The sequence below is a fragment of the Prunus avium genome, chromosome 2, assembly GCF_965620075.1.
Source record: "Prunus avium chromosome 2, drPruAviu1.hap1.1, whole genome shotgun sequence".
In the NCBI taxonomy this organism is placed as follows: domain Eukaryota; kingdom Viridiplantae; phylum Streptophyta; class Magnoliopsida; order Rosales; family Rosaceae; genus Prunus; species Prunus avium.
This window is the reverse complement of record NC_142285.1, coordinates 2,570,471-2,638,210: the sequence shown is the minus strand read 5'-3', so window position 1 is coordinate 2,638,210 and position 67,740 is coordinate 2,570,471. Positions and strand designations below refer to the sequence as shown.

Sequence of the window (67,740 nt, the reverse complement as noted above, 5' to 3'; positions counted from 1 at the left end):
AGTATTAAATTTGGAATTTTAAAATTTCAAGTTCAATGTGTTTTCAATTAAACATTTGTTGCAATGTAGCAGCCTCAGCTAACTCTCTCAAGAATTCTCTTATAATTAGTTCATGTTGTAAAAGTCTTGATGAGTGGAGCCCACGCATTTGGAAATAATGAAGAATATAAAGATGATGTTGGAGGAAGATTTTGGAGATCGACTGCACACTCACGGGAAGCCAAGAAACTTTCCCTATAAGTGGACGTCCTCCCTTCATTGTAATGAATATATAGTATAATGAATATATAGTAAGAGAGAAAAAGAATCAATGAAAATATCATAAGAGCATTCATATCGCTATTTGAATTCTCTAAATTCTCTCCTCAATTTCTTTAGTTTTATAACACGTTATCAGCATGAATTTGCTCTCAAAATACCAGCTGAATTCTCTGATGAAACCCAGATCTTTTATTCTCTTTCTTCTTCCTCACCACCATCATCATGGGGTGATCTCTGCTTCCAAACCTTCATACTCGCATACACACCCTATCAGTACCTCACTGTCTTTTTCTCTCCCTCTCTGTCTTTCCCTTTTCTCTTTCACTCTGTTTAATTCTAGGGAAACTTCAGAAGAGAAAAATGGGTGTGGTAAGTATTTCTACTTGCCTTGCCTCTCTGCTCATCTCACTCATATGGGTGGCTGAAGCAAGAATCCCACTGGTGTACACTGGGGGTGCATGGAAGCAGCTCATGCCACCTTCTACGGAGGATCTGATGCCTTTAGCACCATGGGGCGTGGAAGAGTACTTGGGTGGGCTTGTTCCTAATGGGAAGAAACCTGTTTGTGGAAGCAATTCTTGTAATAGAGGCCCTGACTGCTCTCAAGTTTTAGGAAACAACACCGAAGGGATAAGTTGCCCCCTTATCTTTCCTATTACTTTATTATTTCTATACACAATTTAATACTCATTCTAACATCTCAAAGCTAGTGATATTTGCAGGTGAAAAGAAGAAAAGCCAACATGATTTGTCTAGCTTTCAAACTTATATATTAGTATAATAATATTATATTATCTTATCATGATGTTGATAAGATTCCAACGAAAAACAAAAATAGGGTGAAAAAGCTTCCTGCAACTTTTAGCATTAAGCATTATTGCTAGAGGTTTTTCTGACCATAGTAATATTCTATATTTATACATATATATATATATATATATAGTAATTCTATGGACAAGCCTTGTCTGCGTATCAGTGGAGTATGAACTCACTAGTTTCAACAAGGCATTATTCTCTTCTTTAAGTTTCTCAACCTCCTGTTGAGACTCATGAAGCTTTCTCTGAAGAGAAGAATTTTCAGTGTTCAACTCCTGAATCTCATTTGCTCTAGCACGCAAACGATTAGCCATGTTAGAAACAGAAGCAGCACTCTGAATGCTAAAAGCCAATGAGTCATCAATGGCCTCTTCTTCAGACCTCCAGGTTAACAACATGTCATCCATAGGAATAAGGAAATTCCTAGCTACTGTGACAGCAGTAGCATCATTCATCATCACAGAATCATCAACTGTGAGATGACGATTTTGGGATACAAAGGATGGGTGCCAAACTTTGGCATCACGGGTTGTTGTGGGAGCATCATTTAAATTGAAATGATTTGGGCGGGAAGAAGAGGAAGCCATTTTTAAAAGGTTTTTTAGGAAAGTTTTAGAAAAACTGGACTTTCAGAGAATGAAAAGGAATTGAGTTGAAACACAGTTGCTCCAATCAAATCTTGCAGAGGTAATATCTATAGGTGGAAATGTGGCACCATTTCCAGGATCCCAATATTTCCCTGGATCCCCATATTCTTTTTCTTTTCCCAGATTCCAAAACTTCACACGGTCTCCAGTAATGTCTGTCGGCACTTTCGGCGTTTTCAAGATTATTTTCGTCAAAGCCGATCTTGCTTTGCGGATTTCACGGAGCTACTTTTTCAAAAGCTCCCCTAGAATCTCGCAAATCTCTACGGTTAATTTAAAATTCACCGGATTTACTTATTCCTCTTATTTGTGTATAAATATGTTACTAACGAAATTTTCTTTGCAGAACACACTCAGTTTCCTCCAATTTTTCTTCATATCCAATGATGCAATATCCACTTGTTTTTCATATTAGTGAGCCCTCGATGTGCTTGAGAAGCGAGACTATCTCTGATCATCAATTCAGGAAGTGAGACTATCCCTGATCACATTTCGGCAATGTCAGGGAACTGTAAAGGCGACCACATGCTCCAATCTCCTGAAGTTCCTCTAAATCAGGAGAAATGAGAGTTTGTTGTCTGCGCTCATCAGCTTCCTCACCTGATTGCTTACCTTATCTTGCAATTAATATCATAATTTTTGCATTTTTTTCTCTTTTTATAACTCTCTGTTCATAAAGGATTTTATTTTGTTTAGAACGAACATCCGAAGAAAGAATCCATGAAATAATCCTAACTCTGAGGGTTATTTGTTTTGAACAGAGAGAAGAATTGTGATTTTTGCTCTTGCAGGATATAACTAGATCATCAAGTGTCACATCATATTTGCAGGGCCGATACGAGCTTGAATGATACTTGAGAAAAGTTTCTCCCACCTAATGATGTAAGAAATACTTGTGTTATTTCATGCTTGTACTATTATTTTGATATTTTGTACTACATCCTTAAAGGTAACCAAATGAGGAGATAAGGCCGTTCCGGGAGAACGCCGTGCAAATGGCTATTCCAGAAGAGTGGCTTGTATCGTTCTAATATGTATCCATGAATTATTAATGCAAATTTCACAGATTGCAAGTTGGATACATTGACAATACACTGCACAGATTAAAGTCCCATAAGAATAGAATATGGGTATAGCAGTGATCAATATGATGCACGCCTGTTGCGTAGCAAATGATATGGATTGAAGTCCCTGAAGGACAATCCTTTAACATGTCAATGGTAATACAGTGCACGCTTGATGCGTAGCAAATTATATGGTTTCAAGTTCCAGAAGGACAATTAATTGACATGTATGTATTAATCTGTGGCATGCCTGTAGCATGACAGATATATGGGTTCTAAATGTTCCAACTCCTTAAATGGAGATTATCCACGCCCTACTGTAAAATAACGCTCCACTGGAGGTTATGATCCACATTCTCACATAATTCATTCTATAAGATATGTCTGTCTGGAAAGAGACAGTAAAAGCCCCTTGAAGTGGCTCGGGTACCCAAAAGCAAAGAAACGCTTATAATTGATGCATGTGCATGCACATGAGAATGGTGGGATCATGAATTGATAAATAAAAATTTTGGTTTTGGAGTAGCTACTCAAATCATCAATGGGCTGTGTTGATTGGAACCACGTTCTATTATTAAATGTCGACAATATCATTGGCCAAAATGGAAAGAGGCAATTCCATTACAGATGAGAATGAACGTGAAAGAACAAACCCATAGTACGAACCCCAAAAGATGTTATACTGAAAGATATACTTGGGTGTTCAGAATAAATGGGAATATACCCATTTTGTATGACACAATGTTTCTGGCAGAAATAAGGAATGTTGGGTTTCTCCATATTTACAGATGCAATTGTGCCTTCTTATTGCACATTTACGGAGACCAACATATTATCTTTAAGGGTTATTAAATGCACGGAGCATATCGCCAGAAGCGATTCCCTAAAGATGTATAAGCAAAACAAATAGCTGGATATAAAGCTATATAATGTGTCATGAAGTATAATCTCTTAAATCCATGAAGGATTGAAATTGCATGAAGCAAGTCCTTGAAGGACGTGTGCCTGAAGCACAAATTTTGTACTCAATACTAATATGTATAAATTGCCTCAGTGAGTACACTAATTACGATATGGTTGCAACACATTACAGCTCTTAAAGAGTTGATAATTGATCAAAACTCCTGAAGAGTTAATACTTGGTTAAAACTCCTGAAAAGTCCAAGTAACATTTGTCTCGGCTTGAAGATCAAGCATTATGCCAATGAGATTATTGCTTATACTAAGAAAGTATTGAAGCATTTTGTGTGGATTATCCGTTGAGCACTTAAATGATTTTCCGGAAATATACTGAACCGGACATTGTATTTTCCAGATTGAGCTCAGCTCCATCACCACCACTTTGGGATGATGTGAGGCATATTTGATGCTATCTCCGCATAACACCATATACGGGCATACAACACTATTGTAAGCGAACTCCACTTGTGGCAGTGCAACATCCCATTGCTTCGCCCTGTCTCCGCAAATGCTCTTAACCATGTTTCCGAGGGTTCTGTTGGTAACCTCAGTTTGACCATCTATCTGCGGATGAGCGGTCCTACTACGATTCAAGTATGTACCAAACATCCTTCACAAGGTTATCCAAAAGTGGCTAAGGAATTTGGTGTCACGGTATGACTTAATAGATTTAGGAACACCATGCAACCGCACAACCTCCCTGAAAAACAGTTTTGCTATGTTGGAAGCGTCCGCAGTCTTCTTGCAAGCAATCAAATGCGCCATCTTGGAAAGCTTGTCAAACAACAACAGAATTGACTCCTCGTTGTGTACGAGGGAGTCCCATAACAAAATCCATAGACAAGTCTTGCCAAATATCATCAGGGACAGGGAGAGGCATATAAAAACCAGTATTTTAGGATTGCCCTTTAGATACATGACAACTGTAGTACTTCCGCACAATGGTGCTGACATCTTGCTTCAAGTGTGGCAAAAAAATAACGTTCCTCTATACTAGCAAAGGTTTTATCACAACCCAAATGGCCACTCAGTCTACCCCCATGCAAGTCCCGAATCAATTTCTCCCTTAAATAAGAAGTAGGAATGCACAATCGATTGCCCTTAAATAAATACTCCTTATTAACATGATAATTTTTCATTGGTTCATTGCAAACAAACTTAGCCCAAATTTCCTGAAAATCCTCATCAGTCTCATACAGTTCCTTTAGAAATTCGAAACCCACAACTTCTTGAGCCAAAGTAACAAGCAAAGTTTCTTGACGACTAAATGCATCTGTTACACAGTTAAGAACTCCATATTTATGTTTAATAACAAATGGAAATTTCTGTAGAAAAGTAGCCCACCTGACATGCATCTTGTTCACACTCTTCTAGCTATTGATAAATTTCAGGGCTTGGTGGTCAGTGTAAAGCACAAACTCCCGCTACACTAGATAATGTTCCCCTTGTTTCAGGGCTCAAACCACTGCATAAAACTCCTGGTCATAAGTGCTCCATTTTTGGGGTGCTTCACTGAGTTTTTATGAGAAAAATGCAACCGGTCTCTTCTCTTGAGACAAAACAGCTCCTACACCCACTCCACTCGCATCACATTTGACCTCGAATATCTTCTCAAAGTTGAGAAGTGCTAGAATTGGTGCTACGCTCAACTTTTCTTTGATAAAGGCAAAGCTTTACTCTTGCTCTTCACCCCAATTAAATATTTCATGCTTCAGGCACTCAGTAATTGGTGCAGTCAGGGTACTGAAATGGCGAACAAAACGCCTGTAAAAGGTTGCAAGCCCATAAAAACTCCTCACATCATTGGTTATTTTGGGGATAGGCCACTCTCGAATGGCTCGACACCTTATCTTCATCCATGTGGAAACCATCTGCACTAACAACATAACCTAGAAAAAGTAACTTTTTTGTGACGAAAGTACACTTTTGTCAAGTTAATAAACAACTTGTTATCTTGCAGAGCCTTCAAAACCTCCTTCAAATGTATCAGATGCTCGTCGGTGCGTTTGACAACCCAAATGGCATCACTAACCATTTGTACAATCCATCATTGCTCTTAAAAGCTATTTTCCACTCATCTTCAAGTTTAATCCGAATCTGGTGGTACCCGCTCCTCAATCAATTTTGGAAAATGATTTAGAGCCCTCCAAAACATCCAACATGTCCTCCAGGCGTGGAATTGGAAATTTGTACTTTATGGTGATTTTGTTGATTGCACGGCTATCAACACACATGCACCATGTATTGTCCTTCTTCGATACCAACAATACTGGAACTGCGCACGGACTCATACTCTCTAGAATAAACCCTTTCTACAGCAAATCTTCTATTTTTTCTGTAACATTCCACATCGACTAATAGAGAGGGGGTGATGTGCCTTATATGTACATGCCCGCCTCCATCTAGCGTGAGGCCTTTTGGGAGCTCACTGGCTTCGGAGTCATGCGAACTCCGAAATTAAGCAAGTTGGGGCTAGAGCAATCCCAGAATGGGTGACTCACTGTGAAGTTGCTCATGAGTTCTCAGAAACAAAATCGTGAGGGCAGAGAGGGGGGCCCAAAGTGGACAATATTGTGCTATTACGGAGCCGATCCGGGATGTGACATTTTCTCTGAGAATCTCATTCTCCTTAGGGCTTATATGATAGTGGGGTAGATTGGGAAAACTAGCTCCAGGATTTGATGTTGTATCTCTCATGGGTGGTAGCTCATTAGGTAAATCATCTGAAATCAATTCCTGAAAATCAATTAAAATTTTCTTTACCTCTCTAGGGCAAGACATATCATCTGGTAAGGCAGCCAACAACCCCCTCACATGCACAGGGTACACGACATTAGCTTCTTTAATCTCATCCTCAAACTTTTGCTCCCTGTTCGACATTACTAGAAAACTCGAGTTCTTTGACTTCTCTAATTTTTCAGATTCACTGACATGAGCCATAGCAATCTTGTGAGAACCCCAATTGAACAAATACACATTATCACGTCCAAGGTCTAAAATATTGAGAGTTTCGGAAATATCGGTGGTCCAAAAACACGGATATATCGATGGAAATATCAAGGAAATATCGATATCGATAAAAATTGAATAAAAATCACGGAAATTGTAAGAAAAACTTGGAAATTTTTATTGAAACATTAGAGGATGTTTATTTAGTCAATTATCTATTATTTTATCACAAAAAATTGGAATAAAATGCATGGCATGGTGTGTTTGAGTGATTTAAGTTCATTATGTAGCGACCTGACAAATACTGTGTCTTTAGAAAATATGTAGTAATTAGTGAAAGAAAATTAAACACACCATAATTTTTTAGTTATAATAATTTACTACAATATATTACATTTGATAAGATATATGAGCTTGACAAAAAAAACAAAAAAAAAATATATGAGTAACTTAGTACCACATAGAAAAAATTCCTATTAAAGTTGAAACTTAGTATCACATATAATGAACAATATTAAAACTCAATAGTGAATAATAATACAACTCCATAATATATAACCAAAAAAAAAAAATACAACTCCATAATAAAATAATAAATAACTTTAAACATATGCCTAAATTTATCATTATAGATTTTTTTTTTTTAAATGGAAATTTATCCTTGATAATATTAGCTTGCAGAAATTTTAAAGACCATATAAATATTACACGTCGTAGCTTTATTAACAAACTCAGTGGCAGCGTGTTGGATAAGCCGCAATGGATTGATGGGAGAGAGAGGGGTTCGAATCCCCTACTTGGCAAAAGCGCCTTTTCTCAACAAATTTAATTTATTTTTCAGTTTCATATATTATCGATAATATCGCGATATATTGCCCAAATAAAGCATGAAGAAGTTGGAAAATATCGCCTCCGACATTATCGCGATAATATCGATGAAAATATCGATATATTGACGATATTTAAGTGGATATGGGCTAAAATATCGCCCATTCAAAAAAATGATATTATCGGCGAAATATCGCCGATAATATCGATATTTAATACTGTGATCACATCCTTTATGTGTAGCATATGTATCATACTGCCAAGGACGCCCTAATAATACATGACTAGCATCCATATCGATCATGTCACACAAAACTTCCTATTTGTAATGTTTGCCAATGGAAATGGGAACCTTGCATACTTTTGTCACCTGAACCACATGTCCTTTCTTTACCCACTTCAATGCATATTTAGACTCATGCATATGTGTTGGGAGTTGTAAATAATCGACCAATTTCTTGGACACAAGATTCTCGCAACTGCCGCTATCCACGATCACACTGCACACTTGATTGTCAATGGTTCAAAGTGAACAAAAAAAACATGTTGCGTTGCACCCTCCTGTTTTGCAACACTAAATTGACCATCTCATCACTATCCTCATCCACAAATTCTGCTCCTTCGTAATCTGCATCAACATTACCCTCCTCATCTTCGTCTTCAGTCGCCCCAGCTAGATTGACTTGTTTGTTACGAGTTGTGCACTTATTGGAGCGATGCCCTGGTTTAGAACACCTGTAACAAATATCATTCGTCGGCCTAGCATAAGGATTGCTCCTCTTTGTTGCAATCTCTTCCCCAATTTCTGCAACTACCTTCGTCGCATGGGGTAAAATTATTTTGCTTATATCTCTCCACAATAACTTGCTGCACATCCTTGTTTTGCTCCATGGATGAAGCAGAGGATTCATAACTGCTCTTCTTGATACCACTAGTGCTCGTCCTAGGACGCTTATCTTTCTCTAATAGTTTGGCTTTCAATGCCATATTTTGTGCCTCATGAACTATTCACAAAGTCTTAAGCCCAATTTTCTTCTACAAAGAACTTCTCAATCCAGTGATGTACCTACCAACCATCTGACCATTTGTTTCCTCCAAATTATTAGGCTCAACACAAAAATTCCTTTGTATATTCAGAAACGGTCAGACTCCCCATCATCCTCATTACTTGCTTACCTTGCCGCTGCCGTGATTTTTGAAGCTGGTCCCACTATACTGCCGCACTAACCTTTAGACGAAAGGCAACCATCTTCACCATCTTCGTCTTTGGAACCTCCATAATCTCGAAGAAACGCTCCACCTCTACCAACCAGTCAAGAAAGTCTTCAATCTGTAGGTGGCCATTAAAGTACGAAATATCAGCCTTAATATGAAATTCGTCCATTTATTGGTTACAATTATCAGGGGCTGTTCCTGGAGTTCTTCTTCAAACTCGTCATCACTCTCAAGGAGAGTACGTCACTCAACAATAGGGCGTTGTACGCGGGCACGTCCATTAGGTCGTGAGGGGTTTTAGTTTCCCATGCCCAACAATAAATGCCAAACCTCCTCCACTACTGCAGAGAAGGTCTTAAACTCGGCACGAGTAACAACTTCCCTTGTGCCATGGGTCCTATCATCTCTATTTGGGTTGTTCATCGGACCAACCATACATGCTCTGATGCCAAATGACCCAGCATGACAATTGATGGGCTAAACAATAGCCTAAAACAATTGATTGACTAAACCATACCTCCTAAGAATGCTAGATACTTCTACTAGAACTCAAGCAAAAAGTGTGCCCTTGCTTCCTCCCACGCCTCATGACCAAATCAAGGAACAATTGCACCTCCAAAAGGAGTCAGCAAATAGTGTACCATGTTGTTACTTTTTCTTTTTATACCATTTTATTAATAAGAAACACAACGAACAAACAGTGGCTAAGAAAGCCATACCACAAAACAACAACGAAAACAAAATAAAAGGAGTGAATGGATCAAACTGGTGGCTTTCTGGGGTTTACGGTCCTTGTAGAGATAGAGAAAAAATGGTTTCTTGGAGGAATTGGCTGGACGATTTGGGCTTTGTGGTGATTACTGGTGTCTTAGAGGTGATCTCAATGTCGTAAGATTTATTACTGAGAGATCAAATTAGGCAACGAGGACTAGAAGCATGAAAATTCCCAATGAGTTTATCTAAGACTTAAATTTATCAAACCCACTGCTCCGAAACGCTATTTTCACTTGGTCTAATTTAATTGTTGCGGTTGTTTCCTGTAGATTGTATAGATTTCTCTTTTCCTCTGGTTGGGAGGAGTTGTTCCCTCATGTCAGACAATTGGCGTTAGTGAGAACGGCTTATGATCACTACCCTATAATGTTGGATACTTGTTGCATTCCTAAAAGGACACAATTTAATGTGCAAACAACCAATTAAAAATACCCGCAAGTGCACGAATCTATCGAAGTATAGATTATGTAAGTACGGGGTCGATCCCACGAAGAACTTGTCGGTTGCCTATAAGTTCTAATTCGAGTACAAAGAGAACACTTAACTAACACACCACAATGCACAAATGCAAATTTGAAACTAAAAAGAAAGTAAAGAAATGTAAAAGAAACAAACAAAACAAACAAACAAAAAAGGAAATGTGCTGTGAACAGTGACCAGCGACCGGTCGTGAGGTGAGAGCGACCGGTCGTTTTTGGTCTGGCGACCGGTCGTTAGGTAAAAGCGACCGGTCGTTTTAGTACAGAGTCGAAACTTCAAAATTATGTGCTGAGCGACCGGTCGTGAGACACTAGCGACCGGTCGTTCTTGGGCAGAGTCGTTTTCTCTGTTTTTTCCGTTTCGACCTCTGTCCAGTGTTTTGCCTATAACTTTCCAACCATACGTCCAAAATTCACGTTCTTTATATGGTTGGATTCAGCACAGAAAATGGAAGAACACAGCGCGGACCAAAAGTCCAAAACAATTACGGAAACAAATAAAAACAGTAACAAAGACACAAAACGTGTCGAACACGCAACTCACACACACATTTGGGGGGGGGGGGGGTTTTGATTTGTTTGAAGTGACCTATTTCTATTGCATGAAAGTAAATGGACTTTGAAAATTAATGAGAATGGCAGAGATGAATTATCAAGAGTGGAAACAAATTGTAACAAACACTAGGGTTTCGGAATCCACCCTAAACAATTCTACCAATGTTCATGAATACTCAAGTGATGAACTCTAAACGTGTTGATGAAGATGTTCGCAATCAAGACCAGTACGAGTGGCTCAAGACGCATTGATTCTCTCTAATGTACGTAAAGTGCAGTACGAGTGCTACAATACTTGTGCCTTTCCTATAATCGAATCTAGGTGTGCTTAGTACTTTGATTCAATTACAAGAAAAACCCATTAAGTTCAAAGAGAATATGAACATCACAAGAACCCTAATAGCATGGTGTTTACATTAGGTATTCAAGAAACCAATTCACATGGATGATTCTTACTTCATCCATTTATTGCTTAGGATAACATGAAGATACACATAATCCCAACAATCTCAAGAAGCATGCTTTCAAAGATGGCCAACCAAGGAAAAACACACATCAAGGATAGATTAATTTGGTGAATTGGAATTCATCAACAATATCTAGAAATTCATACATTCAAGTATCAAAACAATAAGGTAATCATGTTTAGGGCTTCAACCTAAGCCCTAGCTATGGAGTTTAGTTCCTCATAATCATTTCAAACACAAATTCGAAATATAACTAGAAAGAGTTTACAGATTTGGAAATGATGAAAGCTTGAAGTCTTCAATGGTGGAAGTCTTCTTCTCCACTTAGCTTGGCTGCACCTTGGCTTTCTCCAAGCTCCAAGCTCTCCAAAATCTGCTCTCCTCTGTGTAATTTTTGTAATGGATTCCTTTCCCACGTTGAAAAGCCTCCCCCAACTTCAGATTGCAATTCCTTTTCTTCCCTCTCTCCTCCTTTCCAGCTTTTACCTTTTAATATTAAACTACCACCTTTGATAAAGCCTTAGCCCATTGTCCCCTTGCCATGATGAAGCTTTGTCCTCAATAAGATGCCAATTGCTTCAGAAAATATCTCAAAGCTAAGGTAACTTCTTGTTACCAAGAGTTATGGTAACAAGAAAATCAAGATAACACAAAGGAGGTAAAAGCTGGCCAAATCCGGATTTCCAGAGCTGTGGTAACATGCTGGATTGGTTGGATAGGCAATACTTGTCCAATGGAGCTCAAATTTGGATATGTTGTAGTTAACATCCATTGGAATAAGTTTCATGAAGATCTTCACCTCATCCGAGCACCAGAGCATGTTGATCCCAGGCCAAGAAGTTGACCTACGAAAATGAACAAAAACAGAATTTATAACCAATAATGCACTTTTAGCTCATTTTCATTCCAACCAAGGTAAAATCTAAGAAAACACAAAAAGGAAGTAAAAAGCTATAAAATGTCAAGAACTAACTCAAAATAGTGGGTGAATAACATGAAAAATCATGTGTAAAAATGAACCGAACAATACTTCTGTGGTGAAATGGGGACCTGCTCCCTTCAGGTTTGAAAATATGTGGTTACATCACCCTAAATTTTATTCTCTTATTAAGGATTGGTGGAGGGAGGTGGAAGGATTTAGGTTGATGAGGAGGCTGAAGGGTTTAAAAGGTAAGCCTAAAGACTTGAGCATGAGAGAATTTGGGAAGTTGGAAGCTAAAAAGGAAGTGGAAGCGAACTTAAAAAATTTGGACATTTTGGAGGAAATGGGTGGGTTGGGGTAGGATGGGGTGATTTAGAGGAATGTTTTCAAATGTAAATTTGAGGATTCTGGTCTCTTGTGATTGAGAAAGTGGAGAAGCGTCTTCAAAGTTAGAAAAACGTTTTGTTGTGCAGACGGGTAAAATTTTCAAAATTAATCTTAACAACCAATAGACTTCCTAGATTATTCAGGTTGTCTAGTCACCATGGCTTGTCCATTGCAAGCGTCTGACTTTTTTCCTTACAGTTAGGACTTCTGATTTAGGAGAAACCTTAGAGAGATCGAGTTGGAGGAGGTATCTAATTTGTTGTGTTTGTTGAAGGATGTGAGATTATTTCCTCAAAGAAAGGATGCTAGAAAATGGTGTTTGGAAAAGTTTGGTTCTTTCACTTGCAAATAATTTTTTAATCTTTTAATCAATGCCCCTAAGGTTTTGGGGTGGAATCAATTGGCACTACTTTTCACATATAACTCTGGAATCCACCAGGAAAACATGAGGAAACCTTAAGGTTTATTTATAAACTAGAATAGCAAAACATAACTCTAACCACGGGTAAAGTATGTTTAAATACTCTTAGAAAACCTAGGAATAACAAAGTTTCCAAAAACTGTAAAAACTTTAAAACCGGATTTTGGGCTACTAAACGATCTCGGATGCTTGAAAAAGCCCATACCTTATGGAGAAGTGATGAGTTTTACTCGTGATGCCGTTCCTTTCAAATCGATGGTTCATGGGCCCGATTATGAGCTTGAGAACATGTGTTTATACCGTAATCAACCGAGCTCATTCGGTAATGGGTAGGGTACTGAAAACCACACATGTCGAAGGTTTAACCATAACAACTGTGTTGAAAGACTGGCTCCCAACAAGGGTCACCATACAAACCCTTTATTCAGCTAACTGATAGAAGAACATACCAATCAGAAGGGGATAATTTGCCCCTCATTGATTTGTAGCACGAATCAACCAAGACACGAGTGGTTGTCCCCCAACTACTCAGCAGTCTACATGCCGACGATATAAGTAGAGAGACATGCCTCCAACAATCGATGAGATTACCACGTCGACTTCAGAACATGTGTCGCCACAACAGTGATTGACAAGAGTCTCACATCGAAAAAATGTGCAAACATCACACACCCTTTTGTTTATTAAAAAATAATAAAAAAATAGAGCACTATTTCAAAGACATGCGGTAACCAATTTTTGCCCTAGTCATTACTCACCTAAAATTGTCTCAAATACCAAATTTAAGCTGATTTAAGCATCAGAGTGCCTTCAGCAGGTATCACACCAGTACTAATGTCTAACCGATCTTCCCTTTTTGCATATAACACTATGATTGTTGTTAATGTGTAAAAATCGCTCAACCAATCAGAGTGAGTCAAACAGAGTTAACCCTTCCTTAAGGACATACTGGATTTTGAGGCTGCACTTCTGTATATTTTTGCCCCTTCTTGAAGTGGTCAAGAAGGATGATTGTTGGTTGCTCCTCCTGAAAGAAAAACATGAAAAGGTCACTGAAGAAGTGGTGGTGGGTCCACCAACCACCCTCCGATGCCTTAGTCAATCTTTTCCCACAACGAAGGTTATCCAAAAGTACTGTAATCAAGTATGGAGGAGACTCATGTTACCATTTTTTAGGCAGAAAGTACTCCTTTTTATATAGGGAAAGTTGGACCTTTCTATTGTCCTTTTTCGATGTGGGATTGAGGAGTCGCCGATGTCATGGCATCTTCTAAATGGGCAATCGGTGGTGGTTTAATGTGTGTCTCTCTCTTTTGGGAAAGCAAGCGTTAGTGGAAAATTTCGTGGGCTTTTCTAGGCGCTTCAATTCCTATACGTGGGCTTCTAAGGAGAGGCGTCAGGGTTTTATATGCCGGGTTTTTGGCCGCGTAGGCCTTAACTGGGCTTGGTCGGCCTCTATTACCCTTCTTAGGCATCCTTAGACATGGGTAAGGTAAATGTTGGTTTTGGGTCTCATTACCTACTCAAGTAATTTAGGCCTTTATTTCTTGGGTTCTTTTTGGTAGTCCCTATGGATATCAACCAAGGTCTTAAATATCGATATTATTCCCGATATTATCCCGATAATATCTGATTTTTGGGGGGCCGATATTTTAGCAACTAACCATGGTGTTATCGTCATAATATCAATATTATCCCAATATTATCTCGATAATATCGGGGAGATAACTTCAACATTTTTATGAATGATTTGGGCAATATATCGAGATATTATCGATAATATCCCGATAATATCCCGATACGAAACCCAAAAAATACATGAAATTTTTTGAAACGCCTCCCCTGTTGCGCATAGAGGGATTTGAACCCCTCCCATTTTACTCATTCAACACCTTAACCACCATATCACTTATGTTTGTGTGAAGTCAAGAAGATGACTCGTAGAGAAAGAGGCAAGGGGACTTTGTCAAATCAAGAAAATGACTCGTTATCTATAACTTCGGACTCTGTTGGGGTAGGAAGTAGTAATTATGGTTATACTCATAACCAACCATTTCCCTACCCTTCATATCCCATTCCTGTTGGGATGGAATCAAGCGACTCATGGAAAGAATCTGAGACTCAATCTTCAAATGATTTTGCTTATGGACAACGTCAACCAATCTCGGATCCATATGGGTGGCATGTTAACAATTACATGCAAAACTATTTTGGGGATTTATCATTTGATGACTACTCTTCAAAATATACTTACTCTACACATAGAGATGATGAAGATAGTGAAAATTTTGAACCTCATAGGAACTCTATGTGGTACTAAGTCACTCATGTATCTTACCATGCAATGTATAAAGTGTAAAATATTATAGTAATTCATTATATATAAATGATTATGGTGTGTTTAATCTTCTTTCATTAATTACTACATATTTTCTACACTTACAGTGTTTGCCAGCTCGCTATATAATCAACTTAAATCAGTTAAATCCATCATGCAATGCATTTCCTTCCAATTTTTTGTGATAAACTAATAGATAATTGACTAAATAAACATCCTGCAAAGTTTCAATAAAAATTTCCAAGTTTTTTCTTACAATTTCCTTGGTTTTTATTCAATTTTTACCGATACCGATAATATCCCGATATTTCCTTCGATATTTCCGTGTTTTTGGACTTCCGATATTTCCGATACCACCGATATTTTAGACCTTGGTATCAACAACTGTCGAAGAATTCCTGAAGCACGATATCCGAAAATCAATCCCCTTAGAGCATGTCCAGCCTTGAGCCAAGACTGGGCAAAAGGCCCCCCAAGGCAGCCCAAGAGAGCTCCAGCGGGAGAGAAATGGCCGGGGCAAATGGTGGGTCCCATCAAATTGGGCAAGCCTACAGGCAGATCTTGCCTGGGCTGCAGCACGAAGGCGCTGACGTCAGCGAGTAAAAAAAATTCAAAAAAATCCAAAAGAATTTCAATTTTTTTTTTTTAAATACCAAAAAATTATAGATATTTTCCCTATAAATACATAACAATTTTATTCACTTTCTAAATTGTTTATATTTTGTTGCATAATCTTTTTTTTTTTCTTGCCCTTGCCCTAGCCTTCCAAGGGTGGAACCAACTAAAGCAAGGCTGGCACTATTCACATGAATAGTGGCAGCCCTTGCCTTGCCTTAGCCTTGCCTTAGCCTACATGGGTGGAGGTGCTCTTAGAAGTTGTATCCAATTTTTGACATCAACAATTTAGCATCATTTGTGGGAAACATTGCTTGACTTCCCACTCCTCTACTAACCGCACTGGACTCCTCGCTCATTAGGTAGTTTCGCCTCCCTGACACCCTACCTCCTAGAATCTCAATGCCGAGTGATGCTAGCCTCGACACGCAGCTTGCCACGCCTCATCCTGAATCCTCCATGAGGAGAGGACTAAGGAGGTCGACTTACAAACTCAACTCGACCGATTGCGCTACACGGACAGAATATTGATTTGAAATAAGACTATCGCCAATTGACCATGAAACGGGAAGAAGCCCAACCACAGTTAGCCAAGCACACGGAGGCTATCGAGTAGCCCTTGTACAAGTAGCACACTACACACATTGTTTTTTTTTTTTTTGATCAAATAGAAAGATTCATTCAACCGTAGCACCAACCAATGATAACGTTTACAAATGAACGGAGAGCGTTAGTGTGGCCTCATTAAAACCTTGCCATCCAAAACCCCCAATGGGGGAAAATCTGGTCAAGGAAAAAGAGTACCACCGCATCTCAAAAACAAACAATGAATTACACCATAGCTATATCCTTATCTAAAAGAATGCTTAACCATGGAGGAGCACGGTCTTTCCAAAAAAGGCGAGATCTCACTCTCAACCCATGCTGAGCTAGACTATGTGCCACCCCATTACCCTGCCGGTGTTGGTAGAACACTCCAGCCACCTCTCGATCAACCATTAACCGACGAACATCCTCCACCACATTACCAATATTACTCTACCAATCCAAACCATCTTTAAGCATAGAAACAACTTCTTGAGAATCAAGACCAATGGTAAACCGAGTAAAACCCATGTATCCTATCATCAATAACCCTTCCCGGACAGCCACCAACTCCGTGCCCAAAACATCCAAACCAGGTGGACCAAACGATGCGAAACCACAGATAAAGTTTCCGGCGTGGTCACGACAAACTCCCCCCAGACCCCGATCACCTTGCTCACGTCCCACAGCCCCATCACAGTTAAGGAGAAGAGTATTGACCCGTGGTTTCAACCAATGGGCCTGCGGAGAGACGAGGGGGAGCTTGGACCGCTCCTCACAAGATTTAAACACTTCCAGCATTTCCATCGTGTTTTCCACCATATTATCCACCCGTGTAATCTGTTTCCCATGCAAAGAATCATTACGTAGTTTCCACGCACTCCACGCACAACAAGCAAAGCGCTCTAAGTCAGCTTTCGACAGCATTGAAGCCACAGCCTCAAAAGCATCAGCGAAGGTGCCCCCCGCCATATTAATTCGCCGGATGAAATGGGTACACTTCCATAGCTTTTGACTCATTTTACACGACCACAAAGCGTGGAAAGCATCTTCAGGATAGTTCCCACACCTTGAGCACACATGAGACGGAAGCACCCTTTTCTTAAATAAATTGACTGCAGTTGGCAGAATTTCAGTACATGCCCGCCACAGCAGCATCTTAATTTTGTTGGGGACAGCTAGCTTCCAAATTCGCTTCCAGAAGCCTTCTTGAGCACTCTGATCCGATCCTCCCACTCCAAAATCCTCATCGCACTGCCTTACCGCCACACGATACCCAGTTTTAACGGAATATTTCCCGTTCTTTGAGAAAAACCAATATTTGCTGTCACCCAGCTGTGAAACTGATCCCAAAGTGATGCCAGAAATGATATCCCGATCTTCCAAGCTAAAATGTTGCTCTAACAGTGGCAAATTCCAAGAGCCAGAAGCCGTTAGAAGGTCAGAGACCATAGACGTCTGCTCCAGCCCTCTAGTCATCAATGGTTTAAACGTAAAAGGTTTTGGAATCCACTTATCTTGGAGAACACGGATAGAAGCTCCATTGCCCACCCTCCAAAGCAAGCCATCCTCAATAACCTCACGTCCCCACAGAATAGATCTCCATATCAGTGACGGCGAACTCCCCAAACTAGCCTGCATAAAATCATCCTCTGGAAAATATCGGGCTTTAAGCATCTTAGCCACCAGAGAGGTGGGGTTCTCTAAAATTCGCCAAGCCTGTTTTGCGACCATGGCTTTATTAAAAGCTTCAAAGTGTCTGAAACCAAGGCCTCCCAGCCATTTTGGTTTACACAATTTTCTCCAACCCAACCAATGAATTCCTTTCCTACCACTCTTCCCCCACCAGTACCTTGCAATCATAGCAGATAATTCCTGACACAAAGATTTTGGCAGCTGAAATACTCCCATTGTATAAGTAGGTAGTGCCTGACCAACCGCCTTAATTAAGACCTCCTTGCCCGCCGCTGACAGCAACTTCGTATCCCAAGTATTAAGCTTGCGCCACACTTGTTCTCGCACATGATTAAACATCCGGGATTTGCTGCGTTGAGCTAAGGTGGGCAGCCCAAGGTAGCGTTCATGACATGTAACAATCGGCACTCCAAGCATTTCAGCAATCAGTTGCTTCATCACTGGATCAGTGTTGGGGCTAAAACAAACTGCAGACTTATCAAAATTTATTTTCTGACCAGATGCTCTCTCATACATGCTGAGAATTTGAAGCAAATAAGCACAATCAGCAAGATGGGCATTACAAAAAAATAGGCTATCATCTGCAAAAAATAAATGAGAAATAGTAGGTGCTCCCTGAGCCACGGAAATGCCGCTAATACGCTTGATTCTGAGTGCGTTAGAAAGCAAAGCAGACAGTCCCTCCGCACAAATTAAAAACAGATAAGGAGAGAGAGGATCTCCCTGACGCAGCCCCCTTGATGGCACAATCAGTCCCGACGCCACCCCCCGAACTTGAACAGAGTATGTAACAGTGGATATACAATCCATGATTAGCTCCACCCACCTATCGGTAAAGCCCAAACGCTTAAGCATAGCCTCAATAAATGTCCATTCCACTCTGTCATAAGCTTTAGACATATCCAACTTTAGTACCATTTTCTTCAGCTTACTCCCACCACGCCGTTTAATAGCATGGATGCTTTCAAAAGCAGCAAGAATGTTGTCCGTAATCAGCCGTGTAGGGACAAACGCGCTCTGAAACTCGGAGATGATAAGCGGCATAATAGGCTTCAACCTGTTAACTATAGTCTTGGAAATCATCTTATAGATTACTGTACACAAACTAATCGGCCGAAACTCCGCAACTTTTACCGGATTGTCAACCTTAGGAATGAGCGTCAAAAGTGTGTGATTAATTGCTTTCACACTGGCACCCCCATTCAATACATTAAGGCAGTACCCTACCACATCATTGCCTACCACCCCCCAATACTTCTGATAAAACAGTGCCGACATACCATCCACTCTTGGAGACTTAGTAGGAAGCATTTGACCCAAAGAAGTTTCGATCTCCTCGCTTAAGAAAACTTGGTTGAGGCCCAAATTTTGAGAGGCCCTTGACATGCCTTCAATTTCTCTATGACAGTTCCAGTCTCAGACTCCCAAGCATGCGTAATGACATCTTGGCAACCCTCAACAGTAGTCCACATTTCCTCGAACGAAAACCGCTTATGCGTCCGTGCCCAAGTACTTGGTCTCAAATATGACAACAAAGGGAGATGGTCAGACACCATAGAATTCAGATGATGCGTTGTGACCTCAGGAAAGGTCCTAACAAAGTCACCATTAGCCACCATTCTATCCAGCCGAAGCTTTACATTCCCATCACCTTGCCACCGGTTAGACCATGTAAACTTATACCCCTGAAACCGAATAGTTGTCAAACCACTCCTCCAAAGCTTCCCGAAAGGCCCTCATTTGTGACATTGGTCGGAAACGGCGACCCAAGTACTCATGAGCCTTAAGTATTTCATTGAAATCCCCACCTACAAGCCATGGCCCTTGAACAGTCCCTGCAATTTGTCGTAGCAAATCCCAAGAGTGCCGTCGTAACCTCGTTTCAGGATTACCATAAAACCCAGTAAAGCGGAAAGTCTCCATATCCACACCCTTTAAAATAGCGTCAATATGCCCTGGAGAAGAAGAAATAATAGATACTTCCACTCCGTGTTGCCATAACAAAGCTAAACCCCCCGCCCTTCCTTCTCTTCCCACACTGAAGCACCCCATCATACCCAACTGCCGTTGCACACACTCCATCTGGCGCACCGTCTTTTTGGTCTCCGACAAAAAGATGATACGAGGCTTTTTATCTCTGAGAAGGAATCTCAGAGCTCGGAATGTTCGTGGGTTGCCCAGACCCCGAACATTCCAGCATAAGATTGTCATTGCTCGTGATGGGCCCGACCCCCGGGACCCATCACGGGTGTGCGCTTAGCACCAGATGTATTATCAGTCATCACCTGACTCCCCCGAGGCCTGGCACGGCCTCGCTGAAAGCCACGTCGTATACTACCTTTGCAGAATGAGGTTGGCGGCCCCAAGATAGCAGAAGCCGCAGTGATATCTTCCCCCAAAACTGTTTTGTCCTTGTCCAAACGCCTTGGAGCAGTATGAAGAATCTGTGAGATATCCTCATCCAGCCGCAGGGGACCCATATCCGACCTCGCAGCCTCAGTGACCCCTTGGTTCAGATGCACCCTACCTTCCTTGTGGCCAACCACATCACCATCGGCCCCTTGTGAGGAGACCGTGACCTCCTTTTCCTTGTGCACTCGACGCCTTTTAAAGACTTGCGCCAAGGGGCAATCCATCCCACTATCCATCTCCATCATTCCTTGCCCGTCAAAGGCCTCGTCGAAGGATCGAACCACCCCCGTACGCTTGGACGGCATCGAAGCCGTGTCATCCTTTTGAGGTTCGTCATCAAACAAACCTAGCCGCTGGCCTGTTAACTGATTCTCTGCCCGGATACTATACACATCCTTCATTATCGTTTTCCACCGTCTGTATTGTTCAACTTCAATAGCCCTTGAGGCCTTGACACTGCATGCAGCACCCACGTGGTCCAGTCACCCACAATATAAACAGAAATACGGGAGCCGCTCATATTCGATTTCATACTGTTTTGCCAGTTCATCTGCCGACAAACGCAGTGTGCCACATCGTTTTAGCGGCTCATTGATTTTCAAACCCACCCTTATACGTAGAAAGCTCCCCAAGCAGTCTCCATTTAAGCCACGATCCACCATGTAGAACGTACCCAAAAAATTACCTAGTTTTTCTCCCATGGCTGGGGTCAGAAAAATCGGCGGAATACGGCGCACACGCACCCAAAAACTTTGCGAATCCACCGAAACGGACATAGGATCCACCTCACCATCAGTGCTCGCCAGTAGCAACAACGCCCTATCAAAAGTCCAAGGGGAGCCCCTCATCACCTTCTTCCTATCGAAATCTGTTTTGAAAGAGAACAAGAACCTCTTGGGGTCGTCCAGAGACACCGCAGTGAACTCCTCCCTGGTATGCCAAATCCTCTTCAACGTGCCAAATAAAGCCTCCTTATGAAACGCCTTTGAAGTGAGCAATTTCCCAACAAGCAAGAACCGTTCAGCCTTCAAGTTTCCCAGATCCTCTAACCCGACAACCTCCACTGATTCAGATTCTGAAATTGCCAAGGAAGAGGTGAGACCTGATACCAGTTCATCAACAGCCGCCATCATCCACTCAATGCTTCCCTGTGTAAGCCGAAGGCAACACCCAAACCCCGCTTGAACAAAAGTGCTTCCCTCTGTACGCCGAAGGCAACACCCAAAACCCGCTTGAACAATAGTTCCGCCGTATTCCACACTGTACGTGTGATGAAACAGACACCGTTGAAAGCAGCCGTGAACCACAAGCAATCACTTAGAAACCCTAACCAACCTGTACTGGAGACTGGCGGCACTAAAACCCTAACCTAGGAGGAAGGGACTGTACACACATTGTTATTCACATTACCATTTTGTTAATGAGAAATTGAAAACGTGAGATAGATAGGCCAAAAACAAACTGATAAGAACAAAATCTATGCAAGGCAAAAACAAAAGGCTCAAGTAATTCAACCCCAAAAATTGGAAGGCAAATGTTTATATATTTATTTTTGGCTAAGTCCATGTCTGCAAAATTAGAAAAAAATTAGAAATCTTTGGTCAATAAGAAAAGAAAACCAATTTTGTTAAATTACTTTTTGAAAAAATAATGGAACAATTTTATTCATGTTTTAATTACTATTGCAGATGGGAACTACGGTCTACCATCCAATAGTAGACAACAAAGCCACCTCTTATCTCGAACTAATATGGATAGATAGCAATTTTCCAAAGGCTTCATTTGCAGAGACAGAGAGCTCCAACAATGGCTACTAGTACCACACCCTCATCCCTCATGCTAACGTACGCCTCCTCCTCTGTGCACCCACAAGACTTCACTCCCTCGCTCGTCTCCTTCAAGCCCAAGCCGCTCTTTAAAACTTTTTGTCTCTGCCCACTGGTTTTGAGGCCTAGAGAGAGAAGACCAAGCAAGTGGGTCAATTTGAGTTTGTTAAAGGAAGCCAAGTTTGAGCCTTACCCTGTCGCTGCGGCTGCTTTGACTGCTGAGGCAGAGGTGGCTGAGGATGTGGATGAGGATGAAGAAGGAAAAGGCGATAGTTCTGTTACTGTTGCTGTTCCAAAGCCCAAGAAAGGGAAGGCTGCATTGCTTTTAAAGAGGGACAGAGTAAGTCTTTTCGTCATTATCTTCTGCTAGCTTGGTTTTCCCAATTTTTTGAGCCGAAATTTGTTTTCTTTTTTGGTTATCTCGTTTGTGTGTCTTCATTAAGGCTCTTGGATTTAAATTTCAGAAGTTATTGCATTTTTATCGAAACAAAATATGCCCAGTGATTCTTTTATTGTTCTTTTACCTTTTTTTGTTGTTGAAGAATATCGATTAATCTAGAAATGGGATTAATGGGTTTTTTCTTTCTTATCAAAAATTGTGTCAGAAAAACCCTTCGTTGAATTCTTTAAGGAAATATAGTCACTAACTTTTTGTAAGTTATGCTTCTTCAGATTCTAGAAGGATTGATTGAGTAAAGTAAGGTCACGTTATTGTCTTGAAAAAGACACTGGTTCTACAAATATAATACATACATTCTTCAAGTTTGATGGTTTTTCTGTTGTTAGTATAATTCTAAAGATTGAAGAAACCCCTAAAGTTATTTTTTGTAATTTGGTTTTAGTTGATTTATATTCGTGCAATGTCCTGTTCTTACATTCTTCCAAGATGTCAGTAGTGATTCAAACGCTCAATTGTCTTCTGTTCACAATGTCAGACAAGGTCCAAAAGATTCTTGGAAATTCAGAAATTGAGGGAAACCAAAAAAGAGTATGAGCTGCAACCAGCAATAGCTTTACTGAAAGAAATGACCAATACAAAATTTGTAGAAACTGCTGAAGCTCATTTCCGCCTCAATATTGACCCAAAATATAATGACCAACAGCTAAGGGCAACTGTGAGTTTTCTGATCTTGTTAGTCAGAAATATGTTTAGGCTTATCAACTGCTTAGCAGTACATTATATTCTTTCATGTGTTATGGAATTCTTGTCCTAGGTAAACCTGCCCAAGGGAACTGGACAGACTGTTAAAGTGGCTGTTCTTACTCAAGGTAGCTACTCTCTCTTTTTCTCTTTGTACTGTTGTGCTTAATGGATAAAAAGTAAATATATCTGTCATTTAGCATGAGCTAAGGTGATGTGTTATGTAAATCACTTATTTGAACTTACTGAGGATACAAGTTGGAAATTTCAACCTAAAGAATGAAAAGTAGAGGAGCATAACTGTGCAAACAATTTCTGCGTTAGCATGTATTAGCCAGGTCTATTATTCTTGAAACTGCTATCTGAATTCTCTATAGGTAAATTGTTCTGTCAATTAAGCCTACAAGGCAAGAACAAGTAACACCTTTACTGAGTGGGGTTTTATTCTCATTACGGTTTTACCTTGGTTGAAAAGAACAGAAGAAATGCTTGCTTGGCTGAATCTAGGCATCTCTAAATGGTTTTCATCTTCTGTGAATGGGACTTTATGCAAATGAATTAGTTGGATGGGGTATATTATTTTCATTTCTTCAATGATCTGGTCTTGAAATGATTGATGAGACTTTTTCTACCACTAATCTTGGTGAATTTCCTACACCTGTCGGTTTCTAACTAGTGTATCACACTCCTTTTCGAAATTCAAATTGGATTGGAGCATTATCATTTCTCTTGTAAGGCCTATTCATAATATTTTTTCTTGCAAGTCAATTTATCGTATTATTTTTTTTATCCCTGATGACATGACAGTCTCTTAGTCATTTGGTCCAAAAGAGGTTAAAATTTACTCTTAGGAATTGTAAGATTTTTCTTACCTCTTTTAAGAAAAAAAATGGAAGTAGTTACTAAGGATGTTGGAGATGTTACACTTTCTTGCTTTAGCTTATAATTGGCACCAGTTCTGTTGCTTGTTGATTTTTCACGTTGGCTTGTTTGTATTTAATTTTATATAAATACAGATATATGGTTTCTGTAGATTTAATCCGGCATGAAAAATATGTGTTATATCTACAAAATTGCACCTTAGGTATTTCATTATTAGCTGGCATAGATTAACCTCAATAGACATGTACTGTAGTTTTTGAATGATACCAAGATTATGTATGCCTTATACTTATCCAAAAGTCTAAAATGTTCGGGTTCTCATATTTTTCCTTTCATATTGTGCAAAAATATTCTTATTCCTTAAGCTTTTTTGCTACCCCTCAAGCTCATTTTATATCACAAGCATCCATGTGTGCAGGTGCACTCGGGGCTCCTGTGAGTTGCAATAATTTTAACACGAAAGGTTTTTGGTTTTCATAGTATTTCATGTCACAGGTTATCTTCTTTAATATCTACAGGTGAAAGGTTTGATGAAGCAAAAAATGCTGGAGCAGATTTGGTTGGTGGAGATGATTTGATACAACAGATAAAAGAAGGATTCATGGAATTTGACAAGTTAATTGCTTCGCCAGATATGATGCCCAAGGTGTTGCCTTCATTATTTTGTCTAATCAATATATATATATAACAATGTCTATTTGACAATGAAGTATGGTAATCATTTTCATTTTTATACAGTACAGTAGGCATCTGGACGTCGGGTAAAAGCTAAAATACTACCGTCTTTTTTTGGTTTTTGGTCAACAAAATTAGGGTTTATGATAAAAATAAGGACTAGTTTTGCAGCAGAAAAAGAAACTAGTCAGTTGAATCTAAATCCTGATGTGCATGATGAAATGCTGACGAATATTGTTTGGTTGTATTCAGTATCCATGTTTATTTTTGTGCAAAATCCTGTGATGCCCCCCGCCACCCCACCCCCACAATGCCTTGTACATTTGTAGCATACAATGCTCTCACTTGTTGCTTATGCATTTAAGGACAATAATACAATGCCTGTCATAATGGTAATTTGTATTTGATGCCACAAGTCACCTTTGTCATAAGTGAAATTAAGAATAAAAAATTTGCACAAAATTACGTCTCATAATCAGACACTCATGCCACAAAACTAAATAATTAAAAGTAAGAAAGGAAAAACAATATGTGCTGCCCTCTTTTCCTCGTGACTTGTTCTTGTGGAGTGAAAAAGGTGACTTCTGTTAGACTAGCTGGTTTGGTCTGCTTTTATTGATTCTACCAGTTTGGTGTCTTAAACATGCTTAACTTTCACATTTTACATCATATTATTTGGACATCGTTCTAACTTGAACCAAAGTGCATATAGTTCACAATTTTTTACTTTCTGTTTTGTATATGCTGTATCTGTGTTTGATAATGGCTGGAATTTATGGTATTCAGTTACATTTATTGTCTTTGATGTTTGTCAAAGGTCGCTAGCCTAGGAAAGATTCTAGGACCACGAGGGCTCATGCCAAATCCGAAAGCTGGTACTGTCACACCTAATATACCTCAGGTATGATTTGGATTTCAATGTTTTAGTTTTCTTTCTGCACTTGTGTGGATATTCATTCTTACCCTGAACATTTAACTGGTTCCTAGCTACTGTATTAAATGACCTTACTCATATTCTCTGTTTCAGGCCATAGCAGAATTCAAGCAGGGGAAAGTTGAATACAGAGCAGATAAAACTGGTATAGTTCATTTACGTTTTGGAAAAGCTGACTTTCCTGAAGAAGACCTTCTCGTAAACTTGCTTGCCGCAGTGGTATGTTCTTCTCCTTAATTTCCTAATATCCATTGCTGTTGGAATTGCATCCACTTGCTATGAAATTTAATTTTACTTATGCTTTACCTGACAGAAATCGGTAGAAACAAATAAGCCACCAGGTGCGAAAGGTGTTTACTGGAAAAGTGCACATATATGCTCATCAATGGGTCCTTCGATTCGGTTAAATATAAGGGAGATGCTCGATTTCAAGCTTCCAACAAATTGAAGAATACTAACACCTGTACATGTTGTCTTTAAATTGTTCATTCAGCCTCTTAGGTGCCACTGTCAAAACTTTGCGAATGTAGTTAGTAAAGATGGTAGGAGAGTAAGGGGATGAAGAGAGAGAGAGAGAGGAGAGAGGGTGACCTTGATGTTGTATCTTGGTTGAGACTGTCCCTTAAAGAGAGCATATTACAGTCTCATCTACCCGAGTGAGAGTGAGAAAGGCCATGTACTAATTTTGTGATCAATATTATCAACTCATCACTTTTGATTTTTTATTTTTTTTAATTAATGAGGGAGATTTTACTGTCGTGTACGCTCGGTTCTTGGGCTGCGGAAATTCTTCATGGTTGGAAGAAAGGGGTGTTCTCCAATTTGCCCGCTACGCAGTGCTGTTTTCCCCTTATATTAATTTGTTGACAAAGGAGATTAGTGTGGGCATGTTAAGGACATTGACGGATTAAAGAATTTAAAAAGTTTGTTCACTTTTGAATTAAAGAATCTAATTTAAGGGGAAGGGGTTTGTAGACTGTAATGGTTTTACTTATGCCTTCAAGGTCCTAGGTTTGATTTTTCACTCCCTAAATATCGCTTTTATTAAATAAAAAAATAGAGGAAAAAATATTTTAATTCAGGGACTAGTGCTCCAATTTACTCTTTTGTTTAACGTGTACATCACCCCCTCTAATAGTGGATCAAGATTCAAGTGCAACTATGGTCCTTGTACTATTAATTTTTGCAAATTGCAATAAATAATTATATTATATCATAGTAGAACAAGATTAGTAAACAAGGTAATTTTCTGTTAACCAAGTAACGGTAAAACTGTTTGGATTTCTACCTGTTTTAGCCACCAATTCTACCTTGATTATTTAATACATAAAGAATAATGCTACTCTTACAACATTTGTATACCACATTCTCATACCACCTTATGCGGCAGATGAGGTGTACAACCACATCAATTAAAAAGTGTCGATAAATATTAAAAAAACAGAAAATGTTAAATTAGTTTTAATTGATGTGGTTGTACACCTCATCTATCACATAAGTTGGTATTGGAATGTGATATACAAATGTGGTAAGAGTAGCATTACTCATAAATAAATGAACAAAAGTTTCTTTTACCTGGCATTTGCCCATGGCAGCCTCCAATTCTACAGCAAATTACTTGCGACCTTGACTCCACGTGGAGAGAGAGAGAGAGAGAGAGAGAGAGGAGAGAGTATTTCTACAAATTCTCAAAAAATAGAAATTTAAATGAGTACATTTTTTACACCAACTGCCTTGATTTTATTGAGTTTATTTTTAGACATTAACTTGAATTTCAACACAGGATTATTCTCTTCCAAATCACAGCTCGGCCTCTTCAAACAATACCAGTGTGATAGATATGGGGAAAGCTAGTTACTCCAACGGATAACCATGCAAGTTATGTAGAAGTAATGAAATGGAAACATCATGAGGCTTGAAATATCAAACGTTTATTTATGTTACACAAACAAGATACTGGATATTCATTGACCATCGATAGAAGCATAAACGAACCATCACGCCTCCAAAATATAATGCTTTTTTGGTTTTGGTTATGCCTAAATCCAATCCTTGCTGCTCAAATACAAGGCACTCCCTATGAACAGGAACAGCCCTAGAGCCTCATCCGAGCAACCACGATAAAACATTTGTGAAAATCATCTGTACAAAAGGGTAGAAACAATTTACACAGGGATGATCATTTTCAAAAAAATTCCTGATTGCTCCCCATTTCAAAAGGTAATTGTTACTTTCAGCATTGGCTTTTTCCTACTAAGCCTATGACATTTCCCCAGCAATCACCCTGGCTCCAGACTGAATTAACAAAAAAGAAAGAATTTTTGGTGAGTAGTTGATAAGTTTCAACATATCAATAGATAATACTGACTGTTAACTCTCGAGTGATGTTTTCACCTTTTGCTGGCTGCTTGATCCAGGGGCCATTCATTATGTTCAAAATGCTGCATGCTTCACTGTAATCCAGATCTGGTAGCAACTTTGGGGTAAGCAAGAAGCACCTGAACAAGATGGGACAGAGACCAAAACTTAAGTCACTTTTTACAATTGGCAAGTCAGGCATACGAGAAGCAGAATGTGCTTTGTCAACTCCAAATTATACGGCAACAGTCATATATTCTCAATTGTGTCATTGCTTACACAATCTTGCAATTCTTTCGCTCACATTAGAAGCAGAAACTGCGTGACCTAAATTATGTACCATGCAAATGATTAGGGTATCCCTCAGCATTCTGGTGCAAACAGCAACACCATTTAAGGAGCAGCTAAATGTGACGTACACACTGAGACACAGACTACAACAGAGCGCTATTACATAGGAAAGGTTGGTGATTATAGCAACCAATACTTGTACAAGAAGTTTCATTCTTGTTCCCATTTTGTTATTTTGCACCTTCTAAAACAGATCAAAATAGAGAGAATTTGCAGGCACCAAAAAAATAGACAGATAACTATCGCAAATTAGGCATAGTGCTCTTACTGTGGTGTATTTGGTTGGGATGCTGCTCTTACTAATTGCTGGAACATCTTTCTCTCATTTATAGGATCCATCCCTGAGAAAATATTAAATGCCACAATGATTTTTTCTGAGATAGATGGAACTTGATGTGAGGAAAGAAAAAGCAAAAAGCAATCTGTTGTGCAACCAACCTTGATTTATCTCATCAACCACCCTAAATGGGCAATTTGTAAGGTCTTGAAGAGAAACAAGATAAAGTATAGTTGAAACTGAACGCTCCTACAAAATGGGAAGTTTGAGGCACAATAAGGTAAAACTGTAGTATTTGAATCAAGAACTCAAGAATATAGTTAGTGTAATACCCCTCCAGATTGATGGTGGGCACTGAGAACTTGTAGCTGCCCTGCTTGTCTGATGACCATAAGGTCCAAACAAATTTGTGAGCAGTAGATACGTATTAACCAGAATTTCACATAACAAATCAAGAGCTGTGAATTCATAGCATCTTAGTGGAATAGCAGAAAATTTAAAATCCAGCTATTATTTCCTATGGTAGAATTTCATTTAAGCAGGATATCTATACTATATGTATCAAATTAACTGGATTGGAAAAGAAAAGCAGGCAGTTAGTGGCACTTGAATACCTCTAACGAGCTCAGTTGGTGCCCAAAGGTTAAGTTTTTATATATCCTTCAAACACTATCTAAACTATCACTTTCCAAATTCTAACAAAAAAGTTTCAGATTTAATTTCTTTTTCTCGAAAAAGTAATTCGTAACTGAACTGATGCTAAGTTTCGGACACCAACATCAAACTTCACAAATTTTTCAAAAGGGGGGTTTCACTTCTCTATATTTAAGTAAATAAAAATAATAACTCTCATAAATTAGACTTCCAAATTTAAATGTCTAGTAGCACCATGAGAGTATATAAGCAGGTCACCTGAATTTTACTTTTATAAGTATCCCAAATTGATCGAAGTCCATTTCATGCTCATCTGAGAAGAAACATTAAATAAAAGGAGGACGTGAAACAAATAATAAGACATTTTCTTCCACAAAAAAAGAAGACATTTTCTAGAAATTGTAATACTGAGGTACCCAATGAAACTTCCCCTGCAACAGCCATTTCTTGGAAGTTCCAACTGAAAGTCTCATTTATCTGAGCAACAAGGTTTCTTAATGTTGGAAGCCAAGTTTCCTACAAATAATTTAAAATTAGGACACTAAAAAAAAATATCCACATTAAAAATATACTGATGAAAGTAGGCAAATATGCACAGAAACATTCAACATGAAACAGAGAAATAAAGGGGGGAAAAAGAATACAAAAGTACTTTGACACTGATGTTTAGATTTAAAACCCTTCATCACCACTGTTGATCTAAAAAGTTATTCAACTTGACCATCTTGGTAATACAAGTGAGGACTGGAAATGTGAAAATTTGTTCAATGCCTTTGGAATTTGTTGTTTGTTGCAACTGATAAATTGTGGCAGCACAAAAGAACCGCAATTTCAATGGAGAATGTAAACTGCATACAAGCTAACGTCAAAGACCAGAACTTAGGTAAATTCTAAATTACTCGAAGGACAGATTGTTATGGTATGTAGAATAAGAACGCAAATGTGACACCTACTTAGTCATAAACATGAACAGTAGGTGTAGTGTTAAACAAAAGTTATGGACTGCTTCTTGAGAAGCTTAAATGAGAAAGAATATTTCAATTACCTTTTTATATGATTAGCATCCATCATATTTCCTTCCAGAAGTGGCAATAAGGGATGTTTACAAGGATATTCTGGATTGGATCAATTGACTAGAGATTATAATTCATTAAGGAGCAGTACATTGTGGTGACTCTGGGTAGAGTGGTTACAGCGTGAGATCAAATGGCCAAAATTTATTGTCAGGTGTTCATGCAGGAGACCAACAGAAACTTCACAAAACACTCATTAAGGTAACACCCAAGCTTCACTAACCTCTGATTTGACCAAAAAAAAAAATGCTCCACTCACCTTAAGATTATCTACTTCAGCTATACATCTCCTAAGCTCCGCTTTATCTGCTTCCAACTTTTTAGCCTTATCTTCTATCTGCAATATAATAGCAATTTCTGGTGAGGAAGTTAAGAAGAAACAAGAAAAGAAAAAGAAAAACTAGCAAAGATGGCAGAAAATTACCTGGCGCTGGCGGTCTTCATATTCTTTCAGTATATTGTGATTTAGGAAAAGAATAGAATTAGCTTGAGAAATATTTTCCTGTATAGCAGCCTCCAATTCTTCAATTGTAGTAGGCATCTAGACATAAATATATAAGATATTATGTCACATTACTCATACGATTAGAAGCAATAAATAGTTAAATTTGAATGACATAATAAACCCAGAAAGAGGGGAGACCCATATGCAAGGAACATAAATACTATAAGCATAATATGAAGTGCAAACGTTGAGGCCCCTGTCCAAATTCCACTTGGCTCAATGTTTTGATACTTGCTTTCATACAACTTTTACAGATCCAAATAATGGCTTCCCACTCCATACGTAATTTCACAACAAACATTATATACACAGATGTATATGTTGTCATTCTGATATATTTCAATATCCTGAAGAATGACCTACTGGAATTTCTAAGCATTGGATGCCACAAAACAGGTAATGACTGAGCACCTGACATAAAAGTTTGGGGGTTTTTTAGTAACAAAAAGTTTGAACTATTGACTGCCCCCCCCCCCCCCCCCCCCGGGCGGCTGCCTGCCACAGAAGTTCTTGCAATTGATTTTTTTTTTTTTGGGTTACATCAATTAACTCATATTACAAGGCATTCAAACAGAAGTTATCTTTCATGTCTAGTTAACTCATTATATAAAAACCTCAAGAAATGCCTTCTCGAGTTCTGGAGTGATCCTGGCAATTAACTCTGCATTCTTCTTGGCAACTTCAAGTTGCTGTCGGAAATCCTCTACTGCCTTCTTACCTGGACAAGAAGCAAAATGGTAATAAGCAGCATTTCCTAAATTATGTTTTTTATGTCATTCATGTGTAAGGACCAAGGTTTGGACTTTTACGTGACCAATTTAATATTCCGACTATTTTTAAGACAAAAGAACTACAGTAAATTACTTTTACAACACAATAACAAAAATAAAACCAAAGTTTCAAACAGTTTAAACCAAGTTCTAGCGATGGACGAGTCTCAAAGAAAATTGAAAAGCTACTCACACTCCTCAAGATGCAGGGCTGCTTGAAGAGCAACTTTGTCATGCTGCTTGATATTGACCTCCATTTCTTTAATCTAACAAATGAGAAACAAGCACATATCATGTAATTAGACTGAAAATATATGTATAATGCAATATTGTATAATAATAACCTTGCAACAACAGAAACACGACATCTAAAGATATTTAATCAAGCAAAGAATTTATTCATTAAAACAATATGAGGAAACTTTCATTGCTTGAAAAAACAAATATTTGAACTACTCGGGCCTAAAACTTCAAGAAGGGGAAAAAATATCCACTCATTGTTACATCCTACCTTTAAAAAAAAGTAAAACATTAAAAACATACATTCACTTTAGTTTTATGATTGAATTTTAATAGACTTCCCATGCCTACTTGTGGAGAAAGATGGAGAGACTAATTTACCTTGCATTTAAATAGCCATGCAATATAAATATCTTGAGTTTAAGAAACATTGTGTAACAGATTGCCTGAACAAAATGAGCAAGAAACCTTGTTTCGTTGGAACACTACAAGAGGATCCACGTCAACATGACAGAAGAAAACTACAAAGATGGTGTCTACCTCACCACAACTTTCAAATCTCATAAAAGAAATCCGGAAAAATATATCCTATCTAAATTCATGCCAAAGCCCACTTCCTTGGATCTCATATATCCTTCCTAAATTTGTCAATGATCCAAACAACATTTTTGCACTCACCCCAAATCATCATCAGCAATTAAACTACACACATACCCCTTTCCTGCCATATGAAAGAACAAAATACAGGTATCTAAAGCAAATCAACCTAGAAGAAAAGTATTCAAAGTTGTCAACATGGTAAAGCAAGCCCAACTATGAACTGGGAGCAGCTATTAGTATATTTCTGGATGCAAAGGATATCCATAAAAATTTGACAGTTTCTCTTACAAAAGCTGAGATAACAACAGACTAGTAAGCCAACATATGACAAAATCTATTTCTCAGGAAACAGAAAATAAAGCATATCTCCTGCACAAATAGATAATAGTTCCTTCAGTTGTTAAAGTGTAAAGAGAGGAAGAAAAGACTGTCGGGAAAAAAAAAATCATATTTCACAACCTATCAATGGGACTTTCAGTAAACTTATTTGTAAATTTGGTAGGTAAACACAGCATGTAGGAAACGGGTAAGGGCTCGAAACAGCATGTTCTGGACCATCATAGAAATTACCTTTGCATCAAACTCAATGACCCTCATGTGTTTTTCAGCAAAACTCTGTTTTAAAGAAACAGCCTCAGCAAGTAGACTCTGAAAAATAGACAGAAAAGTTAAACGAATGAAGTAACCAAATCCTGAATGGAATTTAGTGTATGGCTTAATTTAGATTTAAATCTTGTCACCATCAGAATATCATAAACGAAAGTTTGACCAAAACCTGACCTTAATTTCCATCACAGAATGGAATCGGTCAATGTTATGTTTTGCAGCTTGTTCATTAAGCTTTGCCATAACAGTATCCAGGTCATCCTCTTTCTCCATAGATTCTAATTTCCTTCTCCTTTGTACTAAAATCACCAGAGTACGTTCCATATGTAAAATAAACAAAAGAAATGAATTATAAAGCTTCTCAAATAGCAAATTTCTAAATCATTATACTTACCAATACGGTTTTCCATTTCACGCCGTTTTTTCTTCTCATCCTGTACAATTCTGATAATCCCCTCCTGAAAAAATATATTATGACATTCTGCATAAGTGAAGGAATTGCATGTCTAACCGAACCCAGTTAATAAAAGATTGAAGACTATACCGAGACGTTTCCCACCTCCCCCACCCCCACCCCCAAAAAAAAAAACAAAACAAAACGCTTGTGCAAGAAAGATTAAATTATAGGCAGTATTACTGTCTAGGTTATAAATAATAACATTAATGTCATCTGTTGCACTCATTTCAACATACCCTCTGTTTCTGAAGTTTAGCTGCTTCCTCTTCTGCTTGTCTTTCCTCAATCTGAAGCGATCTAACGCTTTCCTGTAAAGCAGTAACATATTCTTGAAGCTCCATTCTTTTGGATTTCAGTGACTCAACTTCCCCAGTCTCCAAACCTGAAAGTGAGAATTGAGACCTCAAAGTTTTTACCAACTAAATTTTTGGATTGTGTTAATAGATAAAAAAAAAGGTTAGTAGAAAGATACCACACAAAAATAGTTGAGAACGTTTCACTGGTTCTACACTTCCAGAAACATGACCGCCATATCTAGATACTGACCACCGATAGTGATTCTCTGGAGTCCAAAAATCTAATATCCCCAACTTTGAAACCTTATCAGCCTTCTGATCAGTTTCCTTGGACCCAATATACTGAGAAACAAAAGGAAAGAAACACAAATACATACATATTTTTGTATGAGAAAATACGTGTGTATATATATAGACATACAAGTTAAGTCAAAATACTAAGTACTAACTGACAATTTCAACTTTCTAACCTCATAGGGTTGACCTTAGGGGTCGTGATCAGTGTTAAGGTGCTGTGTCATTTCATGTTCGTGTAGTAGACTACCAGTAAATCCTAATGCAACCTGTTTAATTAATCGTGTCAAATTATTCAACATCAACCCACCCGTTTATTAATCATGTTGTGTTCAGATTAACCCATATATATTATGAATTAAAAACTTAAAGTTACCCCAATTTCTAACCAAACCAATCACTTATACATAAGTTATAGAATAAAACCCAATTAATCCTGATAGTAATAAGGGTTAATTTCAGTTTGGTACCCTGAAGTTGTACCCTTAAGGCATGTTTGTCATGGACTTTCAATTTTAACAATGTAGTGCCCCAGTATTGAAAATTTGTTGCAATGTGGTTCTATCGTTAAATTGACTGTTAAAAAATCTGTTAAGTGCTGACATAGCGCATGTGGAACCCACTTTTTTGTTTAATTGAAATAAAATATTATTAAAAAACTATAATTAAATTTAATAAATAATTATTAAATATTTAAAAACCAAAAAAGCCAAAAAAAAAATCTATCCCTCTATCACTTTCTCTCTCTGTGGGAAAAACTCAATCGCTCAAACTCCATTGCCGCTGCCCAGCTCCTCCCCACACCCAAATCCATCGTTCTCTCTCTCTTTCACCAAGGCCCAGCATGACGGCTGCGGCGATTTTGATGAGGGCGGTTCCAGAGCCAAGCTCGAGGATTTTGAGAGGTCTGGGACACGAGTCCAAGGCTGTGAGAGTGGGGCCGATGCTACAGTTCAGCGATGGTCGTTGAGGAGAGTGAGGAGCTTGGCAGCAGCTGGCTAGAGCTGGCTAGCCCTCCCAATCTGTTTCCATGGCCGCTTCAGACTCGGTGTAGGAGAGAATGGTGGATTTGGTGGAGGAGTTAGGCAGTGTTGTGAGGGGGAGGATATGGGTAGTGGGCTTGGTGAAGGAGAGAGAGAGAACGGTGGATTTGGACGTGGGGGAGGAGCTAGGCAGTGGCAATGGAGTTTGAGTGACATAGTTTTGCCCAGAGAAAGAGTTGCAGAGAGAGAAAAAGTGAGTGCGATGAAGGTTTTTTTTTTCGTTGGCTTTTTTCAGTTTTTTAATATTGAATAATTATTTATTAAATTTAATTATAGTTTTTTAATAATATTTTATTTCAATTAAACAAAAAAGTGGATCCCACATGCGCCACGTTAGCACTTAACAGATTTTTTTAACAGTCAATTTAACGACAAAACCATATTGCAACAAATTTTCAATACCGATACCAGGGTACTGCATTGTAAAAATTGAAGGTGGGTGGACAAACATACAGCTTCAGGGTACCAAACTGAAATTAACCCTAGTAATAAACCAATAGAAATTATCCGATGTAAAACGAACCATACAACACATACTAAGAAATAATAAAAGATAGTAATTCTTTCATTTAATACTAGTAAAACAGGCTTATCATGGCAAATTCGATCTCTTCATGTTTGACACTAACCCAACCTGTTTACCATTTGTGTTACCCAATCATGCCATATAGGCATTTGTGTCAAGTAAGGGTCAACCCAAACCCATTAACTTCTTGTCAGGTTCGACTCGTGTTACAAGGTTGTGTCCAAACTTCCATCCTAGTTAAAATTACCAATTGCCCGTATGTTTAACACATTATTTGTAGATTTTATAACTTTTTTGCCAATATACAAGGAAAGAGTAAGCTTGGGAAGCATACCGATCTATCCAAACCAAATTGGCTAGTCAAAACCTCCTTCACAGCAGTAGGAGCACCAAAAACTTGGTCAAGCCGTGAATGGATGCCCAATGCACTCATCTGCTTAAGAGAATAGAAGAAAACAAAAATAAAATAAAATACTAAGACTAGTTCAAATATTATATGAAATACGGCACCAGCGGCACACACCTCCTCAGAAATTTGAAAGGCTTCTGTCTGACAACCTCCATTTCCCACATAATTTAAAACCGGAACATCAAATTGCTTCAGATTTTTTACCAAAATGTCACGATCACGAGAATCTTGAGTTATGAAAGACTACGAAACAAGAAAAATAAGATCAACAAATAAGGATTTTCAAGCCAATGAATAAATAAGTGTTTACATAATATGAGGTACTATTTTATCAAAAAAAAACATAGCACCACCCAGTATCAAAAGCTTATCCGAATTACAATTGCACAAGTTACCGGCACATAAAAGGTGAAATCCAGCTATAAACGGCTAGGAGCAGGATGCATGTCCACCAACGTATACAGAAACACACACACACGGGGGGATATATATATATAGAGAGAGAGAGAGAGAGAGAGAGAGAGAGAGAGTAAAAAAGTATGAAGAATAAATTCTGATAGGAGATACAGCTGCCCAAACTTAGGGAAGGAGTTAGTTCATGTATAAAGTTAATCTATGGCTTCATAGGTCCTTTTTTTTGGTCGATAATGAAATCATGGGTCTGAGCAGTGCAAGGTTAAGGTTTAATTCCTGGTTAGAAGAAGCGTTGGGGAAAAGGTTTTAGCACAAATGCATCCAGACTCATCTACGAGGTCTCATCAGGTGAGTATGGCATGTCAATAGATCCCAAAACTATGCATTAGTTAAGTTAGACTAGCATCTTCCCCTCAAATTTTTAAAATTTGTATACAAAACTTTCCAGCTATTGTATCGTGTTCTTTCAAAGTCCCTTCATCTACTTTCCCTTGTGTACAGTGTACCCTTCTCAAGCACTTGAGGTCTCCAGATTCACAAAACAAAAATGTTGGTCAGATACCTGGTATAGACCTTATACCAAACAAACTTGAAAAGGATTAATTATCTAGGAGTCCAGAAGCCTGATATTTGATGTTAGGCAAAACATTTTTGTTATGAAAATGTTAGGCAGGAAATTAAAATGGCTTAGTGCATTCCTAAAGATTGTTTGGCTTTGCTTTCAACCAATTTTGATGCACTGGGGAAAGGGAAGAAAGCCAAAATCCTTTGGGGTTGCCTGGTGCAGGCAATGCTATGGAATGTTTGGATGGAGCGTAATAGAAGAATTTTCGATGTTTACAAGGGGGTGGGGACGACCGAGTTATGGGACAGACTGAAGTTTTGGGCAGCTTTGTGGGCCTCTGTGACTCCTGTCTTTAAGGATGTGGCGTATGCTTCCATCATGAGAGACTTGAAAGCAGCTACTATGTGATTTGAATCTAGGGCTTCTATTGTTCTCTGTTTTTTCTGTGTTTTGCTGTTCGCTGTCTGTTTTTCTTTTAAAGCTCTTGTTTGTGTTGTTCTAGGCCTTGTGGATTTCTTATCCACTTGTACGTTCCCTGTTCCTATTTGAATATATGAAGTTTCTATTCAAAAAAAAATGCTAGGCAAAATATAAAATAGCGAATCTAAAATAACAGAAATATAATTACCTTCCAGATGTAATAAGGAACATGACCATCTAAGTAGTCAGCGTGAAGCCGATCTGACACATTAACCTGAATTTGCACCCAGAAGAGCATTATCCATAATTTGTTAAATCACATTCATCAGTAAACACAGCATTCTTATGTTTTAAATACATACCTCAAGCAACACTGGGCCATATACCTCCTTATTGAATTCATGACGGTGTTCTTGCAGCCAATTATAAGCATCAAATATCTTATCTGCTCCTGAATTTCGTAGAGCCCGTAAAAGTTTACTATTTTTATTTTCCATCTCCTTCAGCCTGAAAACGGTACAGTAAAAGTTATTCAAAGGAACAGTATAAAGGCAATTGTACATCATTTAACCTTGAGGCAGATTTTACTTGTCCAAGCAGTTGATTAGGTGAAGTTTCTTTTGATTTAAAAGTTTTTCCTTCTCCGATTTCTGATTCCTCTTTTCATTTGCAGAAACTTCTAACTCCACGATTTGAGCACGTAATCTCATCTGATCAGGAATATTAACTCAGTCACAGGAGGGAAGAACTCAAGCAAATCAAAAGTTTAATAACCCCACAAAAACAGTCCAGCATGTTAGTTTAAAATTTGTAAATAAAATAAAATAGATGTTAAATGATTGTTCTGAAGTAATAAGTGTGCTACATTGTAAACTAGATAATATTTGCACCAAGAAAACTTGACACCCCAAAAAATGGGAATCACAACCGCTTAAAACTGGTTCACCTAAAACCAGTTTCATTTGTGTTAACCAGTGAAAATTGATCCTTGTATATTAGTCATACATACCAAGGACTGCCTGAATATATTGACATTTTGACATTCAATCCGAAACTTACAATTTCATCCGTAGGAGGTTCATAAGGAGTCAGATTTTCAAGTTCCAGCTCAGCAGCAGCTAGATCCTCTTTTGCTTTTAAGATTCTTTGTTGACGAGATTCTTCTTGCTTCCTCAAGTCTTCCATTTCTTTGTATTTTTCTTGTACTATCACCCCCTACCAATATGAGACAAAAATTGGAGAACAAGAGAAATTCAATTATCATTCTACATACTAGAGAAGCCTAAAACACCAATAAAGGGAATCCAGTAGCATTTTAACATACCAAACGGTTTTCTTTCTCCAAAATTTTCATGCGTTTGTTTGCATTCTCAGTAATCATTTTGTCTACTTTTTTACTCTTAGATTCCAATGTCGCTCTCTCTTGCTTTTGTTTCCTGCAACCAATAAAATAATAAGTATACCAGCGCCTAAAATAGGAACAAGGTCATTGCAATGATATGGGCTGTATGTATGATCATGTGTGCACACCCCCATGTCCTTGCAGAAGAAAATTAAGGGAGGAACAACTTTAAACTCAACATTTTCCACAGGTTAAAAATACCATCATAGTTCATATCAATTAAAACTGGCAAGCACAACTTAGTGGTCGAGATAACAAAAGATTGTCTTGTAAGAATTAAATTACCAAAAATGAAGAAATTAAAAACAATAAGGATACGCCTGTAGGATCTACATGTGTGTGTGTGTGTGTGTGTGTCAGAGAGAGAGAGAGAGAGAGAGAGAGAGAGAGGGAGAAGAAAACATAAAATAACAGAAATTTAAAATCCACATAAAAGAACGCCTAACAAAATGGGAAGGCACATTGTTACATAACCATTTTGGTGCAGGGCAGTAGCGATAAGCTGCTGTCAAGGCTATATCGTGCCAAATCACAGTAGAATAGGGATTCCAGGCGATAAACAACAGAAATCTAGGGAGATAAAGCAATACAATCAAATTCGGAACAAAGTTAATTGAGTTCCAGTGAAAGAAATCCAAGAGAAACTCTATAATCTGATTTTCTGGGATTATATTGATAAAAACTGAATACAAAAATCTTAATAGACTATTTATACTAGGTTACAACAGCCCTGGTATTCTAGCCCTTTATTATTATGATACCTAATACATCCTAGCCCAATTAGAACTACTCAAGTAATATACAACATAAAATCAAAGATGACAAATAAGAAGATAATAAAATAACTAGTCCCCAAGTTAATTAGGACCCTAGCCTAGTTGGCTGGCGAGCCCAATCAGTCTTGAAAAGCCTTGTAGATGCTCCAGCATCACATTTGTTCTGAGAGCGTAAGATTTTTGAGCTGCTAATAGTGTTAAACATGAGCTCCTCATTGGAGGCGCAATGTCAAAAAAAGATAAGAGTACATCATTCTAATATCCATATGCAAAAAGCTAAAATCAAGATCTAGCATATGGGATGAAACTCGGGCCTCTCCCATACAAAAACCAAAAATTAAAAAGTTGTCCACACACCCAAACCCAAAAGAGTAAAGAAAATATTAAAAACTAACTTTACATTGTGAAAAAAGTTATAAGATTAAGCACTAGTACTCAAGTAGGAACTGAGTACACCACTACATCTCATGAAGAGCATATAATCAAATAACAGGATTTTAGTACTTTAAAAAAATGTATGGCAAGCTTAAGTATGTCAAGTATCACAAAATCCTGTAACACACAAACCTCAATAAATCAATAAATGACTCTAAAACAAAAACAAAATATGTTGTTTCAATGCATCAGAAAGCTGAAAATCTAATTTAACTAGTGCATTTGAACATATTATGCATGACTATAATCAACTAAATGAAGTCACCATACTCAATAGGTTCTCTAAGATCATTTAGAGTTCTTGCAGCTTTATCCAACTTCTTTGTTGCATCCTTTTCCTGCTTCATAGCTTCCATGTATTCAGCCTTCTTCATGTCATACTTTAGCCATGGCAATTTCTTTCTCATGGTCTCAGCCTATAGATGACATCACCAAAGAAAACTTAATTTTGGTTGAGTTCATGAGAAGCAGAAGGTTTTTAGTCTTTTTTTTCTTTTTGTTGGGGGGACGGTGGTGGGTGGGGACGCGAGTTAGGAAGGACGGATTTTTTAGAACTAAGGGGAATGGGAGGAGAGTTTATGGGATAAAGTGGGTGTCCATTTAACCTGCATTTAAGGATCAACCTTTCCATTTATTATGCTCTTAGGGGGTAGCAGCAACTAGCCAGGAATGTGCTAGATTTATCTTTCTGTGTTTGTTTTTGAATCGGTAACTTATTAGGTTACTTTTCTTTAGCTGTTACAGTTTTTTAGGTCAGTCCTGTTTTCTGGATGGTGAATTAGATTGTGTATTTGTACTGGCCCTCAGTGGATTTTTCCACTGCATTTTGTAAGTTTGACAAATCTTTTTTATAAGAGTTTGTAACTTATCAGAAAATCAAATTGCCATTGAGTGCATGTATGATGATCAACAAAACCAAAAGGCAAACCTTTGCTAGAAGTTCTTCTCTTTGGCGGACACGCTCAACATCTTTCTCTTGTTCAGCATTGAGTGCCTTCATCTGATTCAAAGTTTCTCCATTTTTTTCTACAGCCTAATCAGAAAAGTCAAATGTCTAAATAACAGGATAAAGTTTTATAAAATTGTATTACAGCGAATATTAGAGACTCACTTGCTCTATTCTCTTCCATTTCTTGCTTTGCTCAATAAGTGCACGATGTTGGATCGGCAGTTGAGGATCACCTACAGCCTTTTCAGTCTCTTCTAGAAGTTGTACTGGAGTTAATTTGGCAAACTCACAGACACGGTCCTGTGGTAAAAACTACACCCACCCAACCAAGAAAAATGATAAAGAGGAGGAAAAATGGTCAAAAAGAAGAAAAAGACAAAAGCACTGGCCAAAATTCATAATTTAGCTACAAACTTGTTAGCAACAGATTCAAAAGTATCATAAATACAAGTTAAAACCACAACATCTGAAAGAAGACAAATAACAGGAAATGTAATCAACAGAATAATGTAGAGGCAAACAACTCAACAATAAGATAAACATTATATTTACATCCCTAGGCAACCTTTATTACTTCAATACATTTTTACCAATTCTTTTCAACAGAAATTAACTAAAAAAATTTCGAATGATTGAGAATCTTCAATGCAGATGGAAAATAAAAAAATCCCCAAGTATAACCAATACAAGTAAGCACACTCTCCAATCAAAATTAAAGGAGTGGCATTTGCTAACAGGACAGAAGACAAAAGAAACTCTTAATGTAACTAGAACTGTGAAACACAAATAATGGGATGAAGATAAACTTAAAGATGAGGTCTCTTTTAAGTGGTCCCCTGCCTGATAGTTGAGTAATTAGACTAAATCAGTGCGACTTTATATTAATATAAGCAAACACTCCCCATCTTCTCAACTCTTTTAAGAAGGAAGTCAAGTGGCGACAAAGAGGAAAGGTAAAATGGGCTAGAGAAGGTGATGGAAATACTAAATTATTTCACAAAGTGGCAAATGGAGTCAGGAAAAGAAACTTCATAGATAAATTAGAAGTGGAGGGATTGGGTGTAATAGAAGACGAAGACAGCATTGAAAAGGAAGTGCTTCAATTCTTTAAAAAATTATATAGCAGCAACAGAAATCGAGGCTGGGGAGTAGAAGGACTAAATTGGTGTCCTATTAGTCAATTGGAGGCTGATTGGCTTGAACGCCCATTTGAATTGGAGGAGGTTCATAAAGCAGTTTTTGATTGTGGCAAGGATAAATCCCCGGGTCCAGACGGTTATTCTATGAGTTTTTTCCAATCTTGCTGGGAGATGGTCAAGGGCGACCTTATGAAGGTTATGCAAGATTTTTTCCATAGTGGGATTGTGAACGAGGCTACAAATGAAACCTTCATTTGTCTCATTCCTAAAAAGGTGAATTCTGTGAAGGTTACTGACTATAGACCGATTAGTCTTGTTACGAGCCTATATAAAGTAATCTCCAAGGTTTTGGCTTCAAGACTGAGAGAGGTTCTTGGAGATACAATCTCTCAATCTCAGGGAGCTTTTGTCCAAAAGAGACAAATTCTAGATGCAGTATTAGTCGCAAATGAAGTTGTAGAGGAAGTCAGAAAACAGAAGAGAAAAGGGCTGGTGTTCAAAATAGATTTCGAGAAAGCTTATGATCATGTGGAATGGAATTTTTTAGATGATGTACAGGAAAGAAAAGGTTTTGGAGCCAAATGGAGAAGCTGGATTAAAGGATGCTTGGAATCTGTCAACTTTTCTGTCATGATCAATGGAAAACCAAGAGGAAAATTTAGGGCGTCGAGGGGAATAAGACAAGGGGACCCCCTATCACCATTCCTATTTACCTTGGTTAGTGATGTATTAAGCAGATTAATAGAAAGGGCTGCAGAAACTAACATAGTACATGGTATTGTAACTGGGCATGATCAAGTGGAAGTGTCTCACCTTCAGTTTGCGGACGATACCATTTTCCTTTTGGATGGTAAGGAAGAGTATTGGCTAAATCTGCTAGAGCTGTTGAAGTTGTTTTGTGATGTGTCCGGAATGAAGATTAACAAAGCTAAAAGTAGCATCTTTGGGATCAATGTTAATACCGAAGCACTAAATAGAATGGCGGACAGGTGGGGTTGTGAGGTAGGTTGCTGGCCTATGGTGTATTTGGGTCTTCCTCTTGGAGGAAACCCAAGAACTCTTCATTTCTGGAACCCAGTAATGGACAAGGTGGAGAAAAGACTGCAAAAATGGAAGAGGGCTTGTTTATCCAAAGGTGGAAGGTTAACGCTAATCCAAGCAGTGTTGAGTAGCATTCCTTCTTATTATATGTCATTATTCAAGATGCCTATAGGAGTGGCTGCCAAATTGGAACAACTGATGCGTAATTTTTTATGGGAAGGCATAGAAGAAGGGAAGAATTGCCACTTGGTGAGGTGGGAAAGGGTGACTAGATCAAAGGAGGCAGGTGGTCTCGGAATTGGCTCTTTAAGAGAAAGAAATGAAGCCCTCAGAGCTAAGTGGTTGTGGAGATTTCCACTGGAATCCAATTCCTTATGGCATAGGATCATTAAGAGCAAGTACGGAATCGACTCCAACGGGTGGGATACTAAAAAGATAGCTAATGTGTCATGTAGGAATCCTTGGCGAGAAATTTCAAAAGGGTATAATTCTTTCCTTCTTTGCTGCAGATTTTCTGTTGGAAATGGAGAGAAAATCAGATTCTGGGAGGACTTTTGGTTGAAAGAAGGGATACTGAAAATTTTGTTTCCTAGACTCTTTTCCTTGTCTAGGAAAACAAATCATAGCATATCCCGTTTTGTGAACACTCAAGAACTACCTCTTAATTGGGACTCTGATTTCAGAAGAAACTTGTCCGAGGCTGAAATTGCAGAAGTGATAATACTTTTGGATATTTTGGGAAAGGTGAGATTAAGTAGCTCTAGATTGGATCGGAGATCTTGGGAGATCGAGGAGCAGGGTTTGTTTTCGTGCAAGTCTTTCAGATCTTTTCTTCTCTCTACTTCCAGGGATGTCTTTCCCCCCTTCCTCTCAATCTGGAAGGCAAAGACACCTCCGAAAATTCAATTCTTTTTGTGGCTGGCAGCAAATGGTAAGGTTAATACTTGCGACATCATTCAAAGGAGACATCCAAACAAGTGTTTATCCCCTTCTTGGTGTGTTCTTTGTAAAATGAATGAAGAAAACATAGATCACCTGTTCATTCATTGTTCGTACTCCCTAAAATTATGGTGGAGGATGTTGGAGGTTCTTGGAGCGGAGTGGGTGACTCCTAAGGGGTGTCTTGAGTTCCTTAGTATCAAGTTCGTGGTTTTGGGGAAGGGAAAGAGAGCTGGGATCCTGCGTGACTGTCTTGTTCACGCTATATTCTGGAACATTTGGATGGAGCGCAATCGAAGAATCTTTCAAGGTCACTTAGGAGTAAGGGCTGAGGAGTTATGGGATAGAGTTAAATTCTGGGCTTCTCTTTGGGCATCGGGTTCTAGGCAGTTCAAGGACTATCATTACTCTTTCATCTTGAGAGACATGGCTGCTGTCTTAAGATAATGTTACCTAAAGTCTTGTTTTATGCCTATAGTTTTATCTTCAGTCATAGCTGGCTAGATTTTCTTTAGTTGTTCTGGAGTTTTCCTTTTCATTGTTTAATCGAGGTTTTTTCCTCTTGATTATCAATACAACGTTTCTATTCAAAATAAATAAATAAACTTTGCATCATTCCCATAATTTTAAAGACCAAGGCACCAAAAAAAATAAAGAAATAAAGCATCAATCTTTTGAGGATATCAAATATAGAAGTTTCTACCATCCATTGCTATCCTTCCTAAGTAATTATTCGTCCAACATATACATTGCATCTCTACTGTACCAAGAAATTTGCATAAGAAGGGGCTACTCTATACAAGGTATGAGGAACTGTTATTCATAATCCAAAAAAGTCATCTTGCACTCTTTTTATATAAACTTAATGAATGAGTGAGTGAAATATGAGGAGTGCAATATGACTTTTTTGGAGTGTGCAACAGTTCCCCAAGTATAACCTTCAAAATGGTGCCTACTGATAAATTTATTTTCTGCTCTGAAAATCAAAGGCAACAAAGAATACTTATCAAGCTAAAAAATTTGACACACTAATGTACAAGAGTCCAGCAGCTTTGAAAGGAATTTAACCAACAAAAACATGTATTTGTATGTATATCAAAAGTAAAATTGCGTTCAAACATAAAAGATTACAAAATTCATACATGCAATTGCTGAGATTGTAATTTTAGAAAAACTCACTTGAGTTAAATTGTTGACTTGGATATTAAACCTTTGAATGATTTCAGCTACATCTTTTTTAGGCACCGCTTTTCCTGAAATACAAAGAATGATAAAATAGTAGTCAAAGACTTCAGATTATTCCTCTGTCTTCTCAATAAAAATAATGGATAAACAACGCCTCTTAATATGGGTAGATAGCTTGTTTCCTCGATAATATAGGATGAGATATATATATAGAGAGAGAGAGAGAGAGCTGGACCAATTTTGTACTTTCTTCTTTCTAGATCAAGGCATATCATCCAATTTCCTACTTTATTGCATGATAATGGCAAGAAACTTTAAATAAAAACTTAGAAAAATGGAAAAAACAAGCACATGTAACATCAGGTAAAAGGAATGCTAAGTAAAGACACAGTATGGAAGCACAAATGTTGAAATGGAAATTAATGTATAAGAATAGATTAAAGAAACTACTAAAACCCAAGTCATAGCAATAACTTTAAAATCATAATTCTATAAAGGAGGGAGCAGGGTGAAACAAGCCTATGGCGCAAATGGTCCTCCTTTTTCTGGGAAAATGTAGGTTATTCTTATTCATGATACTTTAAGGGGTTACTAGTCACAAGTATGCTAACATTTTTCTTCATGACTAGAAACTACCTCAGGTTTCTTGCTCAAAAAAAGAAACTACCTCAGGTTTCAGCCTTGAGACATCACTATGTGTTGGTTCAAGAAAAATTGTAGACAAAATGGTTGAAGACTAGAATCAATTTTGAGAATTATTCCATGTATTAAACTCCTTACCATTGTATAACCATTCAGATTTGTTATGTGTATCAATCTTACGCAGAATAACAATATGCTCCTCTTTAGAATTCCCTCTCAAGGTAATTTTAATATAACCGGATGCCTCCCCGCGCTTCACATATGCTCCAACACTGGTCGCCCTCCCAAGTAACTGCACTTACCAAATTCCCCATCTTTATATACTCTTACAAAAACTTATGAAATGTAATAACATATGTTACCAGATATTAACTAACCTGAGGCTCGCCACCCAGACCCAGTGCTATTGCACACACGAGAGAGCTCTTTCCGGATCCATTTGGTCCAATTACAAGGTTTAGACGAGACCCCGGTTTGCATTTTAAGTCATCAAAGGTCATAAAATTATGGAGCTCAATCTCAGTTATGCTTCCAGGCATATAGTCATCTTCACCCCTGAAAGAAAGAGAAGATAATCGTTAAATATTCATGTAGTTGCTGATCAAAACAAGAAAACAAACGAGATAAAGTTTCACTTTCATCTTTTATATAGAAATATAAATGGAAATTGAGTATGCAGTATATACTCTTGATTTTAAGACAAGGAAGTCAATTCAACATAACCACATAGATGTCTTGTTGTTTCTGCATAGACTTAGGGTCTCTAATAGGTCCCAAATGACAAAATTTTAAATCTTTACCACTGTACTACATTATTTTTAAGACCAGACATAAGCAATTGACATTGTAGGGGTGATTTCCATAATCCTCAGCTTAATGGCTTAACATAATAAAAAAAGACAAGGAAAATAATCAAATGTTTATTTAACATAAATCATTATTGAAAAAAACAAAATTAAAAAAGCAAACATTAATTTTTTTGGTAACCAATCAGATAGTCAAAGAACAAATGCAGTGAAAACGAAAAATCCTAATGCTAAACAAGATTGACAAACAGAGTACCCAAAAGAAACGTCAAAAAATTTCAATGTTGAACAAATCTCCGTACCTTGTAATCTTGGGGCGCTTTGCGCGAGGCTCGGCCATTGTCGAATGTTGCCGCGCTACTTTCTGATGCTTTTGAGGTCTATCTGAATTCTGAAACCCTAGGTTCTAATCGATTTAGGACATCGGAGTAAAAGCTAGGGCTTGGAAGTGAGAGAAGAAATGGCGCCAAAAGAGAAAAAGTGGGTCTATGACTAATATGTAATGGAGAACTTCACTCGGATCCGTGAGGTTTGCTCTTATTCAAACCTTACCTCATGTGTTCGATTTATTCCAATAGCACCACTTATTTTTAGAGTTTTTCTATTTAAACCCCACACTTTTCTTTATTCATCTCAATACTTAAATTATTAAACTCTTAAGTTTTATTATTGTGTAAAAAGATAAAAAAGTCATTCAACTTAATACTTAACTCTCATACATTTATACACACCCCACCACTCTTCATGTTAAATGTTAGAAAAACACACACATATGGGCGCTTGTAACCACTGGAGGAACCTCTCGAGCTTGGTCTCTTCGAGTGAGCTCGCCATTACTGTGTATGCCACTCTGAGAGTTGATTGGTTTTATAGAGAGAGAGAGAGAGAGAGATCAAAGGGATTTTAGCAGGTAGCGCTTCAAGTGTTTGTGCTCTAAAAAAGAAAGAACCAAAGCCGCTGCCTAAACTTTTCTTTGCATACTAGATGTTAAAGTTGGTTAACGGAAGAAAATGGGGCAATTGAGAAAGAAAAAAATTATACCTTTTTCACTTCGAACCATGCACAACCCTCATCATCCACTGCTTCTTCATTCCCAATTGATCAAATTCCAGTTACATTCACCCCAAATAAATAAATAAAAATTATGAAAATAGATTGAATATACAAAACAAATTCGGTTGATTTTATTTTATATAAAAATTTGAGAAAGTGTCCCATATCAATTTAATTGTCAACATTTCTCTATCAAAACCTCCAAGTTCATTCTCAAATTTTTAACAAAATAAATAATAATAATAATAATAAAATAATGCTGCTACATATTTGACAACAATGTTTTTATCTCTTTAAGTAATGTGATGTTGAGGTGAACTTATGGCATGTTTACCAATCAGGAATTGGAATTCTCATCCGGAATTGAATTCCGCCTATGGAGAATTCCTTCGTTTACTTCACATCAAGGAATTGAAAAGCAAGCGGGGCCCACATAAAATTAGGAATTGAATTCATGATTTTGGAGGAATTCAATTCCGGAATTGGAGGTGGTATTCTAATTCCGGGAGAATTCACCCATTAGGAATTCATCTTTTTTACCCATTATATCCTCACACAATTTTCAAAATTCCAAATATGCCATCTACTTTAACCAAAAAATGTGGATATTTTAGTAATTAGTACCACTTATACCCCAATTCCATATGGTTTAGTAAACAACTTCAATAGGAATTCGGAATCTAACTCCCCTCAATCCATATGGTTTAGTAAACAACTTCATTAGGAATCCGGAATCTAATTCTCCTCAATCCAACTCCTCCTCAATTCAATTCATCCTCAATTCAATTCCCCCGAATTCAATTCCGGATTAGTAAACATGCCATAGAGTGGTTAGAGTGGTAAGGGGACAAATAGCGGGATGTGGGGTTGATGAGTTTTTTATTTATTTTTTCTGCTTGGAGTGTATTTAGGGGTAGTTTAGGAAGATAGTGGGGTTTTCTTGGAAATTGTGAAATTTAGAATTAAAAGTTGGGGTAAACTTAGAATATGGGGTCAACAAAGAGAAATGCGGTGTTAAAATAGAAAAACTCTATTTTTATCCCGTTTGGCAAAAGTGATTTCTTCCAAAAAATTTGAAGCCCATCCCGTTTGGTAATACATAAAGGCCCTGTTTGTTACACCTCCCAAGCTTGAACTGGCTTGGATTGACTTTTTATCCCATGAGGGCATAATTAATTATTTTGATTTTTTTTTGTTTTGAGTCAAAAGGCGATAGTATTTTATTAGAGGAAAAGGATGGAACAAGTACAAAAATCGAGCAATGTCTTAGAGGATTAGGTGAGTGTCTCTATACCCAATGGGCGTTTTGGTCTTCGGCCTCTCAACTGCAAGCGGGAGAAGGAATCTTGAATTTTTTTAAAGCACAGTATGCTTGGTGAGAAAAAAAAATTCACTTATTGTGAATAATTGCTGTGAAGAAAGGAGAGATTATATAATACTACGGTAGTATGGTCATGTTGTACATCTTGTACACGTGTTATAATATAAGTAGATATTTATAGATACTATTCTCTAACTATTCCCTAAAAAAAGGGGGGGAAGGGGAATAAACTATTGTGTCCACTTATGTATATTATAACACGTGTACAACATGTACCACGTGGTCGTAAGGAAAGCTGGTAATGAAGTTCTTTCATTTTTTGATTATGCAGAAATCAGTTTTGGAGATGCACTAAAGTTTAATCATAAATTCAAAAATTTTAAGAATAACCCCATATGTTGTCACGCTCGCTTCTTTCTTCTCCTCTACTGCCCATCATTCATCTTCATGCCATCTCTTCTACGTTCCTCACTCCATAGCTCACTCTTCTCCTTCTCTTCCGTGTTCATTTGACATAAACAGGAGTTAAGAACAATTGAAATTTCGTGTAGAACCAATGAAAAAAAAAAGTAATTAATCCATTTTTTATTTATAATTTTATTGGAATTGAAAGCCATTAAATGTATGGGTTATCCAATTATGTCACAATTAAAGGCGTTATAATCCGAAATGCTGGAAAATTGAATCAATGTATTGGAAAAAAGAAGAAAAAAAAACACTGACCCAATGATTGAGATTCAATGACGTCCACAGAAACCAAATCCCCTCTCCCTCCAGAAGCCTTGTCCCGCTCCCACATGGCAAAAGCACAAATATCTCTCAAGAAATAAAGAAAAAGGAAAAAAAAAAAATCCAACTTCCTGCCACAGCTAAAAGTGAAAAGTCCTTTGCCTCACTGACTCACAGTTCACTCTACTCTGTATGGCCATCACCACCAGCATCTGTTCATCACCAAAACAACCTCCAATTCTACCAACACTTTCACTCCCAACCGTCCCATTCACACCACTCAAAACCCACCACCCTCTCCAACTCCACTTGCCTTTTCCCTCTTCTTCCTCCAAATTTAGTGGCAATTTAGTCTCCAATGACGCATTGGCCATTGCAGCAGCGGCCGAGGCACTGGTGCTGGCCCGGGCTGCCGTGGAGGCGGCCATAGACGCTGTGGCGGTGACGGATGAGATTGGTGAGGTTTGGAGTTGCAGGGAGAGTGGGAATGAGAGTGGTGGACTGGTGGCGAGGAGGAAGAGGAGGAGGAAAAGGAGAAAAGGGTTGGAGGCTTTGGATGAGGAGATGAAGAGGGATGTTGAAGATGGAATGGTGTCATTTGGGTTTGTGAGATATGAGCATCTGAGCCCAAGAGAAGAAGCAGAATGCTGTCTGAGTCTCAAGGTATTCTTATTTTGTAATGATTCTGTTTTTACTTTTTACTATTACTTGTTGAACCCACTTATCAGAATTACACATTTGAATTTGGTTTTGTATAGCTGATGGGTATTCTTCTATTTCTATTTAGATTTCTCTTTTTTACAGAGTTTGCAATATTTGAAGTGTATTCCAGATTGCTCTGCTTAGATGACATTAACTATAGTGTTTCATACAATGTACCTTTCAATGTTTAAAGGTATATGGTCATTGATCACTACAATTAGCAACTTTCATTGTTCTCTAGTTTGAATTTTCTTCAAATCTTATTGCTCATTGTACGTGACGCAACCAAGAGGACTAAATTGGTGCTGTTGCAGAAATCTTATCTGTTCCTCAAAAAAAACATTTTCTATTGTTTAGTTTCTACTAATCTTTATGCATGCTTTGGTTCACATGCTTTTCCTTTTACTTTTAAATAGAAGTGTATGCTGTTTTAGGACAGTTCTCAAATTACTTTTCGCAGGGTTTTCTAATGCCAAAAAAGTAACTTCAGCCCTCCATGTGTGAAGGGTCTTTACTCCTCAAATTAAGAATAGTTTTTTTTTCTTTCTGATAATTAACCTTTTAATGACACAGGAGGGAGCAAGACTAGAATCAGAAAGGTTCAGAGTTGTAGAAGCTCAAGAGCATGAGCCAACCTCAAAACAGTTGGCCAAGGCAATGGGAATGAAGATGAGAAGTATAGATAAGGTGCTTTGTAAGAGAAGAGAGTCACAAGAAAAGATCATCAGGAGCTACAGGGGACTTGTTGTCTCTGTTGCCAGCAGTTATCAAGGGAAAGGATTAAGCTTTCAAGACCTCATTCAGGTTCCTACACCATCCACTCCTATTTTTCCCAAGTTGTTGTAAGAAACTAAGTATCTATTTTAGCAGGAAGGGAGCATTGGTCTTCTTCGAGGGGCAGAGAAGTTTGATCATGAGCGAGAATGGAAGTTATCAACATATGTGTACTGGTGGATTAGGCAAGCTATTATCAGAGCCATAGAAAACAAGTCTAGAATAATCAGATTACCAGTAAGAAGCTGACTTAATTAACTATTGTTCCTAAACAGTTGTTTATTTTGTTATTGTACTTCTTTATCTTGGCCTAATCACTGAGTTTATATAATTTTTCAGTCCTAAGTAGAATTTGTGCCTTTCCTTTTGTCTTGTCTACCGTATACATCATCTGGTGCTTTGAACCCGTTGTATGTCTGAGCAGCAAAAGTTAGTTGAAGCTATACATATATGATGAACTATGCTGTTGTGCTTTGTTTGCATTTTTTTCACCAATTTCCGTTACAAAAACTCATGGGCAGCTGCTCAGTGGAGAAGATGAATTTCAAAATTGTTCTAGATATTTGTCAAAGATGAATTTAATTGAATTCAGATGCCAGGGTTAGTGGAGAAGTTGATTGGCTTTCAGGTTGAGATGGTCTTTTCCATATAGATGGTTTCAAAATCTGCTGGGGATGGTCGAATTAGTAAATTTAATGATTTCCTTTCCTTTCACATATTTAAGTTATCTCTTATACAGCTTTTGGGAGGTAACTGGTAAAAATACATTGAACGAAAGATTACAGAAGTATGGTTAGTTTATTTGTGTAGGGACACGTGTGCGGCATGATGGCAAAAATCACAAAAGCTCAAAATTCCTTGAACCAAAGATTTCAGCGGCTGCCTAGCCATGATGAAATCGCTGAAGTGATCAAAGTGAATGCTTCAACCGTAAAGCTTGTTTGTGAGAGGAGCAGACCCCCAATTTCATTGGATAGAGTGGTAACTGTTCAAGGTTCCATGACACTGCAGGTTTGTGTCTTGAATCTTGTTTTCATGATTTCTTTCACATCTTCTATTAGCAGCTCAAATGAGAGAGATGATTTTGTTAATTCATATATTTTTCTAATTTTTAATCTCAGATGTAAACTGTAAGTAGGGGTTCTATGGTCCTCATTTATGACTTATAAAATTTCGCTAATGCTCTTGAGTTTCATGTTTCGATATTGGACTCGGAAATTACGAATCTCCACTTTGATTTTGCTCCTAGAAAGGGCTATAACTTGATTAGCTGCATAAGTACATGGTTCAGCATTTGTATCACTGAATTAAAGATTGCTTGACAAGTCAGGGAACTAAATGCATAAGCTTAGCCCCAAAGCTGGAAAAGAATAAGAAAAACTTCATTAGACTAAAGGTTTTACAAGTTTTAAAGGAATATTTTAAGTTTTAACTGTGCCATTGAGCATAAGGAAAAGTCATAAACGAGCTTTAGTTGAGAATCAAGACTTTATACGACTGATGAGCCTGATGGATATTGCTCTGTATAAAGTAGAAAATTTTGATTTCTTTGTACCCCGTTTATTTAATCTTCCTTCATGAGGAGAACTTCATGAAAATATGAATATTAGGCAAAATGTGTCTGTTACGATCCATTAATCAGTCTTAATTTACTAGTTCACATTCTGTTGCAGGAGATCATACAAGGGCCAGAGGAGATGATGCCAGAAAAGATGCTTACAAGGAAGCTAATGAAGCAAGAGGTCGAGAAGCTTCTGAAGACGCTGAGTGATAGAGAAGCAAATGTATTGAGATTACACTTTGGACTCAATGGAGAGAGCCCTCAGTCCTTTGAGGAGATAGGAAGACTGTTAAAGCTTTCGCGGGAGAGGGTTCGACAGATAAATGGAATTGCATTATCAAAATTAAAGCAGACTAGTACTTTGGACAATCTAAAATTGTATATTGTATAGTTGTTCTATCATGTTATGAACAGATAAAGGAAATAGAGAAAGGTAAATAGCATGACGATAAAAAAGAAATACCTTTTTTAATTGCATCAGTTGTTTGATCAGGTATTGAAGAAAAAGAAAGAAGATCAAGGGTTTTCTATAATTCTGGGATTGCTGTAATCCTTTTTTTTGACCAACCAAGTTGTTCTTTCGTTTCGTTAAAATGGGACAAATTGTTGCAAGATAGTCTACCTCGAGACCTTCAAGCTTGAAGATAATCATAAGATCTTAGGACTTGGGATTTGATCTCCTTAAGTTGCACATATTCAACATGAAGGGTCAGGCCAATAATAGAACTCAAGCATTGAAAAATCAAAATGATTGAGCAGTGATCCTTTCTTTTTTCTTTCACTTTCAATTTTGACAATGTTTGTATCTTATAACTGTTTAAACCTCGAGTTTTTGTTTTCCGTGCACTACTTTGACATTGTTCTTTCAGTTGCAAACACAATGAGCTACTCAGCTCTTAGTTGATGTCCACACTAGCCCTCCTTATGAAGATTATTTGAAACGCTCCATAAGTGATATTTTATTGGAAGATGTATACACTTGAATGTGTAAGCTAATATTGTTATATTCCTGTGGGAGCCGAATTAAATCACCCTAGGTCAAATAATTCCTTTCATTTGGGGATTATTTGACCTAATTGGGAGTTACTCAATTTAATTGGGGGTTGCCCAATTAAATTGGGAGTTACCTAATTAAAATTGGGATTGATTTGATTCCTACCCCAATTAGGGATTTGATTTAAATCAAATAAATCAAATCCCTAATTAATCAAATCTCACCTAATCAGGGAGGAATAATTCCTTTCCATCTACAGAATTATTCCTCTGAAACCCTAGCCTCCGAGGCTCCTATAAATACTTGGCTACGTACAAGGGTTCAGGTACGTCTAAATTCCTACTGAAACTCTGCAGAAATTATCCTTCACAAACCCTAGCCACTATATTCTTTCTCTCCCTCACACAAGGCTCCGGCCACCCGGTTTTTCTTGAAATACCCAACCTAACTTAGGCATTGGAGGGCCTTTGGCCAACACCACCCAGGTGTGGTCATTTTACTCCGATTTATTTTGCAAGGAGAAGGAGACGGCGATGAAGGAAGAGGAATCTCAATCGAATATTCTCGTGGGAGGAAATTTGCTCCCACAATTCCTATTTAGATCGGTACATTAGATACTAAGTTATATCATGTTCGATAAGAGTTTAAATTAGGGTATACCTTGAGGCTCAAAACCTTGTGAATTAAGGAAAGTTTTCAAGCCAATTAAAGGGGTCATATTTACTTCCTTTTGCGTGAATCGTTCCTTGATGGGCTTGGAGTGTTAGTCAAGTCGGCCCTTGGTGATGAGTAAAGACAACTTGACCTAGCCCTATATAAGCTTAACACTCTGCTCTCGTCAGACACGTTCTCTAAACCTAATCTCATCATAAAGAGAGAGTTAAAACAATTTCTGAGAAAGAGCTTCATGTCTTTCACTCGTATTGCTGTTACTGTGATTGAATGAGTTCTAAGATCGTGTACTTAAGGAAGATAGTGCCAGGTATGTCTTCTATGTATTTCAATTTGTGTGAAAGATCATGAACACTTATATAGAAAATCTAACAGTTGGTATCAGAGTACATGGTTACTCACACACACTGAGATCGTTTTTCAAGTATGCCTGTTGTGATTTCTTTATCCGTTGATGCCATGACTATTTTGGTTATGTTTACAATTTTGGTGACAGTTTAAATATGTTTCTAAATACTATGAATATTAAAGAATATGGAAAAAGCATGTTTCAATTGATTTTTCATATCTTCAAAACTTTAAACCTGTTTTTGACCATCTAGATGACCTTAAAACCCTAAAAATGGCCTTCCTATGAATGTTTCTAAATACTATGAATATTAGTTACACCATTCGGAAAGGTATTTTGGGTTAAAACCGGTCACTGAAAACCCCTAAAACACTGTTCACAGCAGAAACACTATTCACTGCAATTTTAGGGTTTTCTCTCAGATTGTGTTTTGTTTGGTTATTTTGTGTTAGATAGGAACTTGCTTTTGTTATGAGAATCAACAAATTTTCCATAACAAAACCAAACATAAATACTCAAACCCTAAAGAAATAACCAAAATTGCATTATACCTAAATTACTTGATAAGTTTCTTCAACAAATAGAGTCTATCATGTAATTTGTTTCTGATGGCACAAGATAACACATAATTTGTTGTAAGCTATAAGTAATCTCTTGCCACAAAGGTGTGATACTTAATTAAGGAAGCTTATATCTATTATTTGTTAGTTTTGTGAATTAAAGTTAAGCTGAAAAATTGTTTTCTCTTAACAAATTGAGAATTGGTTTCTTAGGAAGTACTTATACTTTCTTTTGCAAATCCTTACATCATCGAATCCTTACCATCGAATCCTTACTCGATCAATTTCTCACAAATCGAATCACTCACTGGATCAAACTTCAAAAGATGGAAGTTTAATTTTTTGAAGTTATTCTCGGAATGAATGAGATCGATTATGATCTCACTCGTGATTATAAGCTAGCTGTTTCGTTTATAGATCTTATAGTATGACTCCAAAAGCTTTGGGAAAATGAGATGCATTTGGCATTTAATAGGTGCCACTCGTGTTAACTTATCACGAATGGAAGTCTAGTAAAGAATATAATGGAGCTAATTAAGAAACGGAACGAAGATGAATTAGAGCAAAAGAGGGTTGAGGCGCAGCGATGGCATTGACTTTATGGAGGACCCATAAAGAGGTATACTGCTACATGAGACAATCTTAGGATCGTTGTAAAGTTTTGGATGTTTATATGGAATAGAGAGCAAGTAGATGTGGAAGCCATTGAGGTAGTTAACCTAAAGTTGGATTCATAATTTTTTTTAAGAATAGGATGATGTAGTTTTTGTACCCTAAATGAAGAGGAATTTAATTTCTGTTTCAAGATTATCGAGACTTGGTTTTGTTCTTAAAATTCCAATGTTCTTGCTATTGGTTTTCTCTCAAATGGATTATATTGCCTCAATTACAATAAAGACGGTGAAGTTTTAATGGTGAATCAAGTGAGAAAAGGATTAGAAGTGAGGGAACATCCACTAGGTTATGACATAGACATTTAGGGCACATTTCAAAAGAAAGAATTAAAATTCTTGTTAAAGAACAAGTCCTGCTGCAACTGACTTTTAGTGATGACGAGATTTGTATTAAATGTGTTAAAGGAAAACTCACTAAGACTAAAAGAAATATGCAATTCGCAGTAGTTATCTTTTAAAGATCATCCACATAGATATTTGTGGACCATTCCCTCATCAAACAATTGACGGAAATCAATATTTAATCACTTTTATAGATGACTATTCTCATTTTGGTTATCTATACCGCATTATAGAAAAATCTCAAGCTTTTGAGATGTTCAAAAAATTTCAAACTGAAGTTGAAAGGGAACTTGAGAAAAAGATCAAAATTATGAGGTCAAACAAATGGGGTGAATATTATGGACGTTTTGATACCTTGAAGAAATTGAACCTTGAAGGACATGGTTCATAGCATGATTTCTAGAACTAATTTGCCTAAGCATCCTTGGCGAGAGGCGACCAAAACATCAAACTACATATTTAATAGAGTGCCTAGCAAGTTCATGCCTAAGACACCTTTCGAAATTTGGACTACAAGAAAGCCTAGCTTGCGACATCTTCATGTATGGGGTTGCAAGGCTGAAGCTAGAATCTATAACCCTCAAGAGAAGAAGCTTGATCCTAAAATGATTAGCTGCCATTTTATTGGTTATCCTGCAAGGTCAAAGGGTTTTAGATTTTACTGTCCAAATTTTTGTACCTGGATCATTGAGACTGGTTGTGCAAAGTTTATAGAGCATGAGGAGAATGCTACTGGGAATGAATATTTTATTTTCGAAGAAAAATGTGATGTAACTGTGATCGAGAATGATGAACAAGATGTTACACGCCTGATTCCTTTAAGTGAAACTGTATTGGAACCTCCTCAGTTTGAAGCACGAGTTGATCAACAACAACAACAACAAGCTGTCGAAAATCTTGAGCCAGATAATCAACAAGAACTAGTGCAACCGAGGAGATCTGATAGACTAAGAAAACCTATAGAAAATTCAAATTATGTGTATTTACAGAAAGCAGATTTTGACATTGGAGATGAAGCTGTCTAACAAGTTTTTAAAAAGCTATGGAGAGTCGGAATGTAGAAAAATGGAGGAAAGCAATGTTAAATGAACTCAAAAGCATGAAGAATTATCAAGTATGGGAATTAGTTGAACCTCACAAGAGCATTGGTAGACTTGAAATGAGTATTTAAAATGAAGAAGGGTAAATATGGAAAAATATAAAGATTTAAGGCTAGATTGGCTAGATTGATAGCAAAAGGATTTACTCAAAGGGAGGGAATTGACTACACTGAGACGTTTTCTCTAGTTTCCATATAATTATGGCATTGGTGGCGCATTATGACTTGCTTTTACATCAAATGGATGTAAAAATTGCCTTCCTGAATGGTGAACTTGAAGAAGCAAATTTTATGAGGCAATCTGAAGGGTCTGCAAAGGAGGGAAACAAGCATATGGTTTGCAAATTTGACAAGGCAATTTATGGACTAAAGAAAACAAGCGGGAGGTGGTATTTAAAATTCCATCAAACTGTCTCATCATATGGTTTTGAAGAGAACATAGCCGATCAATGCATTTATTTGAAGAAGTATGGGAGCTGATTTAGTTTTCTGGTGTTGTACGTCGATGATATACTTTTGACTACAAATGATCACAATTTATTGAAGGACACTAAGGAGTTACTTTTAAACAATTTTGAGATGAAGGATTTAGGAGAAGCTGCTTTTGTGTTAGGCATTGAAATTCAGAGAGACAGAGCTTGAGGTTTGCTAGGCTTGTCGCAAAAAACATACATTGAAAGGGTACTCAAACATTTTGACATGAGTATGTGTTTTGGACAAAAAATTCCGTTAGCTAAAGGAGATTTAAAGAAGGAGCATTGCTCCAAGAATAAAGAAGAATAAGCTGAGATGAGGAACAAGTCATACGCTTATCTAGTTGGAAGCATTATGTACGCACAAGTATATACAAGGCCAGACCTAGCCTTGTGCATAAGCAAGATGGGGAGATTTCAGTCAAATATGGGAATACGGTATTGGATGGCTGGAAAGAAGATTCTAAGGTACCTAAAGAGAACAAAGGAGAATTTGGAGCTTGTTTGGTTACGTTGATGCGAATCTTGGAAAATGAGAGGTTGATTACATCTCTACTTCATGTTTTCTTTTCAAGATGGCAGGAGCAACTGTTATTTGGAAGAGTGCTAAACAATCTGGTGTTTCGAGTTCTACGTTTTTAGAATACATAGCTTGCTATGAAGCCACATCTCATGCAGTATGTCTAAGGAATTTTATCAAAGACATTAAGTTGATGGACTCGATTGCAAGAGCAATGCAGATATACAATGACAACACTGCGGCTGTTTTTCACTGTATAAATAACAAGATGTCGTTTGGACTTCAGCATATTGACATAAAGTATTTAATAGCGAGGGAAAAGGTAGCAGACAAATTAGTCAGGTTTGATCATATTAGAACTCAAGATATGATTGCATATCCATTTACAAAGTTTCTGCCTTCAGAAGCTTTTTTGAGACATGTTGAGAGCATGGGATTATTTCCTAGCTTTGATGGTGCAATCTAGTGGGAGTCTTGTTTCCCATTATGATAGTTTTCTAGCATGTCTAATTTTGCTGTTTTCTGGATTGAGGGATTTGCATTTAAGGATGTTAATTTGGTTGACAGTTTTGATTATTGAATAATTTCTACCATTTTGATTATTTAGCTATTTAAACTTATTATGCATTTTGCTTATGCATGTGAGTTTATGGTCTCTTTGAGATACTATTGTTTTTTAATAACATTGCTGATTGACTCTTGCTAAGTCATAAAGGGGTATATGTACTGAAAAGCATAAAGATTCACATTACAGATCAGTACATGTTAAGGTTCGCGTTTGTAGGTGCTTCATGTGTTTTGAGATGCATTATGTGATTATAGATGACCTGTTTTTAATAAAGGAGAGCAGTGCTTGTCTATAGTTCGTTTTGTCTAATACTTTTCATTGTAGCTTGAAGGGAAGGACTTAACTGTTTTAAACTCATGGCCAATAAATGTTATCAAACTTTTGCAATACAGAAGCTTAGCTTGATCTAGTGGGAGAATGTTATATTCCTATTTATATCGGTGCACTAGATACTAAGTTATATTAGGTTTGATAAGAGTTTGAATTAGGTTATACCTTGAGGCCAAAAACCTTGTGAATTAAGGAAAGTTTTCAAGCCAATTAAAGGGGTCATATTTATTTCCTTTTGCGTGAACCGTTGCTTGATGGGCTTGAAATGTTAGTCAAGTCAGCCCTTGGTGATGAGTAGAGATGACTTGACCTAGCCCTATATAAGCTTAAGACTCTGCTCTCGTTAAACACGTTCTCTAAACCTAATCTCATCATAAAGAGAGAGCTGAAACAGTTTGTGAGAGAGAGCAGAAGTCTTTAGCCATTCATGTCTTTTGCTCGTGTTGCTGCTGCTGCAATTGAATGAGTTTTGAGATCGTGTACTCAAGGAAAATAGTGCCAGGTATGTCTTCTATGTATTTCAGTTTGTGTTAAAGATCATGAACACTTATGTAGAAAATCTAACAAACATTACATTATCTGCTATACATATTGTGTTCGAAAGCCTTACTCTTACTTGTGTAGATTATGAAGGATGTACAGAGAAGCAGAATACAGGAAAATACAGACAGAATAGCTCAACAGATCCAAACCAGTGGTTATCTGAACCATCGTGCTCCTCTCAAACATCTTTACCAGAAGAATCATGACAATTACGTGTCCCACTTTCGTCTTGAGCTCATCAAGTGAGCTAATTTTCATCCATTTAGGCCTCTCCTACAGAATTATCCAGTTATCTTGGTAATGTTGTAAACAGAAATACTAGAAGCCAAAAGTGGAAAAGTAAAAGAGGGAGAAGGAAAACAAAAATGCCATCTACTATAAGGCTTATTCATCACTAAGCAATTCAAGCTGATATTGGAGAAAATGAACAGAAAAACATGGCAATAATAAGAATTTAAATATAGAAAGCTACGGAAAAGATTTAGCGAGTTCAACTTCTATTAAGTATAATATTTTTGTGTCTCATCTGATGACACAGTGCAGATTTAGTAGACTAGTGCCTGATATTTTAGTCCAGGGATTATAAGTTAGAAGCATAGCTACTGGGATATTTATTGGAATATGTAAGCTAACATTACATTATCCGCTATACATAATGTGTTCGAGAGCCTTACTCTTACTTGTGTAGATTATGAAGGATGTACAGAGAAGCAGAAGACAGGAAAATACAGACAGAATAGCTCAACAGATCCAAACCAGTAGTTATCTGCACCATCTTGCTCCTCTCAAACATCTTTACCAGAAGAATCATGACAATTACATGTCCCACTTTCGTCTTGAGCTCATCGAGTGAGCTAATTTTCATCCATTTTGGCCTCTCCTACAGAATCATCCAGTTATCTTGGTAATGTTGTAAACAGAAATACTAGAAGCCAAAAGTGGAAAAGTAATAGGGGAGAAAGAAAACAAAAATGCCATCTACTCTAAGGCTTATTCATCACTAAGCAATTCAAGCTGATATTGGAGAAAATGAACAGAAAAACACGGCAGTAATAAGAATTTAAATATAGAATGCTACGGAAAAGATTTAGTGAGTTCAACTTTTATTAAGTATAATATTTTTGTGTCTCTTCTGATGACACAGTGCAGAATTAGTAGACTAGTGATTGATATTTTAGTCGAGGGGGAAGCACTCATAACTCATCGTAAGCATGCTCAATTAGACGTTTTCCATTTAAAGGTTGCTGGTGAACAGGAGCAGAATGCCTGAGAAAGAAACAGATCGTATATATGCTAGTTCTGATGCAATTAGATTATGTTAGCATCTATTAATGTCTGTGAAGGTTTGAGAATGTATGTATACGTGAATGCCGCATATACGTGCAAAGGAAGGAAATTAAGATTACCTTCAGAGCAAACATTCCAAACAAAGAAGAGCCCTTAAGAGCACGATCATTATTGGAAGGCACATCATGAGGGACATTACTGATAAATAATCCATATAATCCCATACCAAATATTAACATGACAGTCCCAGCAAGGTAAACATCTGCATCCCAGAGATAATCATAGATCAGTGTATCAACATAGAAGGCTATAATGATAACTATAAACATAGAAATATCAACACCTCTTCCCAAAAGGCAAAGGTGGCCACACAATGAGTTTTACCATGTTAAGAAAGGAGTGTTTTTTCCTTAAACAGAACTTATGATTTTTTCTTTGGTACAAAAAGTCATGATATTTGAAATGTATGTTGGCGTTCGAAAATCATATTCGAGAAACAAACTGAACTTGACAAAATACTTGCAGAAAAATAAAGAAATTATACAAAGAGAATTCTGAAAATTCTACCAATAGCTTCAACTAGTCGTAGAACCATATGTCCAGTGTGATGCCCTTTGACACAACTAGTCCAGTAAACTTTATATGCATCCACAATATAAACGCAACCCTGAAAGTCGAATGTAGTATGAGTATGCGCAGATATATTCATAAATTATGAGTATGTACAGATACAAAATGATTGAGAGAAATTACATTGAGAAAGCACAACAACGAACCAGCCAATGAACCTCCAACAGCAAAGAGTGCCAAAAATCGGAAGTCAAATATTGTCTGTTCAACAATAGACATGTAAGAAACGATTAGAACAGATATTTTATATGGTAAAAAAAATTTTAAACAGGTAAAGAAGAAAATGCACGATTGTCTTTCTTATTGATAGACTGACAGTTGATAAACAGAAAACAGAACATTGATTCTTTTTCAAGTCATTCATAAGAAGTGACTAAGAGGGGTTGACTCCAAGATTCTGAATGAAACTAGAAGTTCAGTTGCATCATTAGTACCCTAATATATTGATTCTTCTTATTGCTCAGGAGCAATCTGTCAAACAATTAATCTGCCGACTTGATGCTTAAAATGTAAATAGGAAACTACTTCGCTTTATTTGACCAATAGGATTTTTTCTAAATATTATTCATTAAACCCAATTTCATATGTCACATGGACCATACCATATGGGCCATATAGAACATTAAAAAAAATATTCTTACATAAAATGCCCATAATTTAGTATAAAGCACTAGTTTAACATACATAATTTACTATTTTCAAGAAAAATTAAACTAATGAGCCAAATTTATAGGAATATATGCCCACAATTTTCATCTATTATCAACTGATAATAACAAAAAAAATAACTACTTTCCTCCAAACTATTCAAAAGCCTACTCTGTCACACCCAAATCCCAAAAACTCCCAATATTCCCAAATGAGCATCATTTATACCAAATAAACAACCGCTATTAAGCAAGTATTGTGACTGATCAAGTTCTTATTCTAGTTACCCTTTCAATTGAAGACTCAGCAGAACGGGCAAGCCGAACAAACGGGTTGCCGTTGGCCGGGGCGTAGTTGAAGCCAGGTGGCTCCGGCGGCCTAGAGGACGCACCGGCGTAAGGGTTTGGAGAAGTATCATTGGAGGAGGAGAGTATGGTTTGATTTGGGGTTGTTGATTTTGAATCTGGGGATGCTGGGGAGCTCAGAGAAGAAGAAATGATGGGATGAGAGAAGTGCTTCGAGCTGCTTGAAGGCCCACAATGGCGGATTGAGGTGGAAAGGCAGAGGGTGGAGGTGGAGATGGAAGTGAAGAGAGCCATGTTGGAGAAAGAGAAAGAGAGAGAGAGAGAGAGAGAGAGAAAGGGGAGGGGTTTGGAAGAGGGAGATATTTTAGTTGAACTGCTGAGAATTTTCTGTGCCATTGGATGGCGGGTAGTAACGGTAATATGGGGACGGAAGTGGCTTTCACGCGTAGAAAAGGGGCGTGGAACTTTTGGGCTAATACTGGATGGACGGCGGAAGGAGAAGTAATCCCCACAAAACAAACAAACGAAAGCATGGTGATTGGCACGTGAACGTGCCAAATTTCACTTTTGATTACTGTAGTTTCCTCTATTTTGGTTCGTGCACATTCAATTTTGAAATGACCCTTTAGTTTGGGAGAAAAACTCTCATGCAATGGGAATAACACTTTCTGTTGTACCTGGCTAATAACACAATGACATGTAGGATAGGTTTTTCACGTGTCATTGTGTTATTGGCTGGAGATAACAATGCTATCCCCATTATAAGAAAGTTTTTTCCTAGTTGATTTTTTATTTATTTACAATACAAGCGATTGGGGGAGGGGAATTTTACACACAAACATTTCTTGTTGTGTGGGAGTTTCGAACTTCTGACCACAAGACTTGAGGCCAAAGGGAGGGAAAATCAAACATGGGGTTCAAGAAGATGGGTACGCTGACCAATTTTGGAAATTTTTTCTTTTCTTGATCCAAGCGATAATCGAATTTACAGGAAGGAAAATCAAACTTGGGTGTAGCTAATTGACTAGACCCCTAAGTCTTTTTAGGTTTTTATTTTTTATTTTTTGGGTATGATAAGTCTTTTTAGGTTCATTAGTTGTCTAACATGGTATGACGGCTTGGTTTGTAAGAGGTCTTGGGTCTGGAACCTCCAATCCTCATTTCCCCTCTTCTTTGTTGGTTCAATTTGCAAGTGTAGGATTCATCACAAAAATTTGCAAAGTGTTAACAATCAGAAAGCCATGGAGTGATGCTTATTTTCGTTTGGGGAGGATATCATACTTCATCACCAGTATGGCCAGGTACCTATTAATTTGCACATTCAAAATTTCTAAACTCTTCTATGTGGACAAGAAAAATTAAAAGTTATATTTTCTGATCCAGCAAATGAAAAATGATTTACAAGAGGGGGTACCCTATAGCTCTATAATTCATTGCTTAATTTCATGTATTTTTTTGCAGTTGCATAACTCGTGTTCTTAATGTTTTAGATGTAATGCAGCTTGTTTTTTTCTCCCTTGGATATTTGCTAGGTGTAAATAGAACACATGGTTGGGCTTACCCAGAAAATTACAAAGTACTAAAACAAAACCAACCGATCACAATGATTTTCTAACCACAGCATAAGCAACTTTTTTAAAAAGTGACAGCAATTCCAAACTGACCCTACAAAACACCCCAAAATGAACAATATTTTTATTCCAGTCCTGCATTATAATAGTACTTACAATCACAAGCAATTAGCAGTCATGACGCTCACGTTGTGGCAGCAACATTGACTTCGTGTCCAGGCAACTCTCCTTAATTTGAAAGTCAGTAATTAGTAGGACCAATAATGATGATGTTTTATATAATAAGGATTAAGGAAAGTGCTTGTTATAAAACTAAAGAGATTGAGGAGAGAATTTAGAGAATTCAAATAGTGATAGAAATATTCTTCTGATATTTTCATTGAGTCTTTCTCTATATCTCTCACACTACAAACGAGAATGAAGCCATAGTTTTATATGCAAAGCTTTGGCTAACTATTCGGTAAATAGAAGACTCGTGAAGGTCTCTTGGCTCCCCGTGGATGTGCAGTGTATCTTCAGAATTTTCTTCAATCAATTAAGTAGTGGACCCTATCATTTTGGGCTCCACATTCTTGACTTTACAACACTCCCCCTTGGAGACCACAAATGATATGAAATATGCCTCGTTAAAAACCTTGCCAGTAAAACCCAGTGGGACAAAAACTGGTCGAAGGGAAAAAGAGTACATAACCATATGTAACATAAAATTCTGTGTATATTGACACGCGTGCGACACTGCCTCGTTAAAACCTTGCCAGGAAAAACCCAGTGGGATAAAAACCTGGACGAAGGAAAAAGAGTACAGTGTGTGAAGGTCTTTATTGACAGCACGCTCCCCCTGATGCTTGACAAAGTATCTTTCGGATTGAGTGAATGATGTAGCCACAAACAATTCATGTAGTTGAGTAAGTAAGTATATTTCCAGTGAGCTATCTCTATGTAAATCATAGAAATTTCCAAAGTCCGCTTATGTAACAAAACCTGGGCTATTTGTAAGTTCACTTGAAAAGATTATGCCCGTATATGGTGTTATGCGGAGATAGTATCACATATGCCTCACATCATCCCAAAGTGATGGTGACGGAGCTGAGTTTTATCTGGAAAATACAATGTCCGGTCTAGTATATTTCCGGAAAATCATTTAAGTGCCCAACGGATAATCCACATAAAATGTTTCAATACTTTCTTTAGTATAAGCAAGAATCTCGTTGGCATAATGCTCGATCTTCAAGCCGAGACAAATGTTACTTGAACTTTTCAGGAGTTTTAACCAAGTATTAACTCTTCATGAGTTTTGATCAATTATCAACTCTTTAAGAGCTGTAATGGGTTGCAACCATATCGTAATTAGTGTACTCACTGAGGCAATTTATACATATTAGTATTGAGTACAAAATTTGTGCTTCAGGCACACGTCCTTCAAGGACTTGCTTCATGCAATTTCAATCTTTCATGGAATTAAGAGATTATACTTCATGACACATTATATAGCTTTATATCCAGCTATTTGTTTTGCTTATACATCTTTAGGGAATCGCTTCTGGCGATATGCTCCGTGCATTTAATAACCCTTAAAGATAATATGTTGGTCTCCGTAAATGTGCAATAAGAAGGCACAATTGCATCTGTAAATATGGAGAAACCCAACATTCCTTATTTCTGCCAGAAACATTGTGTCATACAAAATGGGTATATTCCCATTTATTCTGAACACCCAAGTATATCTTTCAGTATAACGTCTTTTGGGGTTCGTACTATGGGTTTGTTCTTTCACGTTCATTCTCATCTGTAATGGAATTGCCTCTTTCCATTTTGGCCAATGATATTGTCGACATTTAATAATAGAACGTGGTTCCAATCAACACAGCCTATTGATGATTTGAGTAGCTACTCCAAAATCAAAATTTTCATTCATCAATTCATGATCCCACCATTCTCATGTGCATGCGCATGCATCAATTATAAGCATTTCTTTGCTTTTGGGTACCCGAGCCACTTCAAGGGGCTTTTACTGTCTCTTTCCAGACAGACATATCTCATAGAATGAATTATGTGAGAATGTGGATCATAACCTCCAGTGGAGCGTTATTTTACAGTAGGGCGTGGATAATCTCCATTTAAGGAGTTTGGAACATTTAGAACCCATATATCTGTCATGCTACAGGCATGCCACAAATTAATACATACATGTCAATTAATTGTCCTTTTGGAACTTGAAACCATATAATTTGCTACGCATCAAGCGTGCACTGTATTACCATTGACATGTTAAAGGATTGTCCTTCAGGGACTTCAATCCATATCATTTGCTACGCAACAGGCGTGCATCATATTGATCACTGCTATACCCATATTCTATTCTTATGGGACTTTAATCTGTGCAGTGTATTGTCAATGTATCCAACTTGCAATCTGTGAAATTTGCATTAATAATTCATGGATACATATTAGAACGATACAAGCCACTCTTCTGGAATAGCCATTTGCACGGCGTCCTCCCGGAACGGCCTTATCTCCTCATTTGGTTACCTTTAAGGATGTAGTACAAAATATCAAAATAATAGTACAAGCATGAAATAACACAAGTATTTCTTACATCCTTAGGTCGGAGAAACTTTTCTCAAGTATCATTCAAGCTCGTATTGGCTCTGCAAATATGATGTGACACTTGATGATCTAGTTATATCCTGCAAGAGCAAAAATCACAATTCTTCTCTCTGTTCAAAACAAATAACCCTCAGTTAGGATTATTTCATGGATTCTTTCTTCGGATGTTCGTTCTAAACAAAATAAAATCCTTTATGAACAGAGAGTTATAAAAAGAGAAAAAATGCAAAAATTATGATATTAGTTGCAGGATAAGGTAAGCAATCAGGTGAGGAAGCTGATGAGCACAGACAACAAACTCTCATTTCTCCTGATTTAGAGGAACTTCAGGAGATTGGAGCATGTGGTCGCCTTTACAGTTCCCTGACATTGCTGAAATGTGATCAGGGATAGTCTCACTTCTCAAGC

At 37.6% G+C, this 67,740-nt stretch overlaps 4 protein-coding genes across 5 annotated transcripts; 2 read left to right on the top strand and 2 right to left on the bottom strand.

Annotated features, from left to right (window-relative positions):
* The first annotated feature begins 22,133 nt into the window (after nucleotides 1-22,133).
* EMB3126 (Ribosomal protein L1p/L10e family) lies at nucleotides 22,134-26,611 on the top strand. The gene is made up of 7 exons (XM_021979037.2): nucleotides 22,134-22,556; nucleotides 23,152-23,331; nucleotides 23,431-23,485; nucleotides 24,758-24,885; nucleotides 25,732-25,815; nucleotides 25,942-26,067; nucleotides 26,162-26,611. Exons 1-7 carry the CDS (start codon nucleotides 22,197-22,199, stop codon nucleotides 26,294-26,296), a joined length of 1,068 nt encoding a protein of 355 aa, XP_021834729.1. The 5' UTR covers nucleotides 22,134-22,196; the 3' UTR covers nucleotides 26,297-26,611.
* Nucleotides 26,612-27,741: 1,130 nt separating this feature from the next.
* On the bottom strand, nucleotides 27,742-47,523 carry SMC5 (structural maintenance of chromosomes 5). Its single transcript, XM_021979035.2, has 30 exons — nucleotides 47,323-47,523; nucleotides 46,592-46,769; nucleotides 46,353-46,506; nucleotides 45,567-45,640; nucleotides 41,431-41,580; nucleotides 41,248-41,352; nucleotides 40,590-40,735; nucleotides 39,031-39,142; nucleotides 38,766-38,921; nucleotides 38,295-38,416; nucleotides 38,069-38,213; nucleotides 37,915-37,980; nucleotides 36,422-36,550; nucleotides 36,233-36,331; nucleotides 34,212-34,377; nucleotides 33,976-34,121; nucleotides 33,677-33,740; nucleotides 33,457-33,581; nucleotides 33,247-33,324; nucleotides 32,030-32,102; nucleotides 31,681-31,784; nucleotides 30,986-31,102; nucleotides 30,821-30,898; nucleotides 29,905-30,004; nucleotides 29,747-29,801; nucleotides 29,167-29,215; nucleotides 28,996-29,083; nucleotides 28,826-28,898; nucleotides 28,243-28,346; nucleotides 27,742-28,143 (listed from the first exon to the last, which is right to left on the bottom strand). The coding sequence occupies exons 1-30, from the start codon at nucleotides 47,358-47,360 to the stop codon at nucleotides 28,082-28,084; spliced, it is 3,156 nt and encodes a 1,051-aa protein (XP_021834727.1). The 5' UTR covers nucleotides 47,361-47,523; the 3' UTR covers nucleotides 27,742-28,081.
* A 2,648-nt stretch (nucleotides 47,524-50,171) lies between these two features.
* SIG4 (sigma factor 4) lies at nucleotides 50,172-53,709 on the top strand. Its single transcript, XM_021979025.2, has 5 exons — nucleotides 50,172-50,786; nucleotides 51,399-51,629; nucleotides 51,696-51,836; nucleotides 52,410-52,610; nucleotides 53,273-53,709. The coding sequence occupies exons 1-5, from the start codon at nucleotides 50,316-50,318 to the stop codon at nucleotides 53,549-53,551; spliced, it is 1,323 nt and encodes a 440-aa protein (XP_021834717.1). The 5' UTR covers nucleotides 50,172-50,315; the 3' UTR covers nucleotides 53,552-53,709.
* Nucleotides 53,710-60,288: 6,579 nt separating this feature from the next.
* Nucleotides 60,289-63,555, bottom strand: LOC110774481 (uncharacterized). Of its 2 annotated transcripts, none has more exons than XM_021979024.2 (6): nucleotides 63,137-63,555; nucleotides 62,325-62,402; nucleotides 62,139-62,238; nucleotides 61,691-61,833; nucleotides 60,959-61,164; nucleotides 60,289-60,557 (listed from the first exon to the last, which is right to left on the bottom strand). In XM_021979024.2, exons 1-5 carry the CDS (start codon nucleotides 63,548-63,550, stop codon nucleotides 60,961-60,963), a joined length of 939 nt encoding a protein of 312 aa, XP_021834716.2. In that variant the 5' UTR covers nucleotides 63,551-63,555; the 3' UTR covers nucleotides 60,289-60,557; nucleotides 60,959-60,960. The 2 variants fall into 2 exon arrangements, with proteins under 2 accessions (XP_021834716.2, XP_021834715.2); XM_021979023.2 differs by having other exon boundaries at nucleotides 60,965-61,164.
* Nucleotides 63,556-67,740: the final 4,185 nt, after the last annotated feature.

What these genes read in the sequence shown, in the direction of transcription:
- EMB3126 (XM_021979037.2), top strand. Translation starts at nt 22,197, where the DNA reads ATGGCTACTAGTACCACACCCTCATCCCTCATGCTAACGTACGCCTCC. An exon ending in AGTGGCTGTTCTTACTCAAG is followed by an intron (nt 23,486 to 24,757) that starts GTAGCTACTCTC and finishes TAATATCTACAG; the next exon opens with GTGAAAGGTTTGATGAAGCA. An exon ending in TAAACTTGCTTGCCGCAGTG is followed by an intron (nt 26,068 to 26,161) that starts GTATGTTCTTCT and finishes TTTACCTGACAG; the next exon opens with AAATCGGTAGAAACAAATAA.
- SIG4 (XM_021979025.2), top strand. Translation starts at nt 50,316, where the DNA reads ATGGCCATCACCACCAGCATCTGTTCATCACCAAAACAACCTCCAATT. An exon ending in GCTTTCAAGACCTCATTCAG is followed by an intron (nt 51,630 to 51,695) that starts GTTCCTACACCA and finishes CTATTTTAGCAG; the next exon opens with GAAGGGAGCATTGGTCTTCT. An exon ending in AAGGTTCCATGACACTGCAG is followed by an intron (nt 52,611 to 53,272) that starts GTTTGTGTCTTG and finishes ATTCTGTTGCAG; the next exon opens with GAGATCATACAAGGGCCAGA.
- LOC110774481 (XM_021979023.2), bottom strand. Translation starts at nt 63,550, where the DNA reads ATGGCACAGAAAATTCTCAGCAGTTCAACTAAAATATCTCCCTCTTCC. An exon ending in ACGACTAGTTGAAGCTATTG is followed by an intron (nt 61,834 to 62,138) that starts GTAGAATTTTCA and finishes TCTGGGATGCAG; the next exon opens with ATGTTTACCTTGCTGGGACT. An exon ending in TTGGAATGTTTGCTCTGAAG is followed by an intron (nt 61,165 to 61,690) that starts GTAATCTTAATT and finishes ATGATTCTGTAG; the next exon opens with GAGAGGCCAAAATGGATGAA.
- SMC5 (XM_021979035.2), bottom strand. Translation starts at nt 47,360, where the DNA reads ATGGCCGAGCCTCGCGCAAAGCGCCCCAAGATTACAAG. An exon ending in AAGCGCCCCAAGATTACAAG is followed by an intron (nt 46,770 to 47,322) that starts GTACGGAGATTT and finishes TCTTTCTTTCAG; the next exon opens with GGGTGAAGATGACTATATGC. An exon ending in AAGTCAACAATTTAACTCAA is followed by an intron (nt 41,581 to 45,566) that starts GTGAGTTTTTCT and finishes GGGTGGGTGTAG; the next exon opens with TTTTTACCACAGGACCGTGT.